A 72,089-nucleotide genomic window follows, 5' to 3' on the forward strand; every position below is an offset into this window, starting at 1 on the left:
AATACAAAAAATTAGCCGGGCGCGGTGGCGGGCGCCTGTAGTCCCAGCTACTCAGGAGGCTGAGGCAGGAGAATGGCGTAAACCCAGGAGGCGGAGCTTGCAGTGAGCCGAGATCGCGCCACTGCACTCCAGCCTGGGTGACAGAGCGAGACTCCATCTCAAAAAAAAAAAAAAAAAAAAAAAGAATTGGGGTTTGGGAACCTCCACCTAAGAGTTCAGAAGAAGTATGAAAATGCCTGGATGTACAGGCAAATGTTTGCTGCAGGGGAGGGACCCTCATGGAGAACCTCAGCTAGGGCAGTGAGGAAGGGAAATGTGGGTTCAGAGCCCCCCACAGAGTCCCCATTGGGACATCATCTAGTGGAGCTGTGAGGTGATGACCTCTGTCCTCCAGACCCCAGGATGGTAGATCCACTGACAGCTTGCACCATGTGCCTAGAAAAGCCCCACTCAACACCAGCCTGTGAAAGCAGTTGGGAGGGAGGTTGTGCCCTGCAAAGTCACAGGGGCAGAGCTGCCCAAGACCATGTGTATCCACCTCTTGCATCAGCATGACCTGGATGTGAGACATGGAGTCGAAGGACATCATTTTGGAGCTTTAAGGTATGTCTGCCCCGCTGGATTTCAGACTTGTATGGGGCCTGTAATCCCTTTGTTTTGGCCAAAGTCTCCCATTTGAAATAGCTGTATTTATCCAATGTTTGTACTCCCATTGTATCTAAGAAGTAACTAACTTGCTTTTGGTTTTACAGGCTCATAGGTGGAAGAGGCTTGCTTGCCTTATCTCAGATGAGACTGTACTTGGACTTTTCAGTTAATGCTGAAATGAGTTAAGACTTTAGGGGACTGTTGGGAAGCCATGAGTGGTTTTGAAATGTGAGGACATGAGATTTGGGAAGGGCCAGGGGTGGAAAGATATGGTTTGGCTCTGTCCCCACCCAAATCTCATCTTGAATTCCCATGCATTGTGAGAGGAACTCAGTGGGAGGTAACTGGTCATGGAGGCAGGTCTTTCTCATGGCGTTCTCATGATGGTGGGTGGGTCTCATGATATCTGATCGTATTATAAGGAATGTTTCCCAAGACAAGCTCTTTTTCTTTGCCTGCTGCCATCCATGTAAGATGTGACTTGCTCCTCCTTGCTTTGTGCCACGATTGAGGCTTCCCCAGCCACTTGGAACTGTAAGTCCATATTAAACCTCTTTTGAGAGGCTCAGTTATGTCTTTATCAGCAGGCTCAGGTATGTCTTTATCAGCAGCCTAGGCTCAAGTATGTCTTTATCTGCAGTGTGAAAATGGACTAACACACCTTGAAATCAAGCAGTATAAGAGATTCCCCTTCATTCTGTTTTTTCAAAAACTTTAAGCTGTTTCTTACCACCATCCAATATACATTTTTTGATGATAAAAATGTTCTATATTTGTGCTGTCCAATACAATATCCACAGCCACATGTACCTAAGTGTATGAAAAATTTGGATTTTATAACTGAGAAACTAAATTTTTAATTTTACTTAATTTAAATTTGACTTTAAATACTTACATGTGGCTAGTGGTTACCATATTGTACAATAAAGTTCTTTGCCTTTCCATTGAAATTTTAGAATCACTTTGTAAATTTCTACCAAAAAAAATGCTTTCTAGGATTTTGATTGGGATTGTGTAGAATCCATAGGTCAATGGGAAAAATTCATATCTTAATATCATGTTCTAAAATCTAAATAAATTCCCATTTATTTATATTATCTTTAACTTCTCTCTTTATTCTTTGTAGATTTCTCTACACAGATCTTACACAATGTCTTAGTTCATCCTGGCTGTTAGAAAAAAACACCACAGACTGGGTTGCTTGCAAAGAGCAGAAACATTTCTCACAGTTCTGGAGGCTGAAAGGTCCAAGATCAAGATGCCAGCATATGGAGTGTCTGGTGAAGGACTGCTTTCTGGTTCATAGATGGCACCTTCTAGCTCTGTCCTCACACAGTGGAAGCGGTAGCTGAGCTCCTTCAGGCTTCCTTTATAAGGGCACTAATCCCATTCATGAGGGCTTCACCCTTATGACCTCACTACTTCCCAAAGGCCCAGCCTTCTCATATCAACACCATGGGGGCTAGGATTTCAACATATGAATTTTGGGGAGACAAATTCAAACCAGAGTGCACATTTTGTCTAATTTATTTTTAAGTATTTCACATTTTTATATGCTATAGAAAAGACTTTATGTTTTTCTATGGCTATTTCTAACTTACTAGTATTTTGCTAAGAATTTTTGAATTTATGTTCACTAAGGTATTAAGATTGTAATTCTGGCTTGCATTGTTTCTTATGAGAAATCAGTGGTCACTTTTAACTTTGTTCTCTTATGTGTCATTTTTTTTTCTCTTGCTTCTAAGATTTTTCTCTTATAACTGTTTTTCAGCAATTTGATTATGTCTTAGAGAAATGATATTTTTATTTATTTTTATATTTTTATAGCTAATACATAGAAACAAAGCTGATTTTTGTGTATTAAGCCTATATCCTGCCATTTTACTAAAAATTCACTCATTAGTTCTAGTATCTGTTTTGTAAAGCCTATAGACTTCTAAGGTTATATATATACAATTCATGCCATCCATATATAAAGACACTTCTTCCTTTCCAATCTAAAGTCTTTGTTTTTCTTATCATATTGCACTGCATAGAAAAACCTTGGGTACAATACTGAATTTAAGTGATGAAGATGACTAGCTTTGTCTTATTTCTGTCTTAGGCACCTAACGTTGGTAGGCGTGACTGAAGTAGGTTTCTTTTATAGACACCCCTTACCAGGTTGAGGAAATTTTCTTCTACTCCTAGTTTATTGAGAGTTTTTACCATGAGTGAATGTTGTATTTTGTGAAATTCTTTTCCTCAACCATCAAGATGACATGAGTTTCCTTTTATAGTAGGAGTTAATAAGTTTTTCTTTTATAGTAAGAGTTTATCTCTGGAATGCAAAGTTGTTTTATTGTTTGGAAATAAACCAACAATGTAACCATTATACTAACATAATGGTTAATATAATATGGTTTCTATATATCACTTAATTCAATTTGCTTGTGTGTGTGTGTGTGTGTGTGTGTGTGTGTGTGTGTGTGTGTGTGTGTCTTGAGATACAGTCTTACTCTGTTGCCCAGGCTAGGTGAAATGGTGTGATCATAGCTCACTGCACCTCAACTTCCTGGGCTCAAGCAATTCTCCTGCCTCAGTCTCCTGAGTACTCTGCCCTGTAAATTCCAGCCTCCTCCTTCTCTGTCTTCTCAGTTCAGTGCAACCACTATGGTCTGCTTGTGTTCCCTCTCCTCATATCATGTTCCAAAATGTGTTTTCAGGAAGAAATATGAGGAACATATGGGACTCACATTGTTAGTTCCCCTTTTCTCAGGCATTAGAAGACTGAGCTGCTTATTGCCAAATATCTGAAAAGTTATTTCCTGTATATCAGCCAACATTGCAGTTGATTGCAGAGAAAAATGAGTCCTATATTACCTATTTTCTTCTCTTTTTTTTTTTTCAGGGAGGGGGGAGCGACAGAGTCTTGTTCTGTCACCCAGACTGGAATGCAGCAGCCCAATCTTGGCTAACTGCAACCTCTGTCTCCCAAGTTCAAGGGATTTTCCCGCCTCAGCCTCTAACTAACTAACTGTAGGATTACAGGCATGTGCCACCATGCCCAGCTAATTTTTTGGTGGTTTTGGTAGAGAGGGGTTTTGCTACGTTGCTTGACCAGGTTGGTCTCAAACTCCTTACCTCAAGTGATCCACCTGCCTTGGCCTCCCAAAGTGTTGGGATTACAGGCATGAGCCACTGTCCCTGGCCCCTATTTCTTTCATAGTTGAAAATCTCTATGCATTTATACATACATTTAATATACAATGTGTCATTTGAATTATAGCTTTTTAAAATTAATCTACAACACCCTGCTAAAACACTTTGAGGTCAAGAATCTTTTGTTTTTCATATTTATGAAACCTGAATTTAGCAAAATGCCTGGCATATAATGAACATTGGCATAAAATGTTTGTGGAATGTGTGTTCTCTTCGTCTCTCCTGACTCTGACCTCCAGTCTCCCAAATGTGTACTGGCAGGCTGACTTAATTTTATTTTTTATGAACCTTGTTTCCCCCATTATTCTCTCTGCTTCCTTCAATTCAGGTGTTGAGCTATGTAATTTAAGCCAAGTCAGGTAAATCTACCCTAATTCCTATTTATTTCTTGACTTGCTTTTTGATTTTCAGTATCCCAAATCCAACTAAATTAGTAAGAGAAAGGGAAAGATGTGAACTTCCTCCCTTAGCATGTCTAGGAAAATTAAATAACATATGTGGTAATACATATCCAAAAAATTAGGTAACACATAAATAGTACTTAATAAATGTGCTGTTATTCTCCTACTCTCACTTACCAGCCTTCATCAACACAGAAATCATCAAAGGACCCACCACTTTTCCATTCCCAAATACAAGTTAACAGAAACACTCAACAGTTAATTTGCCACCCCAATTACACAGCTACTTTGCATTTTACATGCAAAATGTTTAATCCAGTTTTGACCCATACTACTTTGAGAGTTTTTGTCTGCTCACTTATTAGTTCTACGTTTTATGTTTTGTCTATCAGTTCTTCACGTACATAAGCTCCTAGTAGGCAGTAATATCAGCAATAGCTCATGTTTATCTGGCACTTAGCTGCAAGTATTGTGGATCTATTAACTCATTTAAATTTCCCAACAACCTTGGGTGGTAGGTGCTATTATTTTCTCTATTATAAAGATTAGATAACTGATGCCTATAAAGGACATGAAACTTGCCCAAGGTCACCTAGCTAGTAAATTCAGGAGCTGGGATTCAAATTCCAGAGCTGGAACTCCTGCCCGCTACAAGACGCTGCCTCCACAAGGATGGTCTTATTTTCCTGACAGCAGAATAGTCCTCATACATTTATATCATGGGCCTTGAATTGGATGCCAGACCACTTTATCATCACCCCAGATCCACCAGGCCCCTCTGCCCCCTGGGTCCCAGCCACTCACTTCATCTTCTGGCCACAATGGCTGCAGTAAAGACAGAAGCTTCTGCAATCATTTCTCTGCATCTCATAACACCATCAATTTTCTCAGTCTCCCTAGAGGATAAGAGTCAGGCTTTGTCTTGGCTTTTATCTCACTCATTCCTGCAGGAAATACAACCATCTCAATGCCCAGATCCAATATGATTGGTCCCACCCAGGGTCTAGCTATTGCACAAGATATCCAGAGTGACAAATTAATTCTGCTAAGAAGGATGAGGAGTTAATGCCTCATGGAAAGTAATGTGACCTTTGATAAACAGGAAGAAGCCAGGAGATCAATTCTTCTTCCTTCCTTCCTACTTGACTGCTCCAAGACACAGTGATTCCATGTCACCTCTCCAACTCTCTAGATACAGTCCCAGTAACTGAGCAACCAACTATGTAATCTTTCAAAGTTGTAGTGTTGTGGGAAGTTAGGGACCCCGAATGGAGGGACTGACTGGAGCCGTGGCAGAGGAACATGAATGGTGAATTTCATGGACATTTGTCAGTTCACAAATAATACTTTTATAATTTACTATGCCTGTCTTTACTTTAATCTCTTAATGCTGTTATCTTCGTAAATTGAGAATGTACGTCACCTCAGGACCACTGTGATAATTGCTTTAACTGTACAAATTGACTGTAAAACATGTGTTTGAACAATATGAAGTCAGTGCACCTTGAAAAAGAACAGAATAACAGCGATTTTTAGGGAATAAGGGAAGACAACCATAAGGTCTGACTGCCTGCAGGGTTGGGAAAAAAGAGCCATGTTTTTCTTCTTGCAGAGAGCCTATAAACAGATATGCAAGTAGGAGAGATATTGCTAATTTCTTTTCCTAGTAAGGAATATTAATATTAATACTCTGGGAAAGGAATGCATTCCAGGGGGAAGATCTATAAATGGTTGTTCTGGGAGTGTCTGTCTTAAGCGGTTGAGATAAGGACTGAGATACGCCTGGTCTACTGCAGTACCCTCAGGCTTATTAGGGTGGGGAAATACTCCACCCTGGTAAATTTGTGGTCAGACTGGTCCTCTGCTCTCAAACCCTGTTTTCTGTTGTTTAAGATGTTAATCAAGACAATACATGCACAGCCAAACATAGACTCTTAACAGTAGTTCTGCTTTGCCTTTGTCGTGTTCCCTCAGAAGCATGTGATCATCGTTCTGCTTTTTGCCTTTTGAAGCATGTGATCTTTGTACCTACTCCCTGTTTTACATCCCTTCCCCTTTTAAAGCCCTTAATAAAAAACTTGTTGGTTTGAGACTCAGATGGGCATCATGGTGCTACCGATATGTGATGTCGCCACCAGCAGCCCAGTTGTAAAATTCCTCTCTTTGTACTCTTTCTCTTTATTTCTCAGCTGACTGACACTTATGGAAAATAGAAAGAACCTATGTTGAAATATTGGGGGCAGGTTCCCCCGATATTGTAGCCTGTTCTATGAGGCACCACTTTGAATTGTTTCCTGTCTTCCTTGCCTCACGTTCTTTTTCCCCTCATTATTTCTTCCCTCCAATTATATTCTCTGGCGAAGTATAAGCACACAAGCTTGACTTGAAGCTCTGTTTTCTTTGGGCAACCAACTTATTTTCTTCGAATAATATAGGTTAATTTGTGCTGACACATATGTTCTCTGTCTTTGTATATTAATTATCTATTGTTGTATAACAAATTAGTCAACACTTAGTGGCTTAAATCAAGAAACACTTATTATCTCATGGTTTGCATGGGTAAGACATGCAAAAGCTGCTTAGCTGGGAAGTTATGGCTCAAGGTCTCTCCAGAGGTTGCAGTCAAGATAACAGGCAGAACTGCAGCCTTCTCTGAAAGCTCAACTGGGGCTGGGCCATCTGCTTCCAAGATGGCGCACTCGCAGCTATTTCCAGAAGCCTTGGTTTCTTACTGACTCTTAGCAGAAGGCCTCAGTTCTTCACCAAATGTATCTCTCCATAAGGCTGCTTACATGTCCTCCAGAATGAGTGTTCCACGAGAGGGCAGCAAGGAAGATGCAATGCCTTTTATGACCTTCAAAGTCACACATCATCATTTTTGCCTCATCCTATTCATTAGAAACCAGTCACTAAATGTGACTCACATTCGAGGGGAATAGAATTACTCTCTACCTTTTAAAGAAATGAGTGTGGACAGAATTTTAAATCACCACACCTGGTTTTTCTAGTTGCTAAGAATATATATTTACAAGGCAGATTGCTAGGGTTATAGTCTACAGGCTTGAAATAGAGAGTTGCTAAAGATTCTACAAAAAAACAAAAACAAAAAACAAAAAACTGAACTCATGGCCACCACTAACACTTTGCAGAGTTCTTTCTAACTAGCTGTCTTGCTGTATGGCACTATCATAAATGATTCACACTTCTTTTAGGATGTAATATGTGATGTCAGCATCCCAAAATCATTTTGGTTCAGCCTTTCTTGGTTCTTTATTCAGTCCTCTCCAAACCTATATCTGCATTTTATGATAAACATCCCAACAATTGATTGATACTGACCACATCTACTATTGGTAATGAATATTAACAAAAATAAATCTTCTAATTTGCCAGTAATAACAAGGTTATTAGAAGAATCAAGTAAGTTAGAAAATGAAAAATGATCTGGCACAGTGGGTAGTCAATAAATGTCCTCCTCTAAATCAAAACAAAACAAATCTTAAAAAAACTATTTATCAGCTAATAGCTCTTACCTTACTGCTTCTTGAGTCACTGCAACTATACTCTTGTAGATCACATAACCCGAATTTGTTCTGCCCCTACATGGTAATAAGTAACTTGCCTCTTTCACTTGATATTTTGCTGGTATAAAACATATAAAAACAATGACATGTCAGGTTGGGTATTTCTGCTTAACTATCTTCTTCCCATACTTTTGATATACCTTATCTACCACTTTGGCCTTGGTGAAATTGAATCTCACTCACACTACAGGTTCAATGAGATTATTATTGCCCTGCATATTCAACAAGATAGTAGTTTATGTCATTAGTTTCCTACTTCAAGATACATTCACTCAGCTATTGAAACAATTAAACTTTTAACTGAAAGCAAATGCTAATTGCTGGCCACAGACACAATTTTCTAGGTATTATTATTATTTAAAAGCAATATTTTGCACACACATAAAGGTAAGCCTTATAGCCACTCATCGAAGATCTTTAGGTCTCTTGTTAAGTTCCTATGTACAGCCAATTGTTAATTATTTGTGCTAATAAGTAACAACATAATTGAAATTAATGAGCCAATAACTGTCTCCTATCTTCCAAAAAACTTCCCTTTTCTCTTTACTACAACATCTACCACACTTAAATAATGTGTTTTATTTCATTCTATTTCTTCTATCTATGCTTATAAAGTGCTAATAAGCAGAGAAGAGTCAAAACAGGTCAACCTGAAGAAGAAAAGCAAAGATCTTAGTATACCTAAAAATGAATATTCATTCCTCAAACAAATGAGAATGAAATGCATTTTCTAGGTATAAATATAGAGTGGGAAAATCTTTGTATCATGGTAATTATAAGTGATATGCCCTTAGACCAAGAAATTATGTTTATAACTAGGCCAATAAATAGTTTTCAACTCATGTACCAATTTCATACGGTGCACATACTGAAAAGGATCCCAAAACCAAGGACACAAGGGACAGGATGATAGCACATCTAGACCCATGAGAGCAGCCTTATTCATAATAAATTGCTTGAATATTTTCATATCCATCATGTCCATTTAATCCACATAAACCTCACCTTTGAGTCATCAATACCTTCTATTTCTGGGATGCAGATTACAATTTACCATTAATTTCCTTCACCCCACCCCTATTAACCCAGCTGTCCCTGTGAATTCCTAGTAACTGTGCTCACTCTGGAAGGACAGCAGCAATGAGGGCAATAGTGTGGCAAGTTTAACTGAGAGAAGGAAGCAGAGAGGAAAAGATAGCAAGGCTCCACGGGAAGAGTCAGAGATCATCATGGTTTTGGAAGGCGTTTATAATGCTCTGCTCAGGAGAAAAAGAGAAATGCAAGTTTGGTGTCTCCAGAAACTTCTCCTGGTGATTCTCCATCATAAGAATTCACCCAGCTTGCCCTGTAGATCCACTTCCAGGCTAGGGAAGAGGACAGTGGGCTTCTATAGAGGTAATAGGGCTGGGCTGGACATGGCAACTTCTGGAAGACATCTCTTCATGCAAAAGTAGCTATTCTATAAAAGGGCAATTGCTAAACTAACATACCTTCAGCAAATATGGTTACCCATTGCCTAGTTGATGAAACTCTATAATACATTCCAATTTACTTCGCATTTCCTCCAAGAAGTAGGGAACTTCACCTTGACACTCTTGGCCCCCTGAAAGTCGGCTCAAAGTATCTATCTGGCTTATCAGGGAGAGAATCCAACATTTTCTCCCAGAGAACCAAGAAAACAACTTAACAAACTTGACAATTATTTCTCTCAGTGCAACAAGGACTGCTTTACATTCCTGGAAAGGCAGTGGATCCCCATGCTCAGCACATAGCTCCCCAGGCGTGTTTTGTCACCAGGCTAACACTATTTAGCACCCATTTCTTTAATGAGGACTTTGCCCTCACAGGGTTGACTGTTGACTCAGAGAGATGCAAAAGGCCTCCACACTTGATGTGCCCAAGATCTGGAATGTCCTTCCAGACAAACGCCCAGTAGCTTGGAGCCCATTTATTGTAAAGACAAATGCATTTGTTCCCCTCACAGAACTGCAGGCAAAGTCTAGCAGAGTGGGAACAGGAAAATGAAAAATATATCTTTATAGTCTATGTCTGTGTATGATTTCAATCAAAGTAACAAGGCCAACAAAGTAAAAAGGCCAAATAAATTTACACCAAAGACTTCCTACTCCAATGTTAGCATTGTTGTGGATACAGTTTGTAAAATATAAAAAATAAAAGCTGGATGCGGTGGTTCAAACCTATAATCCCAATGCTTTGGAAGGCTAAGCTGAGAGGATTGCTTCAGGACAGAAGTTTGAGACCAGCCTGGGCATCATAGCTAGACCCTGCCTGGAAAATAAATATAATTTTTTAATTTTTAAAAAGTCTGTTTTGAAGACCAAATCTTAATGTTGTAAGTACCTAATCTAAGTACCATTTATTTCGGTTACTCTAGTGAGTCCTAGATGATATCCATGTGCAATTTTTACCTAAATTTCCATGACTTTACTGTTGAAACACTGGACTTACTATTTTTTAACTTTCCTAGGATACTTACCTTCCATTTTTCTTTTCCTATTTTTCTCTATAAGCTAAATTCTAACTTCACCACTTCCAGGCTATGTGATCTGGAACAAGTCACTTCACCCTCCTTGTGAAGTTTACCTCCTGAAGTTCTTCACCTATGAAGTTCAGATAAAATAGACCCCACCTCATAAAGCTGGTGGAAGAACTGAATATGAATGCATTGAAACCTCACAGAACTGAGGCATGCCATTCTCTGATTCAATATCACCATCAGAGAGAGGGAAAAAAATGCAGGTTACAGTATCTGCAACTTCACTATTATACAATGAATATTAAATAAATATTACCTATTATTATTGGGCCCACTACACAATGGGACCATGTTCCAGGTATCCCAATCCTAGGCATTTTTATCTTATTCAATCCTTTTTCATCAACATTGTTCTCATCACAAGCTGACTCTTGACTTTAGACTTTCTCTCTTTTAAGTAGGCAGGCTTTGTATTTGTCTTCTGGCTCCAATCTTTCCTGGCTGTCTTGAGTAAAGATGCAATACCTGTCCTCCAGTACCTCCCTCCCAACACCCTTCCAAAGGTAACTGAACATTGATAAACAAGCACCTGTGCAGTGAGAGGGAGCTGCTCAAGTGCATGAACTGGAAAACAGCATCTTGAGCAAGCGCTGGGTAAATCAGTATAAGTGCACTTTTGGAGCTTGTTTCAGCTCACTCTTTCTTCCATCAGTTTGTGGTTTATAGAGTGATAAATAACATTTTTAAATGTTGCTTTCGTGACACTCAAGTGGAAAGAAAATTTGCCATAAACTAGATAGCAACCTTTGCACACGCTATCCCCCGTTCCCTTTTCCTGGGCAAGCCTAGAAAGCCCAGGACTTAGGAAGGAAAGTGAGACACATCTAAGTCCAGAAGTAGCGGGGAGCTGATTGATTTGGTCTAACCAAGCCTCTTTGAAACACAGAAGCAGGCTATAACACAACTGATGATCTCGGCTCTCCTCAGATCCACCGATACTGCCACCAACTTTCTTTAGAGTCTTATCACCCCTCACATGGATTCTAAATTGCTTCCAAGTCTTTCTTGTTCTTACTGGCAAATTCCTTCTGATCCACAGCACTTTTCAAATGGATGCCAAATTAATCGGATTATTGCATTCTGATCTTCAATGGTTTCTTGCAGCCAGCCGCATTAGGTAGAAAAGACGGATTCTGGCATTCAAAGCCCTTCAGAAGTTTAGCCCCAACCTCACTTTCTAGCCTGATCTCCTTTCACTGCCTACAAACACCATACTCTCCAGCAAGGCCAGATCTTTTTCAGCGATCCTTTTAATGATTTGCAACTTTATTTCCACCAGAAACTTATTCTCCCATTTCTCCCCCAGTCAATTTCCATTTCAAATTTTACTTCCTTCCTGACCACAATCACCCTATCCTCCTGCTCTCACAACAAGATGTAATCTCGTCTGCATCAAACATGTCTTGGTGCTGTGGGTATAGCCCTCCTTAGGCTCTTACTACATTCTGCTCTGTATGATAATCACTTGTATATTGAATTTTTCCCTTGCCACCATCAAACCATAATCAGCCTGAGCATAAAGACTGTATCATTACATTTCCTCCGATGCCTAAAACAGAGCTTGGCCTGCTGAAAGCACTGAGTAAATATTTTTCAAATTGAATTGAATACTGTATCATGGAGAAATATCCTTTATTCACCTTATATTTATTTAAATTTGTTTTAGTTTGCAAATATTAGTAATTTTATCAACCTAACATTTATTTTTCCCTTCTGTTCCTGTTACTGGCAGTGAACAATATTTTCCATAGCTGTATCTATATACTGAAAGCAGAGAGAGAGAGAGAGAAGAGAGAACCAGGCATTATATTTAATGTTTCCAGATGAAAGGCCACCAGTACTTCACGTTCTCAGGTGACCACATAATGCACCAGGCCATGGAATCACTGAAATAAAATAAAGTTTAAAAGGCAAAATTCTATTATTATTCTTTGGGACCATACTTCTCAATTGCCCTTTGGTTTATCTTTAAAAGAGTCTTTCATCCCATGAAATTCAGTGTTCTCTCCCTTTTCTCATTATAAACAATTCACTTCACATATGCAGAAAAATGAAATTAGGTTGAATAATAAAAAGTTATGAATGCTGATAGAAAATAAATATCTTTTTATCTTCCTTTCATTTTGCTGCTTGGTCTCTGTGGTTTTGCCTTTCTGGATCCGTGCCTTTTAAATGCCTTAAAGTCTAAAAGTTGAAAGGTGGAAAAGATGAGAAGATTTACTGTTAATGAGCACAATTGGGTCCTATGTCTTTATAGTCAATATTTTAAGTAGTTTAAGGAAAAGAATGTTAATTTAAGAGATAGGTCAAATGTTTTGTCTTGTTTTTCAACAGGAGCACCTGGAAGAATGTGTTGTTTTTACTTATTAGATATTTATGAGGCTCTCAGAGTCCAGCGAATTATGATGAACACTAGGTATTTAATACAATATGATAAACATAAAAACTCCCAATACAGTTTGTTTGTTTGTTTCCAGATTTTATTAAAAAGTACTGAATCACGAAACTAGTAAAAAGAAAGACAGAGAAATAGAAAGAAGGAAGAGAGGAAGGAAAGAAGGAAAGAAAAAAGAAAAAGGAACACTGATATTGGGAGAGGTAGCCCAGGCTGTCTTTCATAACAAGAACATTGAAAGAGCAAAGCAAAGGCTTTCAGCTAACTTACCGAAGCACCTGTCAAAATTCAGGGTTGAGTCTATCTAAAGAAAACAATACGGTCAGTTTCTATTTACATTAAAGAGTTACAATAAATCTGTTTGAAATGTCTAAATGTATGCTTATTGTGAGTCACTGTTTTCCTGAACACACAGTCATGTACCTGTCTCTTATACAGGCGGTAGCATTTAAGGTAACTTTATAGGTTGAATGACCAAAAGGCTACGTGTCTTGGAAACTCTTTGCCCTTTACCTTATACAGGACATCTATGCTGGAGGATCAAGGAAGATCAAGGTAGGGTCAGGGGAGGGTGCTCAGAAATATACAGTTTAAAAAAAAAATGCAAAGAAAGAGTACTATTCCAGGGATTATTCCCACCCCAATTCTTCATTCAGATATTTCTACTCAAAACCCAATTTTCTCAAAAACAAAGTGCCTACATCTATTTCTCTTGCCATTTCCTTACATTAAAATTCCTTCTACTCCCTGTTTCTCTTATTGGGGTTGCAAGATTTAGCAAATAAAAATACAGGACATCAAATGAAGTTTGAATTTCAGAAAAATAATGAATACATTTTAGTAAAAGTATATTCCATGCCATATTTTGTATATACTTATACAAAAAAAAAGATTGTCTGTCTGAAATGTAAACAGTGAATCATTTTTTAGTATAAGTATGTCCCAAATATTGCATGAAACATATTTACACTGAAAAAAATATTTGATGTTTATCTGAAATTCTTAACATCCTGCATTTGATCTGGCAATGCTCATGTAAATTCTTCCATCATTCAAAGCCCATATCAAATCTCATTTCTTTAGTGAATAGTTTCATAGCCATTTTATTTCAAAAGGATTCATGCATTTATTCATTCAATCAACAAATATGGGTTGAACATTTAGTGTCCTCCAGGAACTGTTAGGCATTAAGGCTAAAACAAAGATCCTGTTGTTAGAAGGCAGAGGTACCCTTGAAACCAGCAAGAATGACACAGGGTAACAAGAGCTATGAGAGAGGTGCACGGGGCACCATGGGAGACCCTCAGTGAGCCTCTGCCTCTTGTCTCCTGTCTAACTGCGTCGCACATCGGCACTTGGAGCTATACCTTTCACTTCTAAGCCTCTCCCTAGTGTACTACTTTGCTTATGGTAGGAACTTAATATTTATTTGTTTTCATATAATGAAGGGCTTTTTCCATTCACTTCCCCTTCACTGGAGTTATTAGAAAGCTAACCGCAGGATTGGGTTTGGTTTGTTTCTCTTTAATCAAAGTAAGAAACTGCCTTTTCCAATATGCTAAATGTAACAAGCTTTGCTCCATGTTCTTTGAACAGTCATTTAATCCTCATGCTGTCATCATGAACTAGGTGCTATTTATAACCCATTTTACTAAAGAGGAAACAAAGACACAAAATGCTTCCATTAATTTACCCCAGGTCAGATGAGTAGGAAAGGAGGGGCTGAGATTCAGACCCAGTGGTCTGGCTCCAGAATGTTCTGTTGCCACTCTGTAGTAAGTAATAGAGGTAACTTTAAAAATTAAAACTAATAAGCTTCTGGAATTTTCTGTAGACACTTAATAGCTTCCTTTTTAATTTTATATTTTAAAAGAGCTATCCTTATTATATTTCTGATGATCCACAAATGAACCAGATAGACTCCTCTCTACTTCAAAAGGAAGAAACGTTAAGGAGAAGGAAACCAAAACTGTGCCATCTAACATAACGAAAGCATTTGTTTGTTCATTGCATTCTCCTTCATTGCAGCCAGTGCAAATCATTCCGGTCTGTGCTGCAGTCTAATGTCTGATTCCAAGGCTCAGCTCCATACCCACCCATACAGCATAGTACAGACAACAGCAATTCTGATGTCACTGGGAAAGTAGAGTCATGAAACCTTTTACAAGTGACTGTTTAACTTAAAGGTGGCTACTACGGAGTTAAAATAAATCAAACCATTCATAAACACTCACTAAGAAATGTTAAGGAAATGTAACACAGGAAAGAGAGAAGTCTTAGGTATTGAGAGTTGTTACTTTATTGCCTGATCTATGAAAATTTAAATTTAAGTATCCTGAATGGTATAAAGTCTTAGGGACTTCCAAAATGTGTTCTGCGTGAAGCTATTGATGAATGTTAAAAATATCCATTTTCCATGTGTATAGAATGAGGATACTTAAAACATAAACAGATTAATTTGGATGCACTACAAGTCCCCTTTCTCTCAACATAGTACTTACTGCCTGTTCCCACTTCTTGATAGATGGGATTTCTCACAAATAAGTCATGATTTAAATGTTAGCTACCTGGAATACCAATAGGAACCAGTTAAAAAGCATTTTTACTATGGAAAAAGATGAAGAATTGACAGCACTCATAAAGAGACTTTCATCTTCAGGAAATAATTGTCCTGCTTTGAATAGTGCAGGTTGTTGTGGTTTGGCCTCAGTGTTTATGTCCCACTTCGATTAATGCATTGTATTAGGAGAAGGCTAGCTTTGTGGAATCTTTGCTAATAAATTATGTGTTAAGATAAGTAAAATAAATAAAATTGTTGGGACAGACCTATTTGTCCCTAGATGGCATACTGATACCAAAGCTAAGACTCTATTGATATTTTTTAAAGGTCTGTTAACTGTAAAATATAGTTTACGGCCTCCTTCACTTTCAAAGTCAGAAAATAATGCAGAAATGTGAAGTTATTGTAGAAAATTCTGTTTATATCTTATATAAATCAAAAGTTTCAGAATCTCAAAACCATACAAAGCCCTCTTATTTTGCATAAATTGTCCCATATAGAAACTAATATGAATTTCATATATAATTGATAGGAGAGTGACATTTAGAATAATATAAAATGTCAACAGGGACATCTTGAACAAACACATCACAAAAGCCTGTGTTTATAACAATAAAAGACAAAAAGATTTGGAGGGAATAAAGGAATCTCAGAGGTTGAAAGAACTTTAAAGTTTAACTAGTTCACCCGCCCCACTCTCATAAACTTTATATTATCACCTCCAGAAACCTGAGCCTGGGTGCTTGTACAGTATCTCCTAGGAGTTCACAGACTCTGTGTCCACCCAAACATTATCCCTGGGACTTATTGGTAAAGAACAAGAAAATGAGGCCAAGATCAGGAAGGACTTTGAAAGCAACTGTTTTCCCCCTCTCCCACAACAAGCAATGCTTTTGTCTCTCTCTGAACCTCTCAGCACTTTGCCTCCTAACCCTTGGAGAATGTGGGCGCTTGAGGAAGCACCATTGGGTGAACCAAGAACCATGGACAGGAAAATTCATGCGCAATGAAAGCAAGGCCAGGAAAAGTGTGAAGGTCTGTGGGACAGTGCAAAGCTCTGATGGAGGTGGCAAGTGTCCTGGTATTGGTCTGAAGCTGAGAAAAAGCCATATGATCCAAGACTATCCTTTCATGTGTAAATTGTGGTTGAAAAAATAAGTAACATAAAAGTTGCAATCTTAACCATTTTTAAGTGCATAGTATTAACCATATTCACATTGTTGTGCAACCGATCTCTAGAACTTTCCATCCTGCAAAACCAAAACTCTGTGCCCACGGAACAACAACTCCCCATTTTCCCCTCCCATAGCCCCTGGTGACCACTTTTCTACTTTCTGTTTCTAAGAGTCTGACTACTCTAGATATCTCCTGTAAATGGAATTAGGCAGTATTTGTCTTTTTGTGACTGGCTTTTTTCATTTAGCAGAATATTTTCAAGGTTCATCCATGCCATAGCACATGACGGGACTTCCTTCTGTTTCAAGGCTCCATAATATTCCATATATACAACACATCTTGTCAGCCATCCATCTGTCCATGTTTATTTAAGTTGTTCCTGCCTCTTGGCTATTGTGAACAATTGTGCAATGAAACATAAATGTGCAAATAACTCTTTGAGATACTGTTTTCTGTCCTTTTGGATATATACCCACAAGTGGGAATGCTGGATCATATGGTAATTCCATTTTTCATTTTTTGAGGACCTCAAGACTTGTTATTTAACCATATTGCTACTTATTCTTTTCAATTGCCTGTTCTTCCAATTCTTGCTTCCCAGTAGAGGCTATTAAATCAATCCAGGGACACCCGGGGACAACCTGCCACTGGTTTCTCCTACACAGATTCACACTATTACTGGGACCAAACCAAGCCTTTCTGCACCACCTTTCACACATTGCTCCAAAGATGAAACACAGTCCAATCATTCTTTACTTACTACATTTGGACAGGAAATACATGTTGATTCCTTTTAGTAATTATTCCCATTTTAGTTTCAAGATATCATTCAAGAAAGGCTCCCAACTACACAAATGCAATTTTTATTTCGAAGGAATGATCTTCTTTTCTTTATTTGAGAAAAAATTTAGGTGTTTTTAGGGGTAAAAAGTATTATTTTGAGAGACTTGATATGAAACATGTAAATATTATATATATTAACTTATGAACATAATTTATAAACTAGATAATGCCCACCAAATAGCTAAGATGGTTATCTTCTGCAGATTAAATTAGTAAAATAAACATGCCAAGGAAAAGATAATTTATTGCAAAAGTCTTCAGAAAGACAATGTTTTTAGGTGAAATCCTCAAAAAGCAGAGCCTGTGATATGGTTTGGCTGTGTCCCCACCCAAATCTCATGTTGAATTGTAGCTTCCACAGTTCCCATGTGTTGTGAGAGGGACCTGGTGGGAGGTAACTGAATCATGGGGATAGGTCTTTCCCATGCTGTTCTCATGATAGTGAATAAGTCTCACAAGATCTGATGGTTTTAAAAAGAGAAGTTCCCCTGCACAAGCTCTTTCTTGCCTGCCACCATGTAAGACATCCCTTGCTCTTCCACCATGATTGTGAGGCCTCCCCAGTCATGTGGAACTGTGAGTCCATTAAACCTCTTTCCTTTATAAATTACTCAGTCTCAGGTTTGTCTTTATTAGCAGCAGGAGAACAGACTAGCCGAGAAAAAACTTAACTAATTATCCAGAAAATGTTCAATGGGATGATTATTCTGAAAAAATAATGTGTAAACATCAAGGCAATGTTCAGCAGAGGTCAAATAAAGGCAAGTACAAATCAAAGAAATTCCTGTCTCTTTATCAAGTATTCAGAAGAAAGCAAGACTGAATTGGGGACAGAAATGCTGTTCTCTCTAAAACTCACTAGAGTTGTGAAATCTGGAAGGCAGGGAGAGCTCTCTGGATTTTACATAGCCTGGAAAAAAAAAAAAAAAAAAAAAGGTGTCAAGATTATCTTTCTCCCTTCATTCTTTTTAGCAAGCAAAATTCTGAGTACCCTTAAGGTACCCTGAGACTGCAAAGGAGGTATGTGAATAGAGACCACCAGAAATAAATTTTCCCCATTGCAATTAATAATTATTTGGCATTTTGGTTCAAATATCACTGTCTTGTGAGTTGATTTAAGGAACCAGTCATTGGAAAGTTGATAAACTCCAACCACTCTGCACCAGCAAACCAGAAGCTAAGACATAAGGAGGCCCTATCCTGGTTCCTGCTTAGCTAGGCAATCCATCTACAACCTCCTGAGTGATAGAAACCCAAAAAGTGACCAACTTCTTGGAATAAAAAGAAATTCTTACAGCAATAATAATAATAATAATAATCAAAGAATTATTCTACCACACATGCAGCAAAAATTCAAAATGTTCTCTTCAGTAATTATCCAATGTTAAGAAAACCCTCAAAGAAACAGATGGAACAAATTGTAGTTAAATTTTTAAACATTTATTGGGGCTGCAGCAACCTTGCAGACAGTCCAAAATTCCAGAGCAGTATTCCTCAAGATGTAGTGGAGATTTTTGGAGTTCCGACCACATTTGAGAAGCTCTGCTCTTCCTTTTCAGCACTCAGTAACAGAGAAGGGCATTCTGATTAATAACTTCCAAATCAATAAGATTTTCTGTTTATGAAAATGAGATATGCCACAGGAAAATCAAGCCCATATGTGAGTAAATTGTGGGGCCTTATGATGCTTGATGGGAATTGACACCCATTTATTTTTCAAAATATACATTTTACCAGAACTCAGATTTTTGTTTGTTTGTTTTTTGAGACAGAGTATCACTCTGTCACTCAGGCTAGAGTGCAGTGGCACGATCTCAGCTCACTGCAACCTCTGCCTCCCGGCCTCAAGAAACTCTCCTGCTTCAGCTTCCTGAGTAGCTGGGACTACAGACATGTGCCACCACACCCGGCTAATTTTTGTATTTTTAGTAGAGACAAGGCTCAGATGTTTTTAAACAAGGCTTTCCCATATAATATCATCAGCTTCACTCATTCCATAATTCAGTTCAATCAATATGTCCCAAATACCAAAGGAATTGTCAATAGTGACAATATTTAGTTCAATCGATGTATGAAAACTAAAAAGTTTGTTCTTTATTGCATTTAGTTACATATGATATTCCTCTTTACTCCTCTAATGTCTCTTCTTAGAACCCTGGGAATTAAGTTTTCTTGCGGTAGTTTGTACATATCAACATATTTTAAAGGCAAGTTTACTGGAAGACCACACAGTGTGAAGATTAAACTATCAGCTCATAATAAGAGTGAGAAGTTTCCATCCCTGGCCCCTCTTTCCTGTCAATTGGCTGGTTGAAATCAGCTTCGTGAAAGAGATTATCTTTGAAGACGAGAAAAGGGTAGGTTGAGAAGAAGAAATAGAATATTCCTCAAGATATGCAATAGCAACCCCCACTTCTATCAAGTAAGGGGAATAGACTAAAATAAATTCTAAGTACAGTCATACCTACAATATTTAGTGACTATTTGAGCATAAAACAAAATACAATGGTAAGGATCAAAGACAGCCAGCAGCCAGCAATAAACTACATGGTAAGGTTTGAGATGGTGCTTACTAGTATGACTTAATACCACATTTTTCTCGAAATAAAGCTTCCACATTAATTGCAAATTCTGCTTGACTAACTCATTGACAGAAATAAATTCACATATGAATGTCAATCGATAAAAGGACAAAAGGGAAGTAACACTAAAAACAAACATTTGATAGTTCTTCAAAATAAAAGTACCTAAGTTAAAGCAGAGTAAGCATTTTTGACCAACATTTTCATGAGACGAAAATAGGTGTAAAAACCTTAAAAATAATCTGCTGGAAGATAACAGATAGCTAATAAGATGGGAAATAGAGATCCAAGGAGGTTAAACAAATGGCGGAGGCCATTTTTCCCAAAGGATTGTTCTTGGAATACTAGAACAGATAATAGAGAGAATTAGCTGCACAGCTGACAATGTTTTAAGAATAGAGGACAGTGATTGGAGTCTGGTACAGAACTTTTTAAAAATCATCAAGGAGACAGGCCAACATAAATGAAACCCAGTATGGGGGAAAAAAAAAGGCAATGGAATCAGATCCATGGTGGTTCCAGATACTAGAAAGTCTATATTTTTAAGGAAGTCTGCTTACTGTGTTCAAGAGTATCACAAACAAAATTCTCGTCATAGAACTAGATAACTTAAAAAACTGAAAATAAAAGGTACAATAATTGAAATTAGAAACATATAGATCAGCTTAGCAGCAGAATAAACACAGTTGAATGAAGAGAGAATTGGTGAACTGGTATAGACCAGAAGAATAGGTTCAAAATAAAGGATGGAAAAAATATTATAGATGATATATAAGAAAGAGTGAGCAACTCAGAAGGCACAGTGAGAAAGCCTAAAGTATGGGCAATTTGTGTCTGAGAAAAAAAAAAGAAGTAATGTTTGCTAAGATGGTGACTGACAGCTTGCCAAAATTGAGACAAGATGTTTAGTGATATATTTAAAATCATTATGAAGCTCAGGCAAGATAAATAAAAAAAGTATATGTAAGTACATTGTATTAAATGCTGAAAACCAAAGACAAAGAGAAAATATTAAAATCAGAAAGAAGGGAGAAAAAGGATAAGTTACTTTCAAAGTAACAACAATAAGCGTTATAGATAATCACTCAATAGACACAATGGAATTCAGAATAAAATGTAGTTATAACTTCAAAGTGCTGAAGGTAAATCACTCCTAAAATATAATTTCATACTTAGTTAAAATATCCTGCAAGAATGGAGATAGCAAATCATAACTGAAAAAACAATTGCTGCTAGAAGCCCCTCCCTAAAGAAAATGCTAAGTGTTGTCTTCAGGAAGAAAAAACCAGACAGTTGTTCAGAAATGAAAAAAAAAAAACATGGGGAGCAACAAAATAAGAAGTATTTGGATAAATGTAATGAATATTAACTTGCAAATGAAAATAATGGTTCTTTCTCTTAATTTAAGCTAGAGAGACATAAAATTCACAGCTTCAATGACATGTGTCCATAAGGGTTCTTGCATTATCTGAGAATGAGACAAAAATACAAAAACGATGGCTTGAAAACTAAAGGAGGCATGGTGTAATGTCTAATGCCACAGCTAAAATAATAATAGCAACACTGTTTAAAACTCCCAATCTAACACATAAGACAAATGCAATAATAGAAAATAATAAATTAAAAACAAGGCAAGAAAGAAAAAGGGAATATAAAATATGTATTCAAATAGAAAGTATTTGGTAAAACTAAAGATTTAAACCCAAATATAGAATACATCATATTAAATGTAAGTGAAAGGAGTTTTCAGAATAAATAAACTCTGCATTGCTATTTAAAAAAAAACACATCTTAAATTTAAAGAAAAAGAAAGATTACAAATGAAAGAATACAAAAAGACATGCCACACAAGCATGACAAGGAGAAATCTGCTGTAGTCATTGATATGGTTTAGCCCTGTGTCTCCACCCAAATCTCACTTTGAATTATAATAATCACCATGTGTCAAGGGCGGTGCCAGGTGGAGATTACTGAATCATGCAGTCAGTGTCCCCCATAATATTCTCGTAATAGTGAATAAGTCTCATGAGATCTGATGGTTTTATAAGTGGGAGTTCCTCTGTACATGCTCTCTTGTCTGCCGCCATGTAAGACGTCCCTTGCTCTTATGCCATGATTGTGAGACCCCCCAGCCATGTGGAACTGTGAGTCCATTAAACCTCTTTCCTTTATAAATTACCCAGTCTCAGATATATCTTTATTAGCAGCAGGAGAACAGACTAGTACAGTCATTTTTTTTTTTTTGAGACGGAATCTCGCTCTGTCCCCCAGGCTGGAGTGCAATGGCCGATCTCGGCTCACTGCAAGCTCCGCCTCCCGGGTTCCTGCCATTCTCCTGCCTCAGCCTCCCGAGTAGCTGGGACTACAGGCGCCCGCCACCGCGCCCGGCTAATTTTTTTGTATTTTTAGTAGAGACGGGGTTTCACCGTGTTAGCCAGGATGGTCTCGATCTCCTGACCATGTGATCCGCCCGCCTCGGCCTCCCAAAGTGCTGGGATTACAGGCGTGAGCCACCGCGCCCGGCAGTCATATTTTTTAAAACTGATAAAATTTACTTTAAGACAAAAAGCATCACCAGAGATAGATTGGCAGGCATTCCTGGTGTCACTCAACATGTCCAAATTCCCTCTTTTTCTGAGGACACCACTCTAACGGCTACATTATAACTTAACCACCACTTTAAAGACCTTATCTCCAAACATTATTACATTCTGAGGTACCAGGGATTAAGCCTTCCGATTCATGAATTTTGTGGGGACACAATCAATCTCTAATGCGTAATTATAGTAACTCATAAAAAATGCTGATCTGATTAGCTTGAAAATCACAGCAGAAAAGTAACAGTCAGTTTTTACTATTTTATATTATATGACAAAAGGCCCCACGCTCCCTGTTGTTTATAGCACAACCTCGTGTTTCTGTGGCTTCCATGGCTCTGCTCCACGTGTCTTCTCATTGTAGGAATAGATGAGGGAAGACCTTTTAGCAGGGATTTGCCATTCCCATGCAAAGGGGAAAGAGTGGGGAAAATGTGGTGCAAACACATAGTGATTTTAGGAGTTTCTGCTTGGAGGTAGCATACCTATCACTATCACTATTGCTTACTTGGCCAAAGCAATCCCATGGCTCAACACTAACGCTTAACAATTGGCTATTCTGGGCAGGTGTGGTGGCCCATGCCTGTAATCCCAGAACATTAGGAAGCTGAGATGGAAGGATTGCTCGAGCCCAGGAGTTTGAGACCACTCTGGGCAACATAGTGAGACTCCCTCCAGCCCATCCCCAACCCCATCCCACCCACCCCCATCTTTACAAAAAATTTAAAAGTTAGCCAGGCATGGTAGTGCATGCCTGTGGTCCCAACTAGTAGAGAGGGTGAGGTGGGAGAACAGCTTGAGCCTGGGCAATGGAGGCTACAGTGAACTGTGATCACACCACTGCACTCCGATCTGGGTGACAGAGTACGACTCTGTCCCCCCACCCTGCACAAAAAGATTAAAAAAAAAAATTGGCTATTCCTTCAACAGGGAAGCGCTGCAAGCCAATTTCAACAGCTGTGACTATAGAATCCCTTTACAGAGAAGTAGGAAGCAATTAACTGAGAGCAGTAATACAATCAGCCACCGCAAGGTCATGGATTTAAAGGAATTTGCTATTCACTCACGTTATAAAAGCAAAGACAAAAATGTGAGTAACAAAATGTTTGTCATGCTTGCAAGGGACAACAGGAGCTGTTAGCAAAATACATCGATTAATTTTCTACTTTAAGATTATGTGTTTCTAGTGAACCAGAAAGCATGCAAAAGTTGCTGTCTACGAAGAGGATTTGCTTGGAGGTTTATCTAGGACTGATTAACCAAAAAGTATTTAATTATAGGTTCAGAGAACTTAATGTTTTCAGATACTTAGAAAATGATTGATTGATAACAACAACAAAATGAGTGAGACATAGGATAATTAACAGAGCCAACCCTTGCTAAAATGATGAAGGTGAACTAGCCATCCACCTACACACCTCCTAGCCCTATCCCCCAACCTCTCCTCCCATCTCTACTCCCCGTCTTATTCTCTCCTGAATTCTGCTCAAGTTCAGTGTCATTTTCTGCCTTCTCTAGACCTGGGCACAGACTGCTCCCAGATCTCTTCTTATCAAATGTGTCAGGTTGACTTTTGGTTTTGGTTTTGTTTATATTGAAGTATTGGTACTTGTGACCCTTCCTAGTCTCTGATCTTCCATACTTCCAAGGTAACAACTATCCTAACTTCTAACACCATAGATTCACTTTCCTGTTTTTGTATGTGTTCCTTAGTTTCTGGTTTCTTTCACTCCACATTAGATTTGTGGTAGTAGATTACTCATCCAGCTGATATATAGAAGTCCATCGTGTGAATATACTATAATATATTTACCTATTCTACCTTTCATGGACATTTGGATAGTTTCCAGTTTGGCGCTATTATGAATGGAGTCACTGTGAACATTCTAGTTCATGTCTCTGGGGGAACCTCATTTATAGATTTCTTTAGATTGAAACCTAGGACTGAAATGACTGGGTTAGAGGGCATATGGACATTTAGCTATAATCATTTTCCAAAGTGGTGGGACCATGCTACAGACGTTTAATAAGGATTTGCATTCATTCATAAAAACCTGAATAGTCTGCACAGTATTTTCAAAAGAAGCAGATCGAGAACTCAGTTCTGATTCCAAGCCTAGTACGTTTTCCATCCAGGGGATTGCAGGTTCTTCTGTCCTACTTTCTTCTCCTCAATACTGTGCTGTCTTTTTCCTCTAAAGACTCAAGAATGAATAGCTAGTCATTCACGGGGCATTCTCCCCAGGGTACTTTTTGTCTTAAAGAGGGTCAGTGGTAACTCCAAAGAGCTCTAATTGTGGGACTTTCAGGTTCTATAAAAGATCAATCTGTAGGAAGGAACTAGAGAGGAGAGAGAGGGAGATAACTTCAGTCACAGGAAAGTACTTAACACAATCACTCAGATCCCAGAGGGTCATTGACCTGAATAGAGCCATTTCTGATGAAACACAATAGAAGATAGGAAGCTCATCTTTTATCACGTGAACTTCAGGGCAAACATTCTAGAAAGCTACTAAACCCTGGCCTCCTCAAATTGGTACACAGGAACCAAAGGGAAATCTCAGATGTCAAATTAAACCACAATTCCCATGTCTGCACCCAGGCGGCCAGAAGCAGGAATCGGCTCCTGGTTTCATGAGGGTGGCCTGCATGTGAGCCCATGATGTGACAAAATGTAGCAGAAAAGACTGAGAAGGATGACAAGGAACATGAAGCTCCAGCCTCCTGACTTACCCCTCTCAGGTGGGCATCTGTTCCCAATTCCGTATTACAATTAAAGAGAATTATTTTTATACATTTAGATACTTTCAGTGTCTGGATTTGAATATAGCTGAAGTTAAGGGTACTAATTAATTGTGAATCATTCCAATACTTGAATATAAAACCTCTTGAGCCTAATGTGCAAATTTATGTAAAAACATTGTGAAAATTAGAAATGCACTGGCACTTTTTTTTAAGCAGAACTGTAGCACTCTGTCTAGTCGAACAGACTGCTCATTTGCAAGTTGTCTATATGCAAAGCATTCTGCCCCTGGGAGCCTAAAATCTCCTTAGCAAGTCATCTGAAATTTGAGAAGAGCTTTGTTCGGAACCTGCTTTCTGCTCTCTTCACTTTTCTTCCCTGTTTCCAGCACTGTGGGCAAAAAGCCTATGGATGGATTACACCTGGCCAACCCAGCAACAGCCGTGGCCCAAAACAGGAGGCCTGCCCTGGGAAACCCATTTGAGTTCAAAGGAGGGTGTCTAAATATGCTTGTCTTGAGCCCTGTGCATTGGGCCTTGCACTGCAGCCTTCCAACTTTAAAAGAAATTTCAGAATCCTCAGAGCCTCTGCAGGGCTCAAATTTTCTTTTGCAGATCAGACCTGGTGAAGAGGCTATTTGCTGTTCAATCCTAGGCTTGCTTTCTGCCTTTCACCTAGTGTTTGAAGTTAACTGATCAACACTGCATGGGCATCTGCCTCACCCAGCTTTGGGAGTTGGGGGAAGAGCCAGCCACAGGTGCTCGAGTGCAGGTGCCCAGGTGTGAGCGGCCAGGTGCAGATGCTCAGGTGTGGCAGCAGGGAGTGCACTTGGCCCATCTGCCCTGGGGAGGGCCAGCTCCCGACAGAAATAGGCCAGAGGTCAGTCTCAGGAAATGCTTGGAGCAGCCAGCAGGGTAGGGCCAAGTCATGATACACCTAGGAGTGGGAGGGGAGGCCTCTTTGGGAATTACCTGGTTTATCATTTAGCTGTTGGGGTGGGGAAGAGGTGGGAAAGACAGAAGGCTCTCCTAGGAATTGGCAGGCAGCCAGGACAGAAGTAATGGCAGCCCACTTGTGCTAGAAAGGCAGGCAGGACTTGATAGCTCAGAGATTCTCTCCTGGGCTGGGAACCACATCAACAAGTACAAATCGCCGTTGCCCTGGAAGGAAATGGCTCAGGTTTTTCCCAGTAGCTCAATGCCTAGGCACCCCCACCAGTGGTTTGGACATTTCGCTCTATTAGCTCTTCTGCTCAGTGGCCCATTCTGCTAGCCATGGCTCACATTTACTCAAGTTACGAAAAAGGTTAATTTTCCCATACTGAGTTTCTCTGCAAAAGCTGCTTTCAGTTGTGACCAGTAAGTTCCGTTGTCACCAATATGGGTACAACTGTTGTCACCCTGATATCCTGAGGCCATGATACTAACTAAAAGTGTGAGCACAGATCAGTGTCATTGCCATCAACTACAAGCTTGCTAGAAAGAAAACTCGCCCTACACTTCCAGAATCAGAATCTGCATTTTAACAAGATCCCCCAGGGAATCCTGTTCACACTGAGTTTTGAGAAGCTCTGTTCTAAGATATTACTCCAATCCCCAGCAAGCCAAACCGATCCTTTTCTTCGCATAATCAGAACGCTCCGTTCCAGTACTCCAGATACCAGCCATAGGAAAGCACGTTGTTCTCTCATTTCCCTTTAACCTTATCTAAAGCACTCAATTTCCTCAACCCTTAAGTCCTCATCTGTAAAATGGGAGAGATAATCCTGCTTAATTTAAGATGATTAAGTTGAATATTAAACTAGAATTTGTCCTACAAATTGTGCATCATGATTGGAATATTCAATTTTCTTATTACTCTGTGTCCTGACTCAATAACTGGGTTATACACTCCTGAAAACAGGACAATCTCTTCTCTACCTCTTTCTTTATCTTCCCTATGTACTGAAATATAGCACTCTGCCCATAATGAGGTCGACTATTTGACATTTACAAAAATGTCCCTTGGAATCCCCCTGCCAAAAAAAAAGATCGAATTTCAATTTATGACTCCAAGCACAAAGAGATCCTGTCACTTTGACCTAATTCTCTGAGGTTCATCCCTCTAAATAATTGTATTGTCTCCATCTATAAAGCACTCTGTTACTATGACAACGCACACATAATTGCATGTGTAAGTGGTTGAGGGTGGCTGTACAAGTCAGACTCCTTTCCATCAGAAAACATTCTCTCTTCCCAAATGTTACTCTCTCAGATTTGCACCAAGACCCTAGAAGTTTCTTAAACTTCCATATGCTTTATGGACACTATAGAGCAATTCCAGGAAACACTGATACAGTAGCAAAACTATTGGGAGAGGAAACTGGATGGAGATCTGGGTCCCAGTTCAGAGTCTGACACCTAATTTGCAACATAATTTGGCACAGGGCACTCAACTATTCCGGACCCTAAACCCTTCTATTGAAAGGAAAATGAGGGAACAATATGTGTTCCTATGGCTCAGTCCCTCCAAGATTCTGTACTATTCAGAGTTGATTTTAAGTGTCACTTAACTGAAATTATCCAACAAACCTTCATGTCATTAAACATTAACACGGCTCTTTTTATATGGCTTGGTTCCTATGGCTCAATCCCTATAAGATTCGGTACTATTCCGAGTTGATTTTTTTTTTTTTTTTTTTTTTTTTGAGACGGAGTCTCGCTCTGTCGCCCAGGCTGGAGTGCAGTGGCGCGATCTCGGCTCACTGCAAGCTCCGCCTCCTGGGTTCCCGCCATTCTCCTGCCTCAGCCTCCCGAGTAGCTGGGACTACAGGCGCCGCCACCACGCCCGGCTAATTTTTTGTATTTTTAGTAGAGATGGGGTTTCACCGTGGTCTCGATCTCCTGACCTTGTGATCCGCCCGCCTCGGCCTCCCAAAGTGCTGGGATTACAGGCGTGAGCCACCGCGCCCGGCCCCGAGTTGATTTTAAGTGTCACTTAACTGAAATTATCCAACAAACCTTCGTGGCATTAAACATTAACGCAGCTCTTTTTATATGGCATGGTTCATTATCATGCCAATAAATGATTAATCGTAACTCTCTGTCTTGACCAATAATTTTGCCGGGCTTTTATGATTCACAACGTGCTCTGTGTTGTAATGCTACCTCTTGAAACTGACATCCTAGCATTTATTGTTTTTTATTACTTCCCTAATGTGGCTTTCAAAAGAGACACCAAGTGACATATTTTTAGAAGGGGTTTAAAAGTTTGATGGAGTAGAAGTAAACGTTGCTTATCTCAACTGGCAGCAGAGCCAGGGCCCAGGGACCAGCGCTTCTGTGGACTTGGCCTTTTGAGCAGCAGACCCAGCAATGAATGAGCCGAACAGCTGTGTGGACAATGCAACAGTTTGCTCTGGTGCATCCTGTGTGGTACCTGACAGCAATTTCAATAACACCCTAAGTGTGGTCCTAAGTACGGTGCTGACCATCCTGTTGGCCTTGGTGATGTTCTCCATGGGATGCAACGTGGAAATCAAGAAATTTCTAGGGCACATAAAGCGGCCGTGGGGCATTTGTATTGGCTTCCTCTGTCAGTTTGGAATCATGCCCCTCACAGGATTCGTCCTGTCTGTGGCCTTTGACATCCTCCCCATCCAGGCCGTGGTGGTGCTCATTATGGGATGCTGCCCTGGAGGAACTTCCTCCAATATCTTGGCCTATTGGGTCGATGGCGACATGGACCTGAGGTAAGATTATCTATCTACACCTCTAACTACTCAATCACCTTGGAGTAATCCTTCCAGAAGCCTATGGCATACTGAATGTCCAACTGATTTGCTACCCATCTAAAGTATGACTAAGGAATTAAACAGGACAGAATAAATGCATTCACATGCCTTCTAGCACAGCCGTTTAGCTATTTGAATTGGGGGATTTATATTTTGTGTTTGTGTTTTTAAATCTAACTCAGTTAACAGGGAGTTGCATAATTGCTGTTGATCTCTAGGAAAAGATTCAAAGCTTTTTTTAAAAAGTAATCTTTTCCAAACCACAAGCTGCAGCTGAGGAGGTTTATCCTGTTGGTAGCAGGGAAAAAAAAAAAAAAGCAAAATACACTTTCTTTGTAATGATGAGGAGCTCTGGGTGCAATCAGAAAATAAAACTGTTTGTCAAACATTAGAACCTCTAGTGAGACAGTGATCAACTCCATCAAATATAGCCAGTTCTTTGGGCAAACATTTTCCTGGTATAAAACCTAAGGAAGAGTTCATATATTTGTTTCACCTCTACTGGCATTAAAAGTGGGGGAAAAGCCTACAGCAGCTTTTTTTAAAATTATGCTTACCTTACTATGAAATAAACAGAAAATGGTTTCTCCACTTCCCACAAAGTAATCTAAATTGCAATGTTTGCCCAATTCATCCTGTGCCAGTCTGAACTAGCACTGGAAAAAAAAAAAAAAACTAATAGAAATAAGATGAAGCATTAATGTGACGAGACTGAGAAATTTAATGCTGAAAGTTGAATAGACAAATGTCTTTTTTCTTAGCTCATAATTCCTCATTTCCCTTGAAAGGTATGCATTTCCTTCTGCAAACCATCCAGGTGCTAATGCAACGTGTGCTTATTAAATACTGTACAGTAGGCAATTAGCTCTGTTCATCCCCAGCTACTACAGGCAGAGGACAGAAGCACAAAGTGTAGAAATGTAGCCACTGGATTGATAGAGTACCCAGTGAGCAATTAGGAACCTGCTGTCTCATTTCAACTGGTGCAGGTTTCTCCAGAAGCTTTGGAAAAGTCATACAAACCCTATACCTTCACATGGCTTAGTCTTTTACATAAGAAAGCACATGATATCCACCATGCAATTGCTTTTTTTTTTTTTTTTTAATTTAAGGAAAGCTCTATAAAACAACAAAGGATGGCAAGTGCTATTCAGATTTAGTTAATCTGTGAACCACAATATAGCAATAAGGTCTTTTTAGACTTCGATTTAGTTTGACCTGGACACTGATACACAGAAGTGAGAATTGTAAATGCCAGCAACTATTACACTGAGAAAAGTGAGCTACATGGAACAATGGGCCTTGACCTCCAAAAAACAGCTTTCTCATAATATTTGTAACTTTTAATGCAGAGGAGTTTTGTACCTCAATGTAATGCCACACATGGAACCCTTTTATAAGACAGAAAAAAATGTGTGTGGTGCTGGACTATTAGGTTGTTGAAATGAATTCTCTTCTGTCAGCTAAAAACAGTAAGATATAACCTAAAAGCTCCAAGTTACATTTTTCTGTGGTTTTAAGGAAATCTTATTTCTCCTGAAACAGGAGATGATTATGTAATCCTGTCTACCTATCATAACAATTCCTATAAATTATTTTTTCAATAAGAACTAAAAGTAGAATATGAAGCCTTGGTAGAAACCTCCAGCTAAATCCGCGCAAATGAATTCTTCCAGCAAGTCAGAATAAGCCCTATAACGCAAAATGGAGCAACCTCACGTATCCAGAGCTCAACAAGACCCAATAAAAGACACTGCACACCCAAAATAAATTTCACTTAATCTCATAAACACTCCTCATGCAGGACCTACATAACTATTTTTATTCTAAATCTCTGTTGTGCTATTTTCCAGAAATGAGAAGTGGGGAAGGAAGCAGAGTGTTAGGAAGGGCAAAAGAGCAGATCAAAATACCTACAAAGCAAAGCAGACACTGACAACACACAGCCATCTCTCTTATCGCTTATTCTCTATCAGTTAATCTCTCTATCACATATTCTCTCTTCATTATCAATTATTCTCTCTGGTTTCTGTAGCACTTATTCTAGTCTCTGGTCTCTGTGTCACTTATTCTACAAACACAAGAAGTTGTCACTGTATTTTAGAATAACCGATAATCATGTTTGTCAGGATGGGTCTTAATCATTGAGAAGAGGTTAAATTATACTGCTATGTAAGATGATGATATTATGCATTGTGTGTTGGGAAAACAATATTCCAATAGTTCTTTAATACAAATTAATTAAAAGAGTAGAACCTGAGTTATTGGGTAACAGTTTTCCAAAACTTTTTATTCTTCTGGATTAAGAATTGGATAACTAAAGACTTCTGATAATTTATTTAGATACAATCCTATCTAACATTTATATTTCCAATTGTATATGCTTAGAATTTTACCTTCTCCATCTCCACTTGAACTCTAGCAATGGCAAGAAGACATGACTGTTTATATTAACAGGCAGCTCCACTAATTGAGCTAATGCCACACAATGCCAGCAAAACCATTCCACCTGATTTTAACTCTTTTGGTTATGGTTCTTGGGAGAAGAAACCAAAACATTTCCCTCTCACCCTATCATCTCTTATGAACCTGGAAAGCCACTGCATTTTGCAATCTCTGGTGACTTTGAAAAATAAAAAATAACAGACAGTAATCCTTGATCATTGGAATTCAGCAAGTACAATTTCAGCTCTTTCTCTGACCACTCCCAGCCTGGAAAGTTGTTTGTGAATCTGACTGGTGCACATATATTTTCACCGAAGTTACAGCTGTGCCATGGACATCACATGCACAAAAACATCAGGGAGAAGAGAAGGTGACATTTCAGGTGAATCTGCTGGTGGCTAAAACCCATAGTTGAGGGGACACAGAAACCTCTTATGTCCTTTGTGTCTGCTCTCTACCCAGACACAGGCAAATATCCGGTGTCTTCATCCTTCTTAATGGCCTCAGCCACACCATGCAAGGACTTCTCATTTCCTTTCTTTGGCTTCCTCTTTGGGGAATCCATTCTTATGCATCCTTCTCCCAGTTGCCCCCGATTCCTTCCCTGCCACCTACTTTCTACATTCCTTTTTATTATTTTATAGACTTTCCTACCACATCCTTTGTTCTTTGGCCAAATGCTGTTAGATTTTTCAGCTTCCAGTGCAGCATTCACTGATATTTTAGATATTCAAGAAACCTGACCCTCTGGCTAATCACAAATTCACAGCAATAAATCCTTCCTATGTCAACCCCTAAATGTCTCCTGTCTACTCTGGGAGACCTAACCCAAAACCATTTGGCTTTTTCCTTTATTCTCCCTCAAAGTAACCAAAAATTGTTTCTCTCCAGTAGCATTTATTTTACTAGCTAATATTTATTAAACACTAGTACATGCCATGCACAGTGCTAAGTACTCAAAATACGTTGGTGTATTTCATCCTCCCAAGAATCCTCTAGAGTTAGTACTATTATTTTCTGCATTTGGCAGATAATAAAGTTAAGATTCATAACCTTGACCAAGGTCATTGAGTTAATGTATGCCTGAATCAGAATTGGAATCATTCAGATCTACCCACAACCCCTATGCAGGCTCATAAGCTTTCTCTACACTCTTTCCATCACTTTTCATTTCTCCAATTTCTAGCACTGCCTATATACACTACGTTAGATCCTTCACACTTGGTATTTTACTTCTAATATGATTACAGTCTTTTACATTGATTAACACTGATTTCACTGAATTCCTCAACATTCACTAAATTTATATTGATTCTTTCTTTTATTTCCATACACGCGAAAGAAAATCTCCCTGGCAAGTCAAAATTAAGGCCAAGTGTTTATTTTTTTTTTCTTATACTTTACTCTTTTCTCTCATTATAATATAAATTCAAGGTAGTATATGTATTTTTTATATCCATGCCTTTTATAGAACTTCAGATTTTTTTGTGTAAGACGATATATTCTTTTGCTAATTTAGGCTCCTATATTATTTCTTAAAATTAATTATCTGTGAATTGTTTTGAATCTCATTTTGAGTGATTTAATTTTGTTCTTGTATTCATTCAAATAGCATCAACTTCCAGCCACCTATTCGTCTGTTCATCTGCAAGGTCTCTTCACCAAGGCTACTCACAAGTCTAAACCTTTCCTTCTCCAAATCCTCTTTTGTCCCTCTTCACGATCCTTAAGAAACTGCTCTCACCAAACTCAAAATTATGATACAACATCATAGATTGTCGTAGCAATATTCAGATTTAAAGGTTTGTCAAGGATCTTTGAAAGAAAAACAAAGACAGAAAAAGACTTCCTTCTTTAACATTTTCTCATATTTTAAAATAAAAATTCTCAGACTTCTCTTCACTGGGATCCAGTTAATAAACCCTCCTCACTTCCCCACCAGACTCCCACCACACTCTAGAAAAAAACATTGGATGCACAGAAACAAAAGTGATTTTATTATAGGGACAACTTTAAATCCATTCTAATATATTTTTTAAAATAAAAGATAAAAAAGAGAACACTGAGAGAAGGGAGGAAGGAAGAGAGAAAAAAATCACCTTCAAACTCCAGTACTTTCATTATAAGTAGGACAAAGTACTGTTAATAACAAATTAACTTGTTTGTCTGGTGTACAATTCTGCCTTAGCATCTCTTTTATACCTAAATTAAGTTAACCTATAACCAGAATAGATTGAACTGCTTAGAGTTTTAAATACATCCACAGCATTTGTTACTGTTATAATATTTTGGCTCTACTAAAACAAGTATTTTTATCCAAATTATTTAAACCTATTTTAAATGAGGTCATTCTGGTTAAAAATAAATATATTATTAGAGAAGTTAAGCTCTCTGATGAACTTTGTCCCACCCTGTGTTTTGCCAAACTGTGTAAATTTATCTACAAGCCTTGAAACGAAATTTCTCATTGTTAGCTCCTTTCTTAGTATAGTGTGGTGGTGGTGTTGTTGTCGTCGTCGTTGTTGTTGTTGTTTTGGGGGGCAGGTAATATAAATATTTAGCATTTTCTTTCAAGTACACACATAATACCCTTAAGAAATTACTACTCTTGACAACCTCAATGACGACCTGTTGGGAGAAGGGCCTTTCAGAGAAATTTCTCATTTCTCTAAGTTTCCTGATTCTATTTGGTGGAACACAAAATATCACAAACATGGTAACATAAATGATCACAGCAGAGAGATGCAGGGTGCAGAGGCTCCTGCCTGTAATCCCAGCACTTTGGAAGGCCTAGGCAAGCAGATCACCTGAGCCCAGGAGTTTGAGACCAGTCTGAACAACACGGTGAAACCCCATGTCTACAAAAAAATGTAAAAATTAGCATGGCATGGTGGCTCGTGCCTGTAATCCCAGCTACTCGGGAGGCTGAGGTGCAAAGATCACTTGAGCCCAGGCTTCAGTGAGCCAAGATAGTGACCCTGTACTCCAGCCTGGGTGACAGAGATAGACCCTATTTAAAAAAAAAAAAATGGTAGTAGCAACCAGCTCTTAATAGAGTGCTTTGCGTTGTTCTAAGTGCTGGACACTGTTAGTTCATCCTATCCTTACAGCCATTTTAAATAAGGAAACTGGTAAAGAGAAGTCAACTAAATTACTCAAATTAACACACTAAGTGGCACGGCACCGCCTGCTTTCAGCCCAGACACTGTGTGGCTTTAGAGCTCAGCCTTTAAAGGCAGAGAATGTATGCTGTGTACAGATCACCTCGAAGAGGACCAGGAAATCTTTCTTTGACCCACTGTCTTAGTACTAGAGATAGCATGATTTGGCATTAATTTCTCCATGTAGAGAGCCTACTCAGCCAGACCCTCTTACTGAAATAAAATGCTGTGAGCAGGGATGATACCAGACACTAGTTCTTCTGAACACACATTTGCTAAATTGTCAGTGACTTACTCAGTGCTAAGAATTCAGGTCTACCCTGCCTGCTTGCATGCTTTCTTTTGATTTTTAAGTCAGTTTCCTCTTCTTTTCTCAAGCTAGGGTCACTTGGGCAGTAATTTTTCTGCTTTATGGCAGTACACCGAGGCCTCCTCCCTTGGACATGCATTCTATTCCAGGGGCCCAGGAAGGCCTGTTCCATCTCAGCATGGTCAGACACACGCAGTCCTGATGGTGTCAGCTGCTTTAAATGTGTTTGCTTTTCTTTGATTGAATGTTTGAAGGATGGCACACCCAGCAAACCTTATACATTGTTTAATGATGATTTTTAACCCATTGTTTAATACTGTTTCTGACCCTTAAGAATAAAAGGGGAGGGAAGGACAGCACAAGGCAAAGTGGAAAGACACCAAATATGGCCCATTGTGCTCAAGGCCAGGCCCTGAATACACTCCAGCACATGTGTATTTCTGTTCATCACACCAGATGATGCTATAGGTTGAGACAGATTCTTGCAGGACTTCCTTATCATGAATCGAAAATAAAAATTGTCTCCCATTCTGGAGGTTGTTTGTCTACTCTGTTGGTAGTTTCCTTTGCTGTGCAGAAACTTTTTAGTTTAGTTATATTCCAACAAAACAACAAACAAACCCATTAAAATGTGGGCAATGGACCGGAATGGACGCTTTTCAAAAGAAGTCACACATGCAGCCAACAATCATATGAAAAAAAGTTCATCATCACTGATCATTAGAGAAATGCAAATCAAAACCACAATGAGATGCCATATCACACAAGTCAGAATGGCTATTATTAAAAAGGCAAAAATTAACAGATGCTGGCAAGGTTACAGAGAAAAAGGAACACTTATCTTCTGTTGGTGGGAGTGTAAATTAGTTCATCAATTGTGGAAAGCACTGTGGCAATTCCTCAAAGACCTAAAAACAGAAATACCACTCAACCCATCAATCCCATTACTGGGTATATACCCAAAAGAATACAAATCGTTCTGTTATAAAGACACATGCACACATATGTCCATTGCAGCACTATTTACAATAGCATACGCATAGAATCAACCTTAATGCCCATCAGTGGTAGACTGGATAAAGAAAATGTGGTACATACACACCATGGAATACCATGCAGCCATAAAAATGGACGAGATCATGTCTTTTGCAGGAACATGGATGGAGCTGGAGGCCATTATCCTTAGCAAAGTAACACAAGGACAGAAAACCAAATACACCATGTTCTGACTTACAAGTGGGAGCTAAATGATGAGAACACATGGACACACAGAGGGGAACAACACACACTGGGGCCTATTGGAGGCTAAAGGATGGGAGGAAGGAGAGGATCAGAAAACGTAACTAATGGGTACTAGGCTTAATACCTAGGCGATGAAATAATCTGTATGACAAACCCCGTGACACAAGTTTACCTATATAATAAATGTGCACATGTACCCCTCAACTTAAAATAAAAGTTAAATTAAAAAATAAAAATAAAACAGCATCTTCCCTAGAACACACAGGTGGATGTGTCAATCTGCCCGTTGCCTTTCAGCGTCAGCATGACCACATGCTCCACACTGCTTGCCCTTGGAATGATGCCGCTGTGCCTCCTTATCTATACCAAAATGTGGGTCGATTCTGGGAGCATCGTAATTCCCTATGACAACATAGGTAAGTCGTCCCTCTGCAAGACCGTTGACTGTTACCCTCAAACTCTCCGCTTACCCCCTGCTAGGCTCTCAGACCAGGCTCACACCCGACTGTTATTGCCCTAGCAGGAGTTTCTGCCCGATTTCATTATAAAGTCACCCCTGCGTTTGAAGAGTGTTGGCAGAATGTAAATTCCAAACCTTGACTTTATGGGATCACCTGTCTTTTCTTCAATTTGAATCACCAGGGAGAGGAGCCCCCTCCCCAGCCCTGTCAGTCTGGACTGAGGAGGCTTAAGTTTTGGGAACGTGGGAGCCTCCATCTATTCCTTAACCCAGAGTGTCACTAGTTCATGGTCATAGGATTTTGCATCCAGACACTTGAATTGAAGAAATTTTTTTTTTTCCTTTGAGATTGAGTCTCGCTCTGCCACCCAGGCTGGAGTGCAGTGGCATGATCTCGGCTCACTGCAACCTCCACCCACTGGGTTCAAGCAATTCTCCTGCCTCAGCCTCCCTAGTAGCTGGGATTACAAGCATGCACTACCATGCCTGGCTAATTTTTGTATTTTTAGTGGGGATGGGGTTTCACCATGTTGGTCAGGCTGGTCTCGAACTCCTGACCTCAAGAGATCCGCCCACCTCAGCCTCCCAAAGTGGGATTACAGGCATGAGCCACTGCGCCCAGCCTGAAGACATTTTTTAAAATCACATAATGGTTTCAAAATAGAGCACTGAGTAAGCAATCCAGAGTGTCACAATAGAAAACCACTAGATGAAACACACTGTTTCTAACACTCGACTGTGAGCCACACCTTGATGCAAAAGTTGATTTAATGGCAAAGTCTGTATTTCATGCTCCAGGAGTCAAATTTACTAGTAATGACTCTGTCTCATTTCACCCCCATCCCAAAAAACTTATTTTCTGTTTCTGGGGAAACAAATTATAGTGGGAGATTAAGTTATTGTTGTAACTTAGGGACAAGGGTCAAGAGAAGAACAAGAGAGTTCCTGGTATACCAGGAATAGGCATTTCCCATAGAACTATCACGAATAAAAGACAAGATGTAGGCAAAATAGTACAACAATCACCAGGTACACTACACGCTAAATACCTGGATTTTTTTCCCCCCACTGACCTTGGAAACAAATCCCAATGAGCTGCCTTAAAAAGGTGTGGGTTTCCCATTGAAGAAAGCATCCAAGCAAAGGCTAAATGGTGAGCCACCTGGATGCTTGTAAGAGGGACTCCTATTGGGATGAGAAGCTGGGCTGAAATGCCTTCCATTTCCAAGAAAGACTGCTTCCATGATTTAGTGTGATTGAGGAAATATACAACTGAATTAGAACAAACTTTGTGAATACTAATTGGGGATGATCTGTATTACAAAGTTTGTAGCCTCTTCTCTCTCTCCTACTCTTACCATCACCATTAGACCATAAAAAAGAATTGTCCTCCTTGATATGCCCTATTCAGTGTGGTTTTTTGATATACAAGATTCTTCTGACCCCTGGAGAGAACCTTCATATCATATACAACCTCCTGACAACAGACTTTAGGGTGACCCTCCACGACCACCTGCCTTTGCCTTCACGCTGCTTGACTTTCTAGCTGCTCTCTCAGTGGACGCCTTCCACAGAGCTAAAAACCATAGTTAACGTGAGTGGTAACTATTATATCCCTCTCAAAGAACCTGCCTGCTGAGTGAGGAATTTTGATTCCACATTACTCACTATAATAATTTAATAATTTAAGCCATAAAATATTCTCCTTTTGATACACATTCCCTTCTGGAAAATGACTCATGGAAATACTGAATAATTCTAACTACAGTGTGAAAGACTTATACCATATTCTGTAATGTGAATAAATTTTGAAATAAGGAGAAAATGAAAAATCAATTATCACCTCAATGGAGGAAAAGGTCATCATAAAAGAGGTCAAGAGTGAAAAGAAAAGAAAAATAGGAAGAGAGAAAAGAAAAGGGAAAAAGAAAGAAGTTTCAAAAACAAAGATATTGTTATATGTAAAATGTTTATTCAGAAACAGAATGCTTGTTCCTCGGTACTGCAAGGCAAAATCAGCATTCAGACCAGAAGTTTTCACAGCAAGGCAATTTTACTTTCTGCAGAAAGAGTGCTCCTCACAGATGAAACAATGGCAAGAGCACACCTGAACAATGGAGGGAAGCAATTTGTATCCCTTACGCAGCTTGTCCCGACTACTGTATCCTCTCTCCATTGGCTGGAGCCAGACCTCACAATCTAAGCTAAAACTTGACTGGCTAATAATTTAAAACTTTTCTAAATAGGTATAGGCAATAGAGAACAAAGGAAAAGAGGAAGTCGCTTGTGAAAGGACTTAGAAAAGTAATAATATTTCCAATAAGGAAGGGGCATACGCTGTGAGCTGGAACATGCCTGTGAGCATGTTCAGCACAAATAACTTGGTTAAAGTACAAGGACACAGAATGTACTTATTCCTTTGTATCTAACAGCTACATAGAATAGGGCTTAACAAAGAGTTATTAGCACAAAGCAAGGAGGCTTAAAGGAAGTTAGTCTTTAAAAGAAATTATATCTAATGTTTATTATTATTATTATTATTATTATTATTATTATTATTTTCCTTTAACAAGAAGGGAAACTTTGAAGAGGAAACTTTTTACTTTCTACAGACATTAACCCTGTGCCCAGGCCTCCAAGCTCACCTTTTTGCTGTTGGGTTTTCTAGTTATTTAACATAGAAAATAAATGAACTGACTGCTTCACAAGATGTTATCACTGCTTTCTAAATTGTGGCTCAGGGTAATTATTTGCCCAGGGTCACTAGGAAGCTGGAATAGCCCGCAGTCTATTCTCTACACAGCTCTATTGGCAGACATGTTTGGTACAACTTCATGCTCCAGTGATCCAGTAAACACCTGAGAGCCCCCTCAGATGCTGACATCTGGATGGGGAGGAGGCAGACCATGCAGCTGGTACCACTGAAATAAAACTACTGCTGCAAATTGTTGTACTTACTGCTCTCTACTCCACATTTGTGTCTTGTGCCAAGAAGTTTATAGCCATTTCATCATTTAATTATCACAACAGCACTGTGAGGCAGACATAACTCTGCCCATTTTACAAATAAGGAAACCAAAGCTTAGAGGGGTTCAACGTCTTACACAGTTCCCACAGTTTGGGAATACAGAAATGTTCAGCTCCAAATCTATCTGACTCCCAGTCCCACCACATGAATCCATTCACCACCACTCTCTTTCATTCTCATTCTTCTTTCTACCTTTCCTTCCTCTAATATCTACTGTGTAAACTTGGTTAAAGACCAAGTTACGGATTCAATGTGTAACCATGAGTGGATGCTTTTTCATCTACATAGACAGGCACTTCACAGAGGGACATCAGCATATGAGGCATACATAAAACAAACAGAGCCTGGGGAAATAAAGGAACAAGATTACCGGCCCACTGGAGACCAAAGTTAAAACATCCACCTCTACAAGCAGGAGCCACACACTGTGGGTGTAAAGAAAAACAGAGTCCCTTTCCCAGTCAACCCCAGGTCCCTGAAAAACTTCACCTGGCCTCATCTGGTCAGGAAAGGAAAAGCAATTCTGCCATGGATTTTGGCAGGTGGTGCTGCTTGTGTGTTATCCCATTGGCTTGGGCTGCCTCAAAGAGATGAAGACTCTTAGCAGGAGGGGCCAAACAGAATCAGCACATTAAAATATAGGATGAAAACCTAACCACACTAACATTCCAAGCACAGGACTTGCACCTAGATTTAAGCTACCACATCACAAACAAGTCATATATCCAGATGGTTTTAAGACCTACAAACTTCAAAAATTTAGGCAATGGTCTAAAGACCCAGGACAGGGTGTTTCCTCCTTGTATTCACCTGTCCTCTTATTGCTATAAAGAATTACCTGAGACTGGGTAATTTATAAAGAAAAGAAGTTTAGTTGGCTCACAGTTCCACAGACTGTACAGGAAGCACGGCAGGGGAGGCCTCAGGAAACTTACAATCATGGCAGAAGGTGAAGGGGAAGCAGGCACCTTCTACATGACTGGAGCAGGAGAAAGACAGATAAGAGGGATGTGTGCACACTTATAGATAACCAGATCACATGAGAACTCACTATCACAAGAACAATAAGGGGGAAGTTTGCCCCCACAATTCAATCACCTCCCACCAGGCCCCTCCTCCAACAGACCCCTCCTCTAGTTGTAATCCTCCAACTGGGGATTATAATTCAACATGAGATATGGGTGGGGACAGAGAGCCAAACCATATGACTCCCAAAACAGCAGGATGCAAGGATACCCAAGAGGGGGTTTTCTGGGGCATGTCAGCAGTGCGTGCGTCGACGCCTCTCTTCCACATCCTTTTTTCCAGTATTCCCTCCTTACTCCCCCGCATTTATCTTTTTTCCTACTCTTAGTACCCTTAGTCATTATTTAATTCTGCCAATTAATTTCTGTGCAAAAGTCATCACTGACCCTTATATTGCCAGGAGGGCTAGAAGACTACAAGGAAATTATGTTTTCATCATTATTGCATTCACTTTAAATTAATATCTATTGCCTTGGATTCTAGAATCTGTTTTCCAGTCATAGCTCACTCTACCTACTTCAATCAATACTATGCAACATCCACTCTCAGAATGTCACCGTTCAATATCACCTTCTTATACTGCTTTAAAAGGATGTTTGAAAAAGAAACAACCTATGAAAAGTTAGAAGTTGTTGGTGCTAAATTATATGAAATCAGCTATTGGACAAATGAGTGTTAAATAACATGGAGAAACAAACCATATGATGCAAGAACAGCAGTAAATTTAACATAGTGAAATTGAAGTATGACTCTTTTATCTGGCCGGATGAGCATGTTACTGCAAAGAACTATAATTACATGAGAGGTCATCAAATATATTATCTCATGGAAAATTTAAAGCACGCTTTCTCAACTTATATTCTCACCTCTCTGCTGTAAATTTGAATAACTAAAGCTAGTTTTAACCAGAAGTCATGCGATGTCAGAACACCTGGTGATCTTGAGCTAATTTTGGACATTTTCTTTCATTTTACAATATTTTAAATTTATTTTTTATTTCTACTACCATGAACTAGCAAACACATGTAAAATATCATCTTTGTATGCCATACACACACACACACACACACACACACACACAAACCTTGGTGAGCTATTCTTCCTAGAACTATAAAGATCCAAAGACTAAAGAAGTCAAGACTCTGACAAACTGAAACTAACATATACTGGCAATATAAGAAACTCTAAAAAATTAATGCAGAATTTAGTGAAAGAATTTATAGCATTGACATTATCAATTATCTACCAATAATATTAAATTATTTACTGGTGTGGGTGAAGAAGTAGAGTAAGTGTGTGTGTGTGCGTCTGTGTGTGTGTGTGTAATTCTGTATACTGTTTTGTGTATTCAAGAAGGAAGACTGAAATACTACTTAAGCCTTCTTCAAGCTGTTTGTTCTTCTGGGTTTCTCTTTCCTGTGTCACCTGTTCTGCTGATGACATTGCCCTTCTGTCATCTTTAGGTACGTCTCTGGTTGCTCTTGTTGTTCCTGTTTCCATTGGAATGTTTGTTAATCACAAATGGCCCCAAAAAGCAAAGATCATACTTAAAGTAAGTATCCCAGTTCACACCGTTAAGTGTTCCACCATGACAATCAAAACGATAGGGTTTTCCATCCATGAAATGCTTTTATTCTCATTATATGATTACCGTTGAGTGGAGGCCTGAAGTCATCAGCCATGCAGTCTTCTCTTTTAGAATGCCCTTCTTTATATGTGTGTAGAGGAGAGAGCTGGGATCTCACTGTGTTGCTAATTCTGTTCTTGAACTCCTGTGCTCAAGTGATCCTCCCAAAGTGCTGGGATTACAGGTATGAGACACTGCACCCAGCCTAGCATGCTGTTCTTTATTGCAGTCACAGGAGAAATTTCTACCCATTCTTTAAGACACTCAACTGAACTATCACGTCCTGATTTTACTCTATTCTGTCCTCACCACATATTACTGTTATCTTTGTTATGTGAATTTGTGTTATACAATATATCTAAATGGCTTTCTTAGAAAATAGAACTTATCTTTCTTATGTCTGTATCCATATGGCCACTTCATTGCTGGCAATCAGTAAATGCTATTTATATAGTAACTATTCACTCCCCTTCACTAACTATATTCTAGCTAGATGATCTGGATGTGGTTGTAGATAATATAGATAGATTCTGCTGCTCAAGGGGCAAAGTAAGTCCATTGTATTCCTTACTTTTCTTGACAAAAAATATGTTTATAATCTCCAAATTTTGTTTTAAATGTGAAAAGGAGAAAAAAAAATAGCAACAGTGCTTTTCATTTGCTTATACCTTTTTTAAAGTTGTATAGAGTTCTATACCCATTTTCTCATTATCATAACAATCATAAAAGGAAGCTGGGGCGACATTTTATCCCCAATTACAAATGAAGAAACTACAGTTCAGAAAGTTCGTGATTTACTGAAGGAAACAGAATAGGAGTAGTTGAATCCGGAGGCCAAGTCTTCCAGGTTCTCATTGAAATGGGCTGTTTTTTTGTTCTGACAAGGATAATTCGCAAGCTAGAAAATATTCAGGCTAATTGAAAATGGATGCCACTTGTCCTGTTGTGTAATTAAAGCTTAAAGCATGGGACAAGCACCAGGATTTCCAGTGGCCTGATTGCAGCCTCCCGGCTAGAAGCACATAGAAAGACAATTTTACCATCACTTTCCCCAAGGGCAAGGAGACTGCTGAGGTTTTGTCTCTGACAAGCATACTTGGATTTGCTTTGACTCATGATTGCTGGGTTCCCTTGTTCCCTTTTTTTCAGATTGGGTCCATTGCGGGCGCCATCCTTATTGTGCTCATAGCTGTGGTTGGAGGAATATTGTACCAAAGCGCCTGGATCATCGCTCCCAAATTGTGGATTATAGGGACAATATTTCCTGTGGCAGGTTACTCCCTGGGGTTTCTTCTAGCTAGAATCGCTGGTCTACCCTGGCACAGGTATGGCACTTTAGTAAACCACATTGGGAATTTTAATCTGTAATAGCTGTTGTATTCCTTTGCTAGAGTTGCCATAAGACAGAACCACAAACTGAGTGACTTAAACAACAGACTGTTATTGTCTCACAGTTTCAGAGACTAGAAGTGAAAATGAAGGTGTCACTGGATTGATTCTTTCTGAGGGTTATGATGGAGGGATCCCTTATTGGCCTCCCTCGTGGCTTGCAGACAGCCGTCTTCTTCCTGTGTCTTCCCTCAGTGCAGGTCTCTGTGGCCAGACTCCCCTTTTGATAAGGACATCAGTCCCTGGATGAGGGCCCCCTATAATGAACTCATCTTAACTAATTATATCTGCAATGACCCTGTTTCCACATAAGGTCACGTCCTGAGGTGCGGAGTGTTAGGACTTCAACACATGACTTTGGCGGAGAGGGAGACATAATCAACCCAAAACAGCTGCAAACACTGAAGACAGGATCAAAACCCTTAGCCTTTCATCAATCACATTCATCCTATTTCTGAATATGTCATTCTAAATAGGCCCATTCATTCCAAAGTCATGCAAGTCCCCAGAAAGAAAATACTGACTGCCTCTTTTTTGGTCAAAGTATTCTGGACCATTCCACTTTCCGTGCAGATGGGGCTCTTCCACTGCTAAGCATTCTTATTCTCTGAGTGGAGTAACATTAATGAAAGCAGTTGGGCTGCCCTGGAATAGACAAGCGTTCCTCCAGCTGGCAGCAGGGTGAGCTCATCCTCCGAAGGCGCCAAATATTAGAATGGGTTTTGCACTTCTGGATTTGACACTGGGCAAAAACAATTCTTTTTGACTAATCCATCGAATCCACAGGCAGAGAGAACACAGGTGTAGGGACAGATGCACGTATGAGGTTGGGAAAGAGAAGAGTGGCAACGGGCAGCAAGAAGGGCACAGTGTTTTAGTCAGGCAGACCTGGGCTTCCCTTCCAATCCTACCACACACCACCCAGGGGACCTCAGGCCCAGCACTCTCTCTTTCTCTGAGTTTTATCATCTGTAGAGTGGGGACAATAATTTCTACCTTATAGACTTTTTGTCAAGATTTAAACATTTTTTTTTTGAGACAGGGTCTCACTCTGTCACTCAGGATGGAGTCCAGTGACACAATCATAGCTATCTGAAGCCTCAGCTCAAGTGATTCTCCTGCCTCAGCCTCCAGAGAAGCTGGGACTACAGGCACACACCACCTTGCCTGGCAAATTTTTTTTGTTTTGTCTTGTTTTTTAGAAACAGGGTCTCATTATGTGGCCCAGGGTGATCTTGAACTCCTGGACACTTGGGCTCAAGAAATCCTCCCACTTCAGCCTCCCAAAGTGCTGGGATTACTGGTGTGAGCCACCTGTTTAGCCCAGCCTAAACAAAACAAATTAAACAATAAAACAGCGACAACAAATACCGTATCTTGAGCATTTTCTGAGCTGCTGCCCTGTGCTCTAGACTGTTACCAAAATCATAATTGAAAAGGGTGAAATGAACCCCCTTGGCCACTTACCGAACACTGTGGTAAATGAGCCAACTCTTCATATGTACATATTAAATATATTTATGTATATTATATACAATAGGTGATATGATGTATAATATACCTTAATAAGTATTACATTTATTCCATAGAAAGTCATATATTGAATAAGCCTATCTTAAATGTATGCATTAAAAGCAGAGACAAGATGCACATTTATGTACTTATTATTATATCTGCTTGTAATGTTTCACAATAACAAAACAACAGCTAAAACATATGCTCTCTTAACATCTTCTTTAGGTGCCGAACGGTTGCTTTTGAAACGGGGATGCAGAACACGCAGCTATGTTCCACCATCGTTCAGCTCTCCTTTACTCCTGAGGAGCTCAATATCATATTCACCTTCCCGCTCATCTACAGCATTTTCCAGCTCGCCTTTGCCGCAATATTCTTAGGATGTAAGGAATCATGCCAATCCCATTTCATGATGATCTTTGAAAATCCTGGAGATGCTAAAACAACATTTTTAAAAACCTCCCCGTTCCTGGTGGTGAATTGTACAAATATATGAGAGGAAAAAGCCACCGTCATGTTATCATGACTTTCCAATTGCTGATGAAAAGATGGTAGTTTTACCAAAAGATTCTAGCAAAGATTATTTTTAAGTGAAAAGTAATGGAGGTCAATTCTCTCCATTGACTTTCTTTTCCTGAGTAATTAGGAAGGCAGAGGAACCTGTCTGGACCATTTTATTGTGCGCCTTCCGGCATTCGCCCAGGAACTCAGGATTTGGGATCTTTTTCAAAACATTGTCTTGATATGCTTTATAAATATAGGATATTTATCAGAAAACTGGTACACAAAGAAAATTTAACAGGCTAACTTACAAGGCAGATGTGTGTGTGTGCATATGTGTATACACACACACACATATATATTTTTTAAATACCCATATAATTGAAGTGATTGAAGCAAAAATATTCTTCATGTAAAGTACTAGGTGTAGTTTAAGTAATTCCTACTTCTCCTGTCCTGTGACATGAAGCTCTCAGCGTCTCCCGTCAGGCCCCACCACCCACTGGCCTTCACCTAGTTGAAAATTCTTTCTACATTTTCCTTTCCAAGGGCTGATAATATCTAACCTCTATTTTTACATTCTATTTTTTTTTTATTAAAAAGCTAGTTTTTAAAGCCTCATGACATTTTGATGGGGAATATAAAGTGAAGGCACACAACAAAACTAATGTAAATGTTAAGTCACTAAATGTCCAGAGATACAGTTTGGTTTTGTTTGGTTTTGCTTTACTTTACCTTTTTTTTTTTTTTTTTTTGAGATGGAGTCTTGTTCCGTCACCCAGGCTGGAGTGCAGTGGAGTGCATCATTTCATAATGATCTTCTTTGAAGATCTTGGCTCACTGCAACCTCCACCTAGCAGGTTCACGCACCTCATTCTCCCACCTCAGCCTCCCGAGTAGCTAGGACTACAGGCGCCCGCCACCACGCCCGGCTAATTTTGTGTTTGTATTTTTAGTAGAGACGGGGATCCGAGGCGGGCGGATCGGGAGGTCTTGAGATCAAGATTATCCTGGCTAACATGGTGAAACCCCGTCTCTACTAAAAATATGGTTTTGCTTTACTTTTCTACTTAACTTCATCAGCTCTTCAACCTGCCCTCGGATGCGGATCTCCTCTGCACTACTGTCTTGAATGTCATCCTCAAAGCAAAGGCTTCCTTTCTAGAATAGAATACTCTGGATCCACTGAAAATATTCCACAGATTTATCTCTACTCCAGGAAGCAGAAGTCCAGGCCTAATTACCTTGTTTTCTGTATAATAACCTTGTTTGTACAGAGCTCTGCTAATTTGGCACACAGTGGGATTTTTCCAAATAATTACTTAATGGTGTCAGTAGATAAGCCAGAGAAAGTGGACTGGTTGATAGAACAATTAAGTAAATGCACTAGTTGAAAACTAACTCCAAAGAGATTGATTAATAAAAAATCAAGTTGAAGGAATGAGGAAAAGGGAGCACTCAACTCGGTCTTGAAATTTCCCACAGTTATATCAGTAAGTATAAAAATAAGGGCGGAATCTTTGTTAAGTGTATACAATGCCTGGAAACATATTTTGGTGATAAGACTAGGAATCTAAATATTTTTTGGATAAAGGAGAGGAAAAAAAGAAAAGGGAAAACGGAAGGATGGGGGAGGGAAGGAGGGAGGGAAGGAGGGAGGAAGGCAGGGAGAGAAGGGGGGAAAGAAAAAGGGATAAATAAGAAGTATAGTTTGGTTAAATGAAATCATTGGCATAAGTTTAAGCTGAAGGACTCTCAGCTCAAAACAGTTTATAATAAGTGGCGGATCTTCAAATTGACCACAAGCTCAATTAAATTCAATAGTGTGGTTCAGTGGCTTCGAAAATAATATATTACTAGAAGTTCAGGGACCAATCTAAAGGAGATATTGATCTTGGGTTAATAAGATCTTTGAAGCAAGTCATTGTCTCTCTCGGCTGTGTATCATAATGAAAGTTAACATTTATTGAGCATTTACTATTCTTCACAGACAATGCTAGGCATTTAATTTTATCTCATTTAATGTTCACAATTGCCCTATGAGGTAGATAATATTATTATGGCCATTTTATATGTGAGGCATTAGAATTTGAGGGACCCTATAAGTAGTATTTTCTGTCCTCCTCTTGCCTTTGTGACCCATTGAGAAGTAGAAGAAAAATCAGATATTCAGATAACAAAATAGCCCTTTTACTATGGATAAAACTTAATTGAAAAACATGACTTGAATCTGCAACCAAATGGGCTTGTTGAAACCACCCTTTCCTCCACTGCCTCACACATGTGCAGACACGTACTCACACATACATAGACACCGCAGGTCTTGCCTCGCGGGGCAGAGCCTACCCTGATGAGCTGACCTAAAAAATAAGCCGAGAAATGCTTGCTACCAGAGACCAGCAGCTAAACAGAAAAGAGGAAGGCTGATCGCCCATCAGCCGAGTCTCTTCTCTCCGGGAATGAAGATTGAATGAAGGCAGGGAGGGAACTGGAATGTTGTTCTAGTTCAAGTCCTTCTACAGCAGACCATCGAACCAAGGTCCCGCAGGTTGCACTGCACCATGTGTATATGTATTAAGAATGAGCACATTAACTGGGATATGGTGGTACACAATAAATCCTCGCTATTGTTCTCATCATTGTCGAGTACCACGTGCAGGGCTGAATGCCCAAAGAAGGCTTGTGGCTGCCCTAAGCAAATGTCTCGTAAAGATTTACACCAGGTCTTCCTGAAGTGCAGTCATCCCTCTCGCCATGAGTAACCATGGAACTAAGAATGGTGATTTCTTTCTCTAAGCAGCCTCCAGTCTACAGAAAATGTGATCTGCCATGTGAATCACAGGTTAGAATCTCTATGCAAAGTAATTTTGCAGTTTATTATTATAAAATTTACTTAACCACCTGTGTATTGTTTTCTAGTTTATGTGGCATACAAGAAATGTCATGGAAAAAACAAGGCAGAAATTCCAGAGAGCAAAGAAAATGCAACGGAGCCGGAGTCATCGTTTTATAAGATAAATGGAGGATTTAAACCCAATGAAAAGTAGACATCAAGTGGACAAAAGAGACGAGTTCTAAATTACATTCTTAAACCATAACTATATTTAATTATTTGTTTTGGTAGGACAGTTGGCAGAAAAGAGTTAAAGTGGAAATCTGAATTTCATTTGAATTTATGTATTGGTTTCAGTACCAAGTGACTAGAGGCCCAATTCTTTAATGGGACAAATATTGTTTCATATATATACACATATGTTTTATATATGTATGTACACTCATATAGATACATTGTCATTGAAATATTCCCCCATAATATTCTCAAGCTAAACCTGACATAGGGAACACCGAGAATGAGAACTTCGTCACACCAAAACTGAATTCTTACGCAGAAACTCCTAGCCCACAGATGAGGACCTGACTTTCTGTATGTTAAAGTAGATGTAATGAATTATTATTATTATTATAGTGGTCAAGATTTTCTTCAGTGTTTATGATTATAAAAATTGACACGAACATCTTTCACTGACATTTTAATCATTATTTTGAAACCTTTGCAAGCCATTTATTTATATAACTATGTAATATAACTATGTAATATAATATGGGCAAATATCTGACTTCTGTATTTTTAAAAAATTGCCTTCTCCAGGGACAGTCCAAAAGCAGAACTGAGAGGAAATTATTATGAAGTAGAATTCAATAACCATATTGGATGCAGGCTCTTAACTCAGCAGGAATATTGCACATCTGTTGCTCTACCTCAGGGGTCCAGTGATACCCACTAGATCTTTCAAGGAAAAACAGAATTCTTTCAAGTGGTTTGTATTTGGCAAAGAGCTCTTCAAACCTGGAAGAGGGACTTCCTCAAGGTTTTCCTGTGTGCAGCGGGTCCACATAGCTAATATGACAACTATTCAGATCACAGGGACCATCCACAGTAAGCAACATGGTCAGGGAGGTAGCAGGAGGTGCAAAGACAGAAGTATTGGGAGAAACAGCATGACTCTACTGGAGGAATGAATTCAATGGGTGATAGTATAAAATACACAGAAAACACAAGTAACAGAAACCCGGTTGAAATGCTTAATTAGAGCCAATTAGATGTGCAGGAGTAAGTAGCATAAGAAGAATCAAGTCTGGGAGTGATCAGGAAGTGAGTATTAAACAGTATTTGAAACAGAAAACATGTCCCAGGGCCCTAAAGTCAGAAGGGCCCCACCAGCCAGGCAAGTTGTTTGGATGCTGTAAGTAGGTGTAGCCAAGGGAAGCCACGAGCATCTGATATATGGCAGCAGGGGTTTCTGGTTGCCAGGGGAAAATAACTTGTTAAGTGCTGAGCTTTCAATTATAAGATCGAATTTAATTTCCTTTCCCTCTTTCTGCAGCAATCAGAGCACACAATCTTAACCACTCAGTCCTTAGTGGTTTTGTTCCATTTTGTGTTGGATATTTTCACTGCCTCATAGAGTCCATTTCAAGTGTTTTGGCTGAAAGGGCTTTTTGCATTTGCATGTTCTGAGTTCAGATCCTGCTGACGCACCCATGCATTATGGAAACAGGAGCTCAACTTAGCTCTTCCAGTAGAGGAATGAGGGATGGATTCTGCTTTTAAAATTCATAGCATTTATCTTTTTCTACTAGGTTTCCATTTACAGTTGAATAAGTGCTTCATATTTTTCCATCATTAGACAAATACAAAATGGACTAAATAATTTTAAGAGATAGTGGAGGAGAGGGGGTACAGATTTCCTTCTTAGAGAGTGTCAAAGAGTATGCTCCCAATGGTAGAAAGGAAGATTTTCAGTCTAGCGGCTAAGTACCTCCTACACATTTCTCATCCCATCAAAAGATAGACAGGTGCACTAAGGGGACCCTGAGAACTCGTATCGTAATTTCAACATACCCAATATCAAGGGCCTGGATGCCAGCAACTGCAGCAAGCAGGTTTCTCCTCCCTGTTGATCCAGATAGGTGAACGAGACAGAACTTGGCTTTCTTACATGATGCGGTATCTTGTGACTTGTGTCTTTTTCCCTACTGTGCTAGTGGGAAGAAAAATAGTTGAGCTTTCTAAAACGATAGCTCTCTATTTTTAAACGAATTTGAAAAGTCGATTAAATTATGTATTTTATTGCCTCTGTGAGTATCATATTAAATGAATATTTTATTTTAAAGGCTTAAATAAATGAAAATGATTTTTGTAATGTTTGGTCTAGTTGAATCTTTGTGACTTGTGTCAAGATTTTCTCATTGCTCAGTTCTACAGATACAAATAAGGTGGAGTTTCTCAGATATTAAATTGTTCTTTGAAAAGTGCCTGAAAGAAACTCTTAATTAAACACTCTCGTAATTCGGTCTCCCACTGATACTGACTGGGATTTTCCTCCACAAATCATACGGGGGAACATTAATTAAAGACTCTTAAAAATAGTTTGACAGTGATAGCTGATTTAAAATAATAATGAAAGTATTTTATGAACTTACATATGAAGTCACCATCTTCTACAAAATGGTGATGTATATACATATATATACATATGTGTGTGTATATATATATATACAATGGTAACCTATTTAAAATAATACAAGTATTTCATGAACTTATAAATAAAGCTTTCACCTCCTACAAAATGGTGGTAGATAATATATGTATATATTTTATATATATCATATATATAATATACACATACACAAAGAATTATGGAGCTCTTGCATTAAAATCTCTCATAAATGAGACTTGAAGAAATTCAGGTTATCAACCTCATTTGACTCCTCCTCAAAGACGTCATTCTCTTTTCCATCTAGGAAACTCTCACTCTCTTCCAGCAGGAAACAATTTATCTCCTTGGAATATTTGGTATCCCATTGCTTCTCAATCCTTCACCTTTTCAAAAACCACATAAGTTTAGAACAACAGTCTTCAAATTGCAAACTTCAAACTGTGGTATGGTTACCTCTGGGAGTTCATGCAATTGTTCAAAGGGTATGCAGGCATAGATAGGGAGTAAGTTTCCATTTCTTCAACTTCCAGATGTATGCCTTCCTGAAACTGCCCTGCCTGAAATGCCCAGTGTTTGAGTTGTCCTGGGTTCTCCATTTCCACCTCCTCTTTCACGTCCAGGCGTTATTCTCAGGCCTAATCTTACTATGGTACATTAGTCAAGGGTAGGAATATTTTTTTAACACCAAGCAAACAATTCGAAATATTGATACCTGAGAAAAGCTTATTTTTCCCAATTGTATAGATATGTACTCAATGACTTAGAAAGGAAGTATTTGGGCCCGTGTTGGAATATTTGTATAGGAATGTATTTCATGATTTAGAAATGAAGTATTTGGGCTTGTGTTCAAACATTTTGAATATATAAAGTGGTCTCGGAGTAAAGACAATTTTCCATTAACATGCCAGCACTTCCATCCCAATATTTAACCACAAAAGCCATCACCTTTGAGAGTAATACTGTGAGAGCAAACAAAGTAGCATTGGTTAGAGACATTGAAAGAGGACACAGGGTATTTTTTCCTCCAAGAGATACCAAACTATGACAAATGTTTGAGCCTTATCTATCTATGTTAAGCTGGAATTCAGATGTGAAATGGTCAACACAGAGGCCCATGTTGATATATTGTTAAGACTGAAAAGAGAAGTCAAACAATTTTTTCTGACAAAAAGTCTGATGTAATTGACTGGTTTCTTTGCTAATTAAGAAATATAAAAGACATTTCTTGTAAATTACATGAGCTCAATCTATAGCTCTAAGGTTTAAAAAATATATTTAAAACATACGAAAGCACATTATAAAATAATTGACCTAAAATACATAAAGAACTCTTGAAACTCAATAATAAGAAGTCAAGGAACCCAACTGAAAAATGAGCAGAAGAATTTGAATAGACACTACGGCAAAAAAATTGTACTAAAAGCAAACAAGCACATGGCAATGGGAGGTACATTCATGAGAAGATACTCAACATGACTTAATATTAGATAAATCCAAATTAAAGCCACAATAAGGTACCACTGCATGCTCAATAAAATAACTAAAAAGAAAAAAGTGCTGATAATAATAAGTGTTCACAAGAATGTAGATTGCTAAGTGGTACAACCACTTTCAAAAACATGTTGCAGCTTCTTATAAACATACACTGACCATGAAACCCAGCAGTCTCCCTCCTAGGTATTTACTCAAGGTAACCAGAAGTAAAATGGTGACAAAAAGCCAATCAGGCATCAAGCATCTGGGGAGGCAATTACAGCAAAAAGACATGACACACCATTTGGGAGTGACAGAAATGTTCTATATCATAACTTTGGTGGTAGATCCACAACTTTGTACACTTGTCAAAATTCACAGAACTGTACAGTTAAAATTAGTGAATCTTATTCTATGTAAACGTTATTATAGTAAAGCTGATCAAATATTTTATTGCCCAAGATGTAGCAGGAAATGTATCTAATACTTTTATCTTCCCAACCCTTTTCTGAGAATAGAGTTAAATTTGTAGACTCTAAGTGGAAGAAGAAGAGTCTAGAGCTCTTCGATACATTTAGGAAAGCCTTTGGTGGCACACTTTCCAGAAATTGAGACAGCAAATGACTTCAGTTCAAGAAACATTTTGAAAGATGGGTAATTCCAATTATTTATTTTCAAGAAAACTGAAAGAGGATTCCATCAAGTTGTTAATCCTTACATTTTAAAAAGGTTTTGATGATAGACCACTATGTGATATTGTTTTTGCGTGTAACTTGGAAATCTGAGGGGCAATATATACCAAAAATCCTCTCGTTATCATCTTCCTCTTTATGTGAACAAGGTTTATAAGCACTGAAATCCATGAAAAAGAGGCACAAAATGGTGGTTGAACTCTGTCTCAGTCTAACAATAACAGGATAGTGTGTATTGCATTCCAGGCTTTCGTCTAAGTTATTTATATATGTGAACTCATTTAGTCCTCACAAAATCTCTACAGGATAGGTAATATTTCTCCCACTTTTATAATTGAGGGAACTTAGGCACAGAATTGTTAAATAAATTTCCCAATGTCTCTCAGCTTTCAACGGGCAAAACTTGAACTCCAGAAGTTTAGCTGTATATTCTCTACTGTTGACCACAGCACTAAACTACATAATATTTATCCAAAAATACACAGAGTGTCAAAATTTTCATAAATACATTACATTAGAATAAAATTCTATAATGGAAAATGGATTAACATAAATTCAAGTCAAAAGAAAAACAATGTAAAATTCTCAAAAATGAAGGCAGAGCTTCTCATTTTTAAAAAAACAGGTAATAAATATCATATCTATGAGCTGTGTAGATTTCAATGGATGTATTTAAAAGTGATGTATCACTTTAGTTTTAAATTTCCATTTTTATCAAATTGTATTTTCAGCTTTTGTCAGAAATTGAACTTGTAATTATTTAACCTTATAATAACAAATGTTAAACATCAGCTAAGAATGTACAAAGTATACATCAGCTTTAAAAATTGTTCTGGAGTTATGTAACCAAGTTTCTTTTATTTTCTAAATTCCAGTGGTTTGACCTTCTATTAATTTGCTAAGTAGTACATGTAAAACCTGTTCAGTGTTATAAAGCTGGTAGGGAAAAATTAGTTCTAAAAAATGATCATTGCCTTTGCTGGGAATAAGTACATACCAACAAATACACCAATAAGTAATAAGAGAGACAGTATCATCATTTAAAATTAAAAATAGTAGTTTAGGATGTTTAAATACAAAGATTACTTGCATGTCAAACCAGCAGAGTTTTCGGCTGCTTGATTGATTTATACAGTATAAGTGAATTCTTAAGTCATTGTGGTTACTGTTCTCAAATCAGAAGAATTTTAAAAGAATAGCTTTGAAAAATAACAAATACGATTCTGTCCTTTGGCTACTAGGACATAATGACTCTTTTATGCCTCGTGGCATAAGAAACATAAGGCTAAGCCTTCTAAGCTGTATTGCTAATGTCAATCCTTTAAAGGAGTCAGTGAAGATAATACAGATATTCATTAAGAACAAAATGAGACAGAGAAGGAAAAGGGTTATGAAATCATGTTAAGTGAAGAAAGCAAACTGGTAGTTAATTATATTTATATTGCAATCCATGCAAATGATAGGAAATAAAAAGGAGGAGAAACATTAATGGTGTTTTTTTTTTAAGGAAATGAGACCTTGAGGTTGCTATTTCAATATTTTTCTTTACTATCCTATGATATCTGCAACAATAAAATCAAGAGAAAGAAATATTAAAAGTGGCTTCAAGGATTAACATGGCTCCCCTGGGGTCAATGTATGGGTCTGTTGAGTATGGAAGGAGTGGAGAGAAATGAATGTCTCCATTGGTCTTGCCGTTTCTGCCATCTGTACCTTCTTCCTTCCCACTGGCCCTAGGAATCTCTGCCCCTCACCAGTAAGGCACAGGCTTTTCAGGTGTGGCAGACATTATTGTCTGGTTAACCCAGCACTCATTTCCAACCCCGTCTCCGATTCCCACCTCAACTAAAAACACACATGTCAACCTTCATTTGCAGCTAGGTAGCCATGTAACACATTTTTAGACAATTACATAGAAGCAGAAATCTCTTCAGGAAGATTCTAGCAAAGCCTTTGGTAATTTTTTGTCGATGTTGCTATCGAGATAATAGAGGCACCTGCCACTGACCCTTCTCCCACCTCCTCCTGCCTTAAAGACAAAGGGTTGCCTGGTGCTGCAACTGCGACTATAGAACAGCACAGAACCAGCTATAGCAGTGTTGAGCCACTGAAGCAAAGCCAACAGCTGCCAGCCTGTAGACTTGACACCTAAGCAAAACAAACACCTACTTACTTAATCTGTTGTTACCCAGATATGTTATCACTTGCAGCTAGGACGATTCCTAATTTACAGACCTGTTGATCCCTGTCACTGGAGTTGCCTTAGATATAAGGTATCCACAAAAATGCCTGAGGAGTCAGTAAACAACAGAAAACTTAAAAGGCTAAGAGGAGTATCAAGGCAATCTCTCCCTAGAGCATTTGGCTTGGGGCACAACAAGGTGGAAAGTTGCGTAAAGATTATGACTATAACATTTGATTTGCCATATCTCTCATTATCACAAAGGAAATTTATTGCATACTTATATTCATATTAGCCCTGAATCCAAATATTTAAAATGTTGCTCATTTCCAAACCAAAAGAATCTTCCCCACAGACTTAAATTTAAAAGTAACAAACACAGAAGTTGCAGAGGTAGAGAATAAAAATTATCTGTTACATTTCCAAATAGCTACTGCCAAGATATGTGTTAAAAATATTTCATTTGTACACAGTGCAATTATAATGATTTTTATTAATTCTCCAGCAGACCATACACATTTCTTTAAAGGATAATTACACTATTTATTTGCAGTAATAAAAATAAAGTCCTGCCATATAGCAATTAGGTGGGGTAGAGGGCAGAAAGCAAAATAAAAATTATGTAATTCTAATGTGTAGTAATCGTTTTTGAAGCTTTTGAATACATATTTATTACACTGGGTTTCCAACTGCACGTAGAGTCATCACTCATACCATCCTAAGACTTTTGAGTAAATATGCATTAGGCGAGTTTTAAGCACTCATTATTAACTCAGTCAACCAGAACAAATTCATTAACTGTAAGCTTATCTAGTTTATCAAGTGAATCTAGACTAAGTTCTTGGGAATGTGCTTAAACTTTAAATATTTATTCGTTAGACCTTGCTAGAATCCTAGAGTAATATATTCATTATGCTGGGAACTTTTAATGTGCTGTGTCAAATTATGTTCTCCCAAATGCTGAAGCGATATAATATAATTAACTTTATAACCTGGGTGTTAATTCTTATGATATAAAGGACCATGAATGAATCACCAGCATTGCAGGGTTTGCTGCCTTTGGTCACGAAATCCCCATACGTTGTCTCTTCCAACATTTTCAGCTCTTGTCTCTCTGCTCATACTAGGAAATTTGGTTTCTTTCTTCTTCACCTGAAAAGTCTACTGTTGAACCAAAAAAATTCCCTCAAGCCAAACACTGATACCTCCCCCAGGCCACTCAATAAGGTCCTGTGCTTAAAGTTGCTCCTAAATCCAGCCTCCCTTCAAAAGAATCTCTCATCTCCTTAGGGCCAAGGAGGTGAGAATAAAATCACCTGTCCAGCCCGAACTGCTATCTCTACAGGATTCACTTTATCTTACATGACACACACCACCATAATTGTTAAGATACTGTCCATTATTTTTCATATTTGGTTATCTCATTACTCTCCACCCTTTCTAAATTCCCATCATTTTTATTTTCTGCACTATCATTTGGCACTTTGCAAAGGCTTATTTTGTTAGTTTTCTTTCACGTCCTCCAAACCTCATAAATAGTTATGGTTTGATGACTCTTCAGTAAATTAATGATTATTTTAATGACCTATATCAGAGACCTATCACATAGGTCTTTAAAAGTTTCAAAATGTCTTTATTTCTTTTCCATGCCACCTAGCAAAGGCGTTCTTATCCTCGTCTTTCAAAATATCAATAGCCCTGCAACAAATTATCTCATAACTCACAAAATACACATTGACTCCACACATACATATCAGCAACCCATTTACAGTCACACCTTGCCGTTCATACCAAATGTTTCCTGGCTAAACAAGCAAGCATTTATGTAGGGCCATACTAAACCGTTACCTGAATTATCATCAGTTCCGTGGAAAAACTTATGAGAAATGATGACAATTACCCAAGGGCCGACTGTGTAACTGTGTTTGTGTTTATGTATGTGAGCATGAGAAAGCATGTTTTATGTGTCTAACTAGTATGAACAGGATCCTGATATTTATGCAGATGTTTTCCATAAGATACAACACTATCCTTGCAAAAGCAAGATGTGTATTTGCAAAGGAGAAATCTTCTGATTATCACTCATGTGTGTTGTCCAGCTTACTGAAGCTTCTTCCGTTTATTACACACTTTTCTAACAATGCAGAAAAGGTCTACTCAGCAACTTCATTCCCCAGAGTAACAAACACATCTCCAGTGCCTAGTCCTGCCCTGTCCCTTTACCGACTCTCTCTTTCAAGGACTTGAACATTGTATAGACTTGGAAAGAAGCTATATTATATACGATGGTGACGGGTGTAAGTCATACACCTCAGGTTCTGTTCATTCCACATTTCATCTTATCTTTATTTTATGGCTCTATTTTATTGTCATTGAGATTACTGAATCATAAACCTAAGAGGAAAAATGTTCCATTTTAAAATATATTTTATACTATTTGGGGGTTACGCTCATAGTATGAATCTTCATATCTATGTCAGTTAGTTAAAATGCCTGTGTATTGTATCACACAATATTATGGTATTTCAACCTCTCTTGCACTCACCCCACCAACAGGTGACCTCCATGAAGTCAGGGACTTTTATACTCAGTCTTAGAAACTTAGTGACAAAAATAATACCTAGCTCATAGTAGGCATGCGACAATATTTGTGAATAAGAAGTCTATCAAAATTAACATTGAAAACCTCAACACACGTGACACTTGGCTGCTCCCATTTCCCTCCCATTTTTCTGCCCCTCATAAGTTTCTCTTCATCTCTCTGTGATCTCTCCTAGCAGTTGTGAACATGTGTGATATTTATTTCTTGCCTCTGTGATATCAAGCATAGAAAATAGGTAATTTGCCTTATTAAATTTAGATGTATTGACTTTAACTTTATACTGTTAATGACTCTAATATCTATTTCCAATCTTGATCTTTAATTTAAGCTTCAGTCCTATATCTCCAACTGCATAAAGACCCTGCTATTTTAAGGTGATACCTGTCCTCTTCACACTAAAATTGAATCTGCTTACTTAATTCCATTCTTTCTATCAATAGGATTCTCTCAGTCAGCTCACTGAAAATCTGAAACTGTCTACTACTCTTTTCTTTCCTTTATGCCCCGTAGCCAACCAGTTAAAATGATCGGTCTAATCCTAGTTCAAAAAGTCTCCTAAATCCAATCCTTCCTCTTTGTTTTCATTACTTTATTCCAGTAATAGTTCTCATTTTCTCGTATCTGGACAACTACATCAGCCTCTTGGTTTCTCTTATTCTAGTCTCTCCTTTCTCTAAAACCTTATACACCCAACATTTGACTGCATGTTCAGCGAATATTAGGAGTCAAGGGCTATTTGTTCAATAAATAAATGAAAGAATTATTTAATGGATAAATGTTGTACCATATAACATGCCTTAGATACTGAATTTATCATAGGCGATGTCTGCCCCCATACATTTCAACCCAGACTTCAAATCTGTTCATAACCTGACTCCAACTTTTGTCCACCATGTCTAAACGACCCCCACTGTCCCAGGTAGTTTACCCGCATCAGTCCAAACTCAAGTTTCTCTAGCTCTGAAGAGCACCTCTCACACTTTTCATATATGTAAGATTTGCCCTATTACCTCCGTGAATAGATGTCAAGAATGACTTGTGCTGCTCATTGGCCTCTCAACTTCTCTGAATTCTTCTAATATCCTCTACATAATAGTAATAAATTTTGGCGTTCTAATCTGCAATGTCACTTCACTACTTCTTGCACATAAGTCTTTTTCCCTCAGATAGATTTACATAATCTGGGAGGCCTGAGACTGCATCTTAAGGTCCTTGCTTGACTGACTCCAATGATTTAAAGGACTGGATATTTCTTTAATGTCTACATACTTCATTTGGCCTTGGTATACTTCCTGTGGAGAACACAAAGGGAAGCTAACTTTAAAGCAGAACAGAATCTCCACCTCACGGGTTCCTGAAAGGAAAATCACGTTCTACATCAATTTATTAACAAGGAGTATATAACTCAAGAGGACCTTTCTAAGTAGAACTCCCTAAATGTTTTCATTTATAACCATGAAATAGAAAAAGAAGTAAAATATCAGGATAAGAATATCTTACTTTTTTATTATTGTTTCCTGAAATGCCCAAAATTGACTTGCTAATACTGCATATTAGTAGTCAGTTAAAATGAGAAAAAATATATAGACTTGCTCCTGTTCTTATAAAAGAAATGTCTGAAAAACATTTCATTCGAAGGTTTTCTATGTACTTAAAAGTAACAAATCTGCATGACCTGTTTTTAAAAGCACAGTAATAGTAATAGTAAGGCCAAAAGAAAGACAATAAACAGAGCTAGAAATCAGATATCAAAGAAAGTACCATATAATTTTATTAAGAATGTTTGTTCCTGCAACTCAAAAGTTGAAAATACTCTTATCGGATAAGTTTCAAAGATAAGAAGAATGACTGAAGATAAGGTTTATTTTTGACCCTCCAAGGACTTTACTTTTAGTAAAATATTAAAAATAATAAAAGATATAACTCACATTTTTTCACCTAAGGAAACGCTCTGCTGTTATGGAAATAATTTCCCAACTTTTACTTCCTCTTTTCCAGATAATTATTTCAGTATTCATCTGGTTTTAGTGCTTAATGGTAAATTAAGAGTTTTTGAGGAAAGATCTCAGGCTAAAACATTAATATGTGAACACAACCAACCCCGAGGCAATTTTGAGAGATGAATTATGTATCTTCTTTTTCCCCTGCAGTTAGCTTCCCTCTTCCTGCCAGGTGGTCTCTGTTGGTTATTATAAGTTTCTAGTCTTATCTTGTACCACTTCCCCAGAAAACCTATTTTCTAAAAAGGCCAGTTTGCTCAGTATGTTACAGTCACTCCTCACGCACACTCCACTCCATGCTGTTATGTGAACCATTGTAGTGGCCTGGAACATTCTCCTCTTCCCATCCAGATCTCACTCATCTTTCAAGGCCCCATTCAAGCCCCACCTTTTTCTACGTAGCCCTCCCCGATCGCATCAGTATCTTCTGAAACTAAACAGAGCTGTAACATTTATGAAAATGCTATGTCTTTTCTCCTTAAGTAGATTTGCCTGTCCTGGTAAATAATAGCATGTTTTATATTACAGAAAACAACTGATTGGGACCAAAACCCACATCTCTCTTGAAAAAAATGATTACCTATTCTTTTAACTCTCTCCTCCACGTTTCCTGTGTAGAGTTCTGTTAAGTTTTCACATCTTGTTTATTGCCCTGTATTTTGATGAGTTTTTGTTTAAACATTTCTTTTTCTTTTTTGTGTGTGTGTTTTGTTTTGTTTTGTTTTTGAGATGGAGTCTCACTCTGTCACCCAGGCTGGAGTGCAGTGGCATAATCTCAGCTCACTGCAACCTCCGCCTCCCTGGTTCAAGCGATTCTCTTGCCTCAGTCCCCTGAGTGGCTAGGATTACAGGCACGCATCAACACACCTGGCTAGTTTTTTTGTATTTTTAGTAGAGATGAGATTTTTCCATGTTGACCAGGCTGGCCTCAAACTCCCGACCTCAGGTGATCCGCTCACCTCGGCCTCCCAAAGTGCTGGGATTACAGGTGTGAGCCACGGTTCCTGGCCTGTTTAAACATTTCTTATCTTCCTGACAAGAATATGATCCTCAAAAGAGCAGGGATATGTCTTATACTGGATGACCCAACCACCAAGACTAGCACCATCATAGGTAGTCTGCTCTCCATATCAATGGGTTCCATGTCTGTAGATTCAACAACTGTAGATTGAAAGTATATGGAAAAAAAAATTCTAGAAAGTTCCAAAAAGCAAAACTTAAATTTGCTGCATGCCAAGTACTACTTTTAATCCACACAAATGAAGTCATATGTAGGCTTTGTAGTAGGTGTTTTCAGTAATCTAGAGGTGATTTAAAGTATACAGGAGGATGTACATAGGTTATTTGCAAATACTACACCATTTTATACAAGGGACTTTAGTATCCTTGGATTTTGGTATCCGTGGAAGGTTCTGGAACCAATCTTGCATAGACACCTCATGTATTGATAGATAGATACACAACTGTATATGTAATAAGACATAATTGGGAACTCAACAGTAGTTTAGAGAGTTGGAAAATCCTGGAATCAAACCATAGCTTTGCCATTTACTAGCTGTAGTGATGTAACCTTGGTTTTGCTATTTACCCTCCACCAGCCTTACTTGCTGCATCTGTAAAATGTGGTTGTTCTCTGCTATTGTCAGTATTGTCGATGTGGTTGTGGTGGTGTTGGCAGTCTCCTTTCACTCAATAACTGGAAGAACATCCATGTCTGTGACAAGAGACAATTTTTTTATTTAAGAAATCTTTCCAGGCGTGGTGGCTCACATCTGTAATCCCAGCACTTTGGGAGACCAAGGCAGGCGGATCACCTGAGGTCAGTAGTTCGAGACCAGCCTGGCCAACATAGTGAATCCCCGTCTCTATTAACAAAACAAAAATTGGCTGGGCATGCTAGTACATGCCTATAATCCCAGCTACTCGTGAGGCTGAGGCAGGAGAATGGCTGGAAACCAGGAGGGAGGCAATGAGCCGATATCATATCACAGCCAGGCATGGTAGTGTAATCCCAGCACTTTGGGAGGCCAAGATGGGCAGATCACTTGAGGTCAGGAGTTCAAGACCAGCCTGGCCAACATGACAAAACCCCATCTCTACTAAAAATACAACAATTAGCCAGGCATGGTGGCGCATGCTTGTAATCCCAGCTACTTGGGAGGCTGAGGCAGAAGAATCACTTGAACCTGGGAGGTGGAGGTTGCAATGAGCCGAGATTGCGCCACCACACTCCCATCTGGGTGATGGAGCGAGACTCCATCAAAAAAAAAAAAAAAAGAAAAATCTTAACTATGTCATTAAACTCTCTTCAGAAAATTTATTGACATTTATGGTATTTTTCTGAAGTTTTTCTTTCAAACTCCTAAAAAATGTATGGGAAGGCAATAAACACAAAGGAAAGGAAATATTATTTATATATATATATATATATTCACTCTTAAAAATCCAAACAAATGATACCACAAAAGTATTTGCTGTCAAATATCACTCTGTAATCTTTGATGGGTGTTCAACCTGTTACGAACCATATGTCAGATGTGGGGATGATTTTATGGTTCATTGCAGCCTTGGTAGAAGTCTTTAACCCCATGACAGTTGCTCCAGTGAGAAGGTTCAAGACTACCTTCAGTCATTTCAAATATGACAACACTGACTTGCTTTTTGCTATTTTGAATCTATTCTGCAGCGTAGAGGTATACCAAAAAGGCATCTGAGCAGCCATGGGGCAGTCTTCTGATGTGCTAATATTTGCATGCCTGCATGACTCTGATTCTCACATGCCAAAACAATTAAAGAAGCAGATGTAGGTTAAAAATTGCCATTTTTTTTTTGTTCTAAGTCATTGCACACAACTTTTATGCATCATTTTTTTTCCATAATGCAAACTTTAGTATCATGTTTACTACCGTTCAGATGGACTATTCCCATTTAGGAAAGTTTCTGAGTTTCTGTGAATTGGTCAAGGGTGAGATTTCAGCATATAAAGAGTAGTGATTATTCAGTTAAAGAGGAATTTATGATCAACAATGAGCATGTGCAATAAATGCTCAGGGAAGTGAAGAGTTGAACTTGCTTGGGACCTGTCATTCATCTGAACATTCCTTGCTTATTGAGCAAATATCACATTCCAGGCACTTCACTGGGCACTGAGAGTAGATCAATTGCTTTTCTTAAGAATACTATGTATTGTCTTTCACATTTTTGATGCTTAATTAAGATGATCTAATTAACTCAAAGAGGAAAACATTGTCACTCTAGAAGATTTGGCTAAACATAAAGAAAAGGGTGTAAAAATCAATCTCTCAACTATTGTCTAGTTGGCTTCCTCGCCATGGTCTTTAAAACTTTTCAGTAACAGTGCCTCCCTAACATCATTATTTCATTATCCCCATTTTTCAGGACATTAAATATATTGTCTTACATAAAGTCAATTAGGGCAAAGCTCCTAAACTGGAAATGCATACTTGATTTAGCCCTTTTAAAACTTTTATTTCTCTATTTTGTTGCCATTCTTCCCATTTTTAGAAAAGGTTCTTTCCACTATATCTCCACTAAATCAAGACTGCTTTTCTCAAAGATTCATTTCTCCCAGGAAATCCTTTTACGCATGGCTCAAGTAACAATGTTCATTCAAATAAAGGACATTCCAATCAATGTCATACAATATCTAGATCATTCTAAAACATAAATGTCCTTGGTAAATATTCATTTATTATGCACCTTGCACAGAGCAGCTATATAATTAATATCTGGTGAATGCATTAAAATTTCCTTTAATTTCTCACATCTTTAGATGAAGTCTTTCCAATATACCATCATTTTCCATCATTGTACATTTTAACACTCCAAACAGGAAAATAAATCAATTACAAAGTTGTAAAGACCATTAGCGATATTAAGAAAAATTATGTGAAAAAATGTTGGCAAGATGGTGGAATTGAATTTTCCAGCACTCATGCCTCCCACAGAAACATTGATTTGAACAACTATCTATGCATGAAAATACATTTGCAAGAGGTAAGGAAACCAAGTAAGAGATTGCAGCACCTGGGTGTGGCACAGAAACGAGAAAAGGCACATTGAAGAGGGTCAGAAAGACAGTTTCACATTACCCATGTCACCTCTCCCCCATGTCCAGGCAGCACAGGCTGGAGAGGAGATACCTTCTGCTTGGGGGAAGGAAAGGAAGGAGAGCATAGGACTTTGCCTTGAACTCCAATACCCAGCCCACTGCAGTAAAACCCAGCACTGGGCAGGTGCAGATGGACACAGACTCTGGCTCAATACCCACAGACTAAACTTCCAGGCCTACCCAGGCACCAGACTGGATCCCATAGGCCCAAACCCCAGGCCTGCAATGTAGAATCAGTCTCTGAACTACCCCACCACTAAGCCAACCCCAGCCAACCCAGTCTCTAGACCACCTCCAGCACCAGGCTGACCCCCACAGCACCAGGCTTCAGGCATGGCCCAGCACCAGGCTGGCACCCAGAGCCCAAGCCATCAAACTAGCACCTACAGGCCAGGGACCCATCAGTTGAGATACAGGCACAGGCTTTCTCAGCACCAGACCAGACCCTGTGGCCCTAAGCTCCAGGACAGTACCCATGGACTGAGCCTTTAAGCCTGCACCAGCCACAAATAGGATCTTGCAACCCCAGGTTCCAGGCCAGTCTGATAGACTAGGTATCACAGGGCTGGGCTCCACAGGCCCAGGCTTCAGGTCCACCCACGCGCCAGGTCAGTTCCTGTAGCCCTAGTCATCCAGCCAGCACCCTTGGACCCATCCTCCAGGCTGACCCCTGCAAGTTTAGACCACAATCCCAAAAAATACAATCCTTAATGCCATAATCCCAAATGCGGAAATGTAAAAAATCCCTAACATCTAAAATTTTAAACATCAAGCCAGACGTGTTGGCTCACTCCTGTAATCCCAGCACTTTGGGAGGCCAAGGCGGACAGATGCCCTGAGGTCAGAAGTTCAAGACCAGCCTGGACAACATGGTGAAACCCCATCTCTACTAAAGCACAAAAATTAGCCGGCTGCGGTGGCACACGCCTCTACTCCCAGCTAGTCAGGAGACTGAGGCAGTAGAATCGCTTGAACCCAGGAAGTGGAGTGAGCTGAGATCATGCCACTGCACTCCAGCCTGGGTGACGGAGTGAGACTCTGTCTCAAAAATAAATAAATAAATAAAATTTCAAACTTCACAACCACAGGATAGTTGTGTCATTTTAGATGAAATATACTTTGTTTTTGCCTTTGATTGAAAATTAAATATGGTTTAAGGAGCTATGTATGGGTACAGGTTGACAAAGGGTAGCCTTGTGGACTTACTTTTAGAATCAATTTGACTGAATTAAGGAATATCTAGAAACCTAATAGAAAATTATTCGGGGTGTGTCTGTGAGAGTGTTTCCAGAGTAGATTAGTGTGTGAGTCTGTGTGGGCTAGGTGGGGAAGATCTGTCCTCAGCTTTGATGGGCACCATCAAATTAGCAAGGGTCCCATAGAGAAGAAATACAGAAGGTAAACTGATCTCTGTCTGAGAGCTGGGAAAGACTTTTCTTCTGCTTCCTTGGACATCAGAACTCCAGGCTTGCCAGCTTTTGGACTCCAGGACTTATACTACCAGACACCTAGGTCCTGAGCCTTTCAGGCTTGGACTGAGAGTAATACCATCAGCTTCTTTGACTCTCAACGTAAAATCATTGAAATTTCCTTCAATAAATGAAGAGATGTCCTTTTTTATACATCTGCATTTGTGAAATATAAGATTCTCAAGATCTCAGCTCTTTGGGCAACTGCATATGCAGTAGTAACCCACTGTGGTTTTTGACTGATCTTGCCAAAAGACTTAGATTGCTCATTATGGTATTTTAGATCACTACAGTTATAAAGCTGGTTGTACACAATTACCAACCATAGTGATGTGTGTTCATACATTTTGCTTTTTGATCTAATTCTTTATGAATATAATTCTCTGCTCCTAACTGTTCTACTCATGCTACTGTCAGTAGCATACTTGAGTGCTTATGCTTGCAATAAGCACGTGCAATAAGTCTTTTGCAATAATATGTAAGTTATTATTTTCTATTTTATTGTGTAAAACGGCCTATGAAGTATTCTGTCATGTTTTTATGTGCTTGTAAAGTAAATCTCCTTTTAAAATGTAAATAATGTCTTTTAAAGAATTTTTTAATTATTTTTTTCAGAATTATATTTTTGGGATTTTGATCTTTCAGAATTTTAAACATTTGAGATGATGGCATTTGAGATTGTGTCTTTCAAGATTATCATTGACCCACCTGTGGGTAAAGACACCAGGCATACCTAGCAACATGCAAGCCTCTGTAGCTCAAACTCCAAGCCTGTCCAAGATTTTAGAACAGCCCAGAACTAGGTTGGCCCACAGAGTCCTAGAATTTGAACCTGCTCCAGGCTGGCACCCCTGGCCTCATGCCCTATGCCTGCAGCACCTGTGGACACAAACTCTGGGCTTGCTTAGTCCAGGTGGGTCCCTGCAATCTCACCCACCAGGCCGACCCCTCTAGCCCCATGCTTCAACAGACCCAGCTGGAGTCTGGGAGGCCTTGGTAGATAGACCAGTTCCCATGGACCAAGGCTCCAGGTTCCCGTCAGTAGATCCAGGGCCCATGGCCATTCCCATGGACTCAGGTGCCAGACCCACCCCAGTGGACCCAGGTACCAAGCCAATCCCAGCACCTGGCCAGTCCTTGCAGACTCAGGCTCAGAATCCAAACCACCAGAGCAGCCTCTATGGACCCAGGCTTCACAGACACAGGCTGCAAGCACATCCTCTCTGTGGACCCAACCAACAGGTGGGTCCAGTGGATCCAAGTCTCAGGCTCAACTTTATGGGCCCAGACACCAAGGCGAACTTCCAGAGAACTCCAGCAGCAATCCCATCTGTGGATCATGCCAAATAGCCTGCCCAAAATCTTTGAGTGGGCTGACAGCCAAAGGACTTTCCCAAATAAAGTCAGTCTGCAAAGACTAGGATGCCTCTCTCTTTCTTCAAATGCACAGACATCACTGTAAGGCAACAAGAAGTATGAAAGACCAAGGATATGTAATACCAGCAAAAGAACACAATAATCTCCTAGTGAATGACCGCCCAAAAATGAAGATATATGAACTGCATGATAAAGAATTCAAAATAATAGTTTTAAGAATGATAAGTGAACTTCAAAAAAATACAAACCAATGAAATCAGGAAAACAATAAATGATCAAAATTAGAAATTTAATGGAGAGATTAAAATTATTTTTTAAAAAACAAATTCTAGAGCTGAAAATTATAATAAGTGAAATGAGAAACGCAGTAGAGGGCATCAACAGCAGAACTGATCAAGCAGAAAATAAAATCTGTCAACCTTTAGACAGCTTATTTAAAAATATATAGTCAGAGGAGAAAAAATAAAAAAGAATGAAGAAAAATTATGGGATTTATTGGGTAGTATCAAAAGAACAAATGTTTGAGTTTTAGGAGTTTAAGAAAGAGGGGAGAGAGGACAAGTAGTAGAAAGCTTATTTTTACAAAATAAAAGCAGATAACTTTCCAAATATAAATATATAGGAGATTAAAAGTGTCCAATCAGATTCAATCCAAACAAGGCTACATCAATACATATTATAATCAAACTATCCAAAATCAAAGACAATGAGAATATCCTAAAAGCAGAAAGAGAAAAGAAGCAAATCACATATAAGGGAGTTTCAATAAGTCTAGCAGCAGATTTTTAAGCAAAAGCTTTGCAGGCCAAGAGAGAGTCAGATGATATATCTGAGGTGCTGAAGGGGAAAAAAAAAAACTACTAACCAAGATTACTGTATCTAGAAAACTTATCCTTCAGAAATGAAGGAGAGACAATGGCTTTCCCAAAAAACAAAAGCTTAGGGAGTTTACCACCACAGACCAGTCTTACAGGAAATGCTAAAAAGAGTTTTTCAGTCAAAAGAGAAAGAAATTAATTAGTAATAGGAAAATGTATAAAAATACAAAACACACTGGCAAAAGTAAGTAAACAGTCAAAATCAGAATATCGTAATACCATAATAGTAGTGTGTTAATCACTTATATCTTTAGCATAAAGGCAAAAAGACCAAATTATTAAAAACAATAATAGTATAATAATTTGTTAAAGGATACACAATGTGAAAAGAAATAGATTGTGACCCACAAAAGATAAAATGGGGAGGATAGAATAAAAATTTTGAGTTTTTCAATGTGATCAAATTTAAGTTATCAGCTTAAAATGGCCTATTATAAGATGTTTTATGTGAGCCCCATGGTAAGCACAAAGCAAAAACCTATTGTAGATACACGAAAGATAAAAAATAAGCAAAGTATATAGCTAGAGAAAATCACCTAATCAAAAAGAAGGACAGGAAGAGAAAAAGAAAGAGAGAGAGAGAGGATGGATGAAAGAAAAGAAGAAAGGAAGAAAGGAAGAAAGAAAGGAAGAACGGAAGAAAGAAAGAAAGAAAGAAAGAAAGAAAGAAAGAAAGAAAGAAAGAAAGAAAGAAAGAAAGAAAGAAAGAAAGAAAGAGAAAGAAAGAAAGAAAGAAAAAGAAAGAAGGAAGGAAGGAAGGAAGGAAAGAAAAAGAAAGAAAGGAAGGAAAGAAGGAAGGAAGGAAGGAAGGAAAAGAGAAGAGAAGAAAAGAGAAAAAAAGGATAGAAAAGAAAAGAAGGAAGGAAGGAAGGAGAAAAGAAAAAAGAAAGTTTATTTTTGTGAGGCCAAGAGCGTGGGGTCTCATGTCTGTAATCCCAGCTACTGGGGAGGCTGATGCATGAGAATTGCTTAAATCCGGGGGGCAGAGGCTGCAGTGAGCTAAGATTGCACCACTACACTTCAGCCTGCGTGACCAAGTGAGATCTCATCTCAAAAAAAAAAAAAAAAAAAAAAAGGAAGAAAGAGAGAGAGAGAGAAAGAAGGAAGGAAGGAAGAGAGAGAGAGAAGAAAAAAGAAAAGAAAAGAAAGAAGAGAAAGAAAGAAAGAGAGAGAAAGAGAAAGAAAGAAAGAAAGAAAGAAAGAAAGAAAGAAAGAAAGAAAGAAAGAAAGAAAGAAAGAAAGAAAGAAAGAAAGAAGGAAGGAAGGAAGGAAGGAGGAAGAGGAGGAGGAGGAGAAGAAGAACAGAAGAGAAGAAGGGAAGGAGGGAAGAAAGGAAGGAAGGAAGGAAGGAAGGAAGGAAGAAAGGAAGGAAGGAAGGAAGGAAGGAAGGAAGGAAGGAAGGAAGGAAGGAAGGAAGGAAGGAAGGAAGGAAAAAAGAAAAGATCACCCAAATTGAAAAGGAAGAAGTTAATTTGTTCCTGTTTGCAGATAGCATGATCTCATATATAGAAAACTTAAGACTCCACCCAAAAACTATTAGAACCAATAATTCAATAAAGTTGCAGGATACATAATTAATACACAAAAACAGTAGCATTTCTATACACTAACAATAAACTATCTGAAAAAGAAATAAAGAAAACAATTCCAGTCACAATAGCTACCAAAAAATAAAATAAAATGATCAGAAATAAACTTAAAGAAGGAGGCAAAAGACCTATACACTGGAAACTATAAAACATTGATGAAAGAAATACAGAAAGGCAAAAATAAATAAAAAGATATCCTGTGTTCATGGATTGGAATCATTAATATTGTTAAAATCTCCATACTACTCAAAGTGATCTACAGATTCAACGTAATCCCTATCAAAATTCCAACAGCATTTGTCACACAAGTAGAGAAAACAATTCTAAAGTTCATATGGAACTAGAAAAGACCCCAAATAGCCAAAGCAATCTTGAGCAAAAAGAACAACACTGGGGTTTTACACTACCTGACTTCAAAATAAACTTCAAAGCTACAGTAATCAAAACAACATAGTATTGGCATAAAACAGATACATAGACCAATAGAACAGAAGAGAGGACTCAAGAAAAAAAACATACATTCACAGTGAATTGATTTTTAGCAAGGTGCCAAGAACACACAATGGAAAAAGGACAGTCTCCTCAATAAATGGCACTGAAACGACTGGATATCCACATGCAGAAGAATGCAAAAACCAACTCAAAATGGCTTAAAGACTTAAATGTGAAACCTTTGTGGAGGACAGTGTGACGATTCTTCAAGGATCTAGAACCAGAAATGCCATTTGACCCAGCAATCCCATTACTGGGTGTATACCCAAAGGATTGTAAGTCATTCTACTCTAAAGACGCATGCACATGTATGTTTATTGCAGCACTGTTCACAATAGCAAAGACTTGGAACCAACCCAAATGCCCATCAATGATAGACTGTATAAAGAAAATGTGGCATATATACACCATGGAATACTATGCAGTCATAAAAAAGAATGAGTTCAGGTCCTTTGCAGGGACATGGGTGAAGTTCGAAACCATCATTCTTAGCAAACTAACACAGGAACAGAAAACCAAACACCGCATGTTCTCACTAATAAGTGGGAGTTGAACAATGAGAACAGATGGACACAGGGAGGGGAACATCACACACCAGGGCCTGTCAGGGGTTTTGGGGCTAAGGGAAGGATAGCCTTAGGAGAAATACCTAATGTAGGTGACGTGTAGATGGGTGCAGCAAACTACCATGGCACATGTATACCTATGTAACAAACCTGCATGTTCTGTAAATGTATCCCAGAATTTAAAGTATAATTGAAAAAGAAAAAAAAAAAAAAAGAAAGGAACAATGTTATGTCCTTTGCAGGGACATGGATGCAGCTGGAGGTCATCATCCTTAGCAAACCAGGGTAGGAACAGAAAATCAAACACTGCATATTCTCACTTACAAGTGGAAGCTAAACAATGAGAACACATGGACAGATAGAGGGGGACAACACACACTGTTGGTTGGTCAGGGGGAAGTAACTACTGCTACTAGTCTTAATACGTGAGTAATGAAATAATCTGTACAAAAACTTCCATGACACGTGTTTACCTATGTAACAAACTTGCACGTGTACCCCTGAACTTAATAAAATTATTGCAAAAAGAAAAAAAAATTACCAGAACACATAAGAGAAAAGTTCAATGACATTGATCTGGGCAAGGATTTTTTTTTGGATATGACCTCAAAAGCAAAATCAACTAAAGCAAAAATAGACAAATAAGATTACATCAAATTAAAAAGCTCATGCAAGCCAAAGAAACAATCAACAGAGTGAAGAGACAACCTATGGATGGGAGAAAATATTTGCAAACTCATACATCTGAGAATAAGTTAATATCCAAAACATACAAGGAATTCAATTCAGTAGCAAGAAAACAAATAACCCAATTAAAACATGGCTAAAGGACCTGATTAGACATTTCTCCAAAGAATAAATACAAATGGCTAGTAAGTATACAACAAAATGCTCAACATCAGTAATCATCAGGAAAATGTAAATTAAAACTATAATAAGATATCATCTCACACCTATTGGAAGGGGTATTCACAATTAGATGAGAGATAATTGCTGATGAGGATATGGAGGAAAGGAAACCCTTTCACATTGTTGGTGGGTGTAAATTAGTACAGTCATTATAGAAAGCAGTATGGAGGTTTCTCAAAAATATTAAAAATTGAACTACCATTGGATCTAGCAATCCCAATACTGGGTGTATATCCAAAGAAAACGAAATCAGTAGTATGTCAGAGAGATATTTGCACTCCCGTGTTTATTGCAGCATTATTGGCAAATAGCCAAGATACCAAATCAACCTAAGTGTTCATGAGTGGATCAATGGATAAAGAAAATATGCTAAACATATACAAAGGAATACTATTCAGCCTTAAAAAAGAATGAAGTTCTATCAAGTGAAATAAACCAGGCACAGAAAGACAGATACCACATAA

The 72,089-nt window shown here is 38.6% G+C and overlaps 1 protein-coding gene across 1 annotated transcript; it reads left to right on the top strand.

The window, feature by feature from the left end:
* Nucleotides 1–28,424: 28,424 nt before the first annotated feature.
* LOC105485354 (solute carrier family 10 member 2) lies at nucleotides 28,425–50,968 on the top strand. The gene is made up of 6 exons (XM_011747627.2): nucleotides 28,425–29,017; nucleotides 36,515–36,633; nucleotides 42,195–42,283; nucleotides 43,508–43,683; nucleotides 45,488–45,645; nucleotides 48,683–50,968. Exons 1-6 carry the CDS (start codon nucleotides 28,641–28,643, stop codon nucleotides 48,808–48,810), a joined length of 1,047 nt encoding a protein of 348 aa, XP_011745929.1. The 5' UTR covers nucleotides 28,425–28,640; the 3' UTR covers nucleotides 48,811–50,968.
* Nucleotides 50,969–72,089: the final 21,121 nt, after the last annotated feature.

Source organism: Macaca nemestrina, chromosome 16, assembly GCF_043159975.1.
Source record: "Macaca nemestrina isolate mMacNem1 chromosome 16, mMacNem.hap1, whole genome shotgun sequence".
NCBI lineage: Eukaryota > Metazoa > Chordata > Mammalia > Primates > Cercopithecidae > Macaca > Macaca nemestrina.

Bases quoted from the DNA above. Each gene is read 5' to 3' on its own strand.
- LOC105485354 (XM_011747627.2), top strand. From the start codon at position 28,641: ATGAATGAGCCGAACAGCTGTGTGGACAATGCAACAGTTTGCTCTGGT. The intron at 43,684-45,487 runs GTATGGCACTTT...CATCTTCTTTAG, and splicing joins GCTGGTCTACCCTGGCACAG to GTGCCGAACGGTTGCTTTTG. The intron at 45,646-48,682 runs GTAAGGAATCAT...ATTGTTTTCTAG, and splicing joins TGCCGCAATATTCTTAGGAT to TTTATGTGGCATACAAGAAA.